General features: G+C 42.5%; 2 protein-coding genes and 2 long non-coding RNA genes across 10 annotated transcripts; 1 reads left to right on the top strand and 3 right to left on the bottom strand.

Annotated features, from left to right (window-relative positions):
• Positions 1–4548: 4548 nt before the first annotated feature.
• On the bottom strand, positions 4549–35482 carry TNKS2 (tankyrase 2). 7 transcript variants are annotated; one of them, XM_083614069.1, is made up of 28 exons: positions 34984–35482; positions 31785–32009; positions 30043–30138; positions 29087–29123; positions 27985–28060; positions 26980–27074; positions 25959–26025; positions 23136–23322; positions 22527–22648; positions 21655–21746; positions 20856–20934; positions 20314–20485; positions 20049–20138; positions 19376–19455; positions 18972–19117; positions 18004–18169; positions 16991–17210; positions 16068–16177; positions 14287–14475; positions 13163–13412; positions 12065–12147; positions 11749–11869; positions 11138–11235; positions 10725–10799; positions 9782–9887; positions 8161–8347; positions 6765–6921; positions 4549–6402 (listed from the first exon to the last, which is right to left on the bottom strand). In XM_083614069.1, the coding sequence occupies exons 1-28, from the start codon at positions 35219–35221 to the stop codon at positions 6340–6342; spliced, it is 3627 nt and encodes a 1208-aa protein (XP_083470195.1). In that variant the 5' UTR covers positions 35222–35482; the 3' UTR covers positions 4549–6339. The 7 variants fall into 7 exon arrangements, with proteins under 7 accessions (XP_083470195.1, XP_083470196.1, XP_083470198.1 ...); XM_083614070.1 differs by having other exon boundaries at positions 18972–19114; positions 34984–35430; XM_083614072.1 differs by lacking the exon at positions 20049–20138 and having other exon boundaries at positions 18972–19114; positions 34984–35479.
• Positions 35483–36422: 940 nt separating this feature from the next.
• On the bottom strand, positions 36423–37783 carry LOC310763755. Its single transcript, XR_014548789.1, has 2 exons — positions 37690–37783; positions 36423–36735 (listed from the first exon to the last, which is right to left on the bottom strand). It is a non-coding gene; the product is annotated as an uncharacterized lncRNA (long non-coding RNA).
• Positions 37784–40460: 2677 nt separating this feature from the next.
• On the bottom strand, positions 40461–49154 carry LOC310762784. The gene is made up of 3 exons (XR_014548170.1): positions 44518–49154; positions 43486–43548; positions 40461–42043 (listed from the first exon to the last, which is right to left on the bottom strand). It is a non-coding gene; the product is annotated as an uncharacterized lncRNA (long non-coding RNA).
• Positions 49155–66500: 17346 nt separating this feature from the next.
• On the top strand, positions 66501–71090 carry PPP1R3C (protein phosphatase 1 regulatory subunit 3C). Its single transcript, XM_083614243.1, has 2 exons — positions 66501–66768; positions 68525–71090. Exon 2 carries the CDS (start codon positions 68526–68528, stop codon positions 69468–69470), a length of 945 nt encoding a protein of 314 aa, XP_083470369.1. The 5' UTR covers positions 66501–66768; position 68525; the 3' UTR covers positions 69471–71090.
• The last annotated feature ends 999 nt before the right edge of the window (positions 71091–72089 follow it).

Genomic DNA, 72089 nt, shown 5'->3' on the forward strand with positions numbered 1-72089 from the left:
ACATGTTAGCTTAAACCAGAGATCGGAACAGCTGTCCCCCCCCCCCCGCCCTGATCTTGTTGGACTCCAATTCCCATGAGCCCCAGCCAGCATGCTGACCAATGGTCAGGGGTTATGGGAGTTGTAGTCCAACAACATAAGACACACAGGTTCTTCATCTCCTGGTTGATACATTCCAGTATTCAGCGCCATCAATGAAAAGAGTTATTGGGGGGCCTGGGCGGAGGTTCAAATTAATTATACCAGAGGGGAAATTGAAAGAGACACAAACTTCGTATGACCCAGAAGAAAACACGGTGTTTTTTATTAGAGGTGGGGCTGGGGATTTATTTATTTATTTAAAGCAAGGATTTATAATATTATTTACCATTTGTACAGCACTTTCCCTGGGTGTTCAGAGCGGCTCTCTTCATAGCACTGACTAGTCTCTCAGGCCCTTGCAACAGCAATGACAATCATGTATGTAGGGGGAGCATTATGGAACCTCTATTAACAGGCATGTGGTAACATGAAATGGGGCTTTGAAACCGGAATACTTCTGTGAAAATGTAGGGCTTCTTCATTTTTAATTCAGCAGTTAAGTGAAGATCGGCAGGCTCAAAAAAACCCCCCACGCTCCTGACTGGAACTCGAAGGTGGCCTCTCCGTTATTTACTATCTTGGTAGGCAACAAAAGGATGTGAGAGGAGCTGCTGTGAGAGGGAGTGGGCGAATGGGTGAAGAGGCAGGGAAGTGAGGCTGGGAAGCGTATTAAAATGAGCCAGGAAGACAATGCTAATGTGCTAAGTCAGAGCCATATGCAAATATATGCCATGCCCTAGAAAGTCTAATCCCATCAAGAATGCCCAGGACTTTAATTTGCCCATCTTTTACAACTCATAAATCTATCCTCCTCCCAAAGCCAGCCTGCCAAATGCCACGAGGAGGGGGCTGCTTTCAGGCTGGCAACTTCAGCGTAGCTGCCTGGATCACGCCTCAGTAAAGACTCATAAAGAGCTTTGTGTGGGGAGGACTTGGGAGCAGCTTCTCACATTTTGCCTCAATAGAGCCAAACAGTGGGAAACGTGAATGACGGATTGTCAGAACTGGTGGTCTCTCTTGTGCTGGCTTCGGCATACTGAGCTATGGGCTTCTCGTTTTGCCGCCAGAGTTGTTGGGTTTTTCTGACAAGAATACTTTGACCTTTGGTATATATACCTGTGGGTGGAAAACTTACATGCAGTTAAAAGACCCGAGTTTTCAAAAGTTCATGTTAACTGTTAAATTGAAAGCTACTTGGTTTTCTAAGGTTGTAAATTCAAGTGTTTCGCACCAGCATTAAGTGTTTTTAAAGCAAAGAGCAGCCATGTTTTTTCTGAAATTAACTTGCTGTTAAATGAGTCTATGAGGTATATAGCAGACCTCTGGAAGAATAGGCTAATTTCACATTATCCTTCATGTCATGATGGGGTGCTTATTCTGCTTGAGTGGCGATAAGCATCATTTGTTCTGTCATATCATAATCAAATTTTATTTGCCCTTTACAATAAGGCAGCTACCATAATGTTATAACAATAAAATATGCAATTATAAAACAAATGACACAAGTTACAGCCATAAAGCAAAATGTAAAAGCAATTAAAAGCAGTTTCGTATACAAAACATTTAAAAACTATTTGAGATATTTTAAAAAATAAAAATATGAAACACCACACCCATTTATTCTGATTGGGGACGTATATTAATGAATGCAGACATCACCATAATTTATTATTTCTACCTCGCCCATCTGGCTGGGTTTCCCCGGCCACTCTGGGCGGCTTTCAACAAAACATTAAAAACTTCCCTAAACATACATTATTATACTTTGTTTCAAGCGGGGATAAGAGTGCAGGTGTCAGAACCAGCTCTACCATTAGGCAGTGAGAGGCCACTACCTCAGGCAGCACATTTGAAACAAATTTCAACGACCAGTCTGGTTGGCTTTTGTAGTTTGAAGTGGGGAGGCGCCATCTTCTCTTTTACCTCAGGCAGCAACCTGTTTTGGGTTAGCTTCATGGGGAAAGTGGGTTTTGACGAAGGGATTTATGGAAGAAAGTGGCAGCCCCACCTGAGCTCTTCTGCAAGAGGGTTCCAAAAAGAAGAGGCCAAGAAGGGTAGCAGGATAGATGAAACTGAATGGTGAACTTACCTCAAAATACTATGGATGTTAAAGCTGGGCCATTGTGTCACGTGACAGCATGGGAGCTACAGCAACACTGCTCTTTCTGGCGCCACGGGCAGGGCCGGAATTGGGTTTGATGAGGCCCTAAGCTACTGAAGGTAATGGGGCCATATATACGTCCAGCTGTCCTTTGTCAACAACATATTGTTGCTGTTTTTTGTGTTGAATATATGCTATATTGTAATTTATGGACCTAATAGGTATCTAAAGCTATTTGTACATGTTGCCGTGCATCCAGTCCATGCAGGATGTAGGCACCCTATATATAGAAATGAGCAAACCAGTGATATTTTAGGGAGCAGGCTAGCAGCTAGGTCCCATTACTTACATCATAGGAGCCTACACAACACAAAACACTGTTGCTGTATGTAGATTTTAGTTTATTTGGTTTTTTATCTTATATTTTGGAAATGTACATCCAGGTTTTTTTTCCCTTTAACTTTTTTTGGGGCCCCCAAGAGAGTGTGGCCCTAAGCTATAGCTTGTTTAGCTTATACATAAATCCGGCACTGGCCGTGGGGTTAGCATGAGATGCTCTGTGCAAATGCAAGAGCAGATCAAGTGAAACTGTGACTGGGAGCAGGGAAGTCACATCAAGGTCTCATCCTGTTGACACGGGGAAGATCAGCCTTGCTGCAGCTCCCACGTTACTTGGAAAACATGAGTACCCAAAGCCTAATTGACCATTTCCAGTAAACATGGCTGTTCTAGATTCCTTGCCCCTTCCGTTTTTTCCAAACAAGATGCATCTTTCCTCTTTTGTCTGAGATAAGGTACGCCCTACAAATACAACTACACAGTAAGTAGCAGAGCTCCAGTTAGTCATTAAGAATCCAGTGTGTAGTTAACTTATGATAAATACAGTGGTACCTCGGGTTACATACGCTTTGGGTTACATATGCTTCAGGTTACAGACTCCACTAACCCAGAAATAGTAGCTCGAGTTAAGAACTTTGCTTCAGGATGAGAACAGAAATCGCGCTCTGGCGGCGTGGCAGCAGGAGGCCCCATTAGCTAAAGTGGTGCTTCAGGTTAAGAACAGTTTCAGGTTAAGAACAGACCTCCAGAACGAATTAAGTACTTAACCTGAGGTACCACTATACAGTGGTCTATTCAGAAGCTAGTCTCCTTGTATTTAATGGGGTTGAGTCCCATATGGGCAGCCCACTAAGTTATTTTATAAAAGATGGGTGCAAAATCTACAATAATTTTAATATTATTAATTTTAAAAAATCTTTAGCATTTAAAAATATTGTTATGTATCTCAGTTCTGCTGCTTGGGCAGAACAGTGTAAAGTGGGAGGTTTTATTTCTTTTTACTGGAGAATTAGGAGAAATGCTGACTCCTTCCTATTTTATCTATTAAAGTAACACAGTAAAAATAAAAGGACATAATTCTGCTTTCTATAGTTCCTCCAGTGACTACAGACCTAAGACATCAGGAGTCGATCCCCAGCACATTTGAATGTTGGGATCTAGTGCCCCCTAGTGCAAAAATAGAAAACACAAAAAGCTGTACTATTAGGAAGTGCTGGGCATACAATTTCTGTAACAATTACATTTCTCCTGTGTGCATGTCAGCTTTCTGAGGAAGTGAAATTCTCCAGAACCAAGTATTTCCAGGAATGCTACAAAAGCAGCTACTGTGCAAGCACTATTACAAATCACTTTTTGAGAGAATCGTCAAGCAAAAGTGGCAGCATTGCAACAATGCTAACCACTTATTAGAACACTGGGATGATGTTATAGCTGAACTAATGTAAAACTTCCCATTCAGGCCTAAGTGTCTGAGGCTACTTTACATAGGTGAGCATGGAGAGCAAAGCAAGCTCACCCACACCATCAAGGATATGGAAGCGTGAAGGGGGTTAATTACAATAATCACAAGATTTAGTGTCGTTTGGCAAAAGTGAGTAACTTCTGAATAGAAATGTCCTTTTGTGTGACTGTGCCTATCCTACATAGCTATGGTCCAAAGAGCAACTCAAAGATTGGGGAAACATGATTATTCCTTTGTATAGCCAACTTTAGGGGGAGGTCACTTTAAATCTCATTCTGTACAGGGAATCCTGCTACTTGAAGAACAAGGACTTCCAAAACAACTACTTCACTTGCTCCTGACAGTCCTGTCAGAATTAATTTGGTTTCCCCTCTTCCTGTGCAGAAATATGGGCAGTAGGGCCAGGCCACAGCAATGCAGCCTTCAAGCAAGATAACAGGCAGTGAGTAAATATAATTTGCAAGTGAACTTAACTCCAGAGTTTGGGGGGGGGGAATGTTTGCTGTTGGTGGGTCGCTGCCCTTTTTGCCACGCTTAATTGTAATGATGCAACCATACCAAAAAGTTTGTGAATGAAGTTTATTTGGAGCTGAACGGAATGGAATGTCGTACAATACAGGTAAGACACTTCAAGATGAGTAAAGCACTAATTGCACAGGAGGCTGGAATTTCACCTCAAGTCAACACAAGCAAAACCATTACTTCAGAAAAAGCAAGGTATGTCATGCAAAATTAAAAACAAAAAACCATTCTAACCAATCTTGTGGTACCATTTAAAATGCTACCCATACCACAATAATTTACATCACATTAAATAATCATTCACAAAGAATGAAGTATTTTCAGCAATGAAATGAATTATCTCAGTGCTTAAATGATAGTTAGCAGATTTTGCATGAACACTCGATCCAGCATTTAATTAAGCTAGCGAGTGGAAAACATGCAGTGATATAGTACCATACAAATCAAGACCCCTTTATATTTTTGTATTGCTTGCAGGAGCAATCACATAAAAGTGATATTTACTATATTTCCCACATGATTTTATAACTATCCATGCACTGACTTCATGTGCAATGCAATTGTTTAGGACTCAAGTCTCAAGTCCCCATATGAATCAGACAGCCCAAGCAGTCTTGGCAATCTCTCTTAAACCCTAATGTGATAATGATCCACAATTAAATTACATTATGGGTCACAATGTTGAAGAACTCCCATTGAAATGCTTAATTAAAGAAGTGGACAAATGAAACGTGGGATTATTTACATTTACGTAAGAGACTCTGAAACAAATGGGTAATCCTAGATGGAATTGAAATAAGGAAAACAGATGTTAGGAGAGGGTGTGAAAAAAGTTGACAGTGCCTTGAGGAGATGTGAGTACTTCCTTTTCTGCCTTTTTGCCTCCAGTGACTTTCATGGGGAAATCCAGCTACCGTCTACAATGAGCAGAACATGTCTTACAGGAAGTTGGTTAGCTAAACTGTAGACAGCAGACTTCACTCACGGAGTCCTACATGCAAAAAGAAATTTGATCTCATTGCATCTCTACGCTTAGCTTTGTACTGCTAGAGGTATAGATATAGATTGGCTCATTACAAAATATATTGCCTTTGTATGAAATGGGTGCCCAAAGGTTTAACTGCACCATGTGTATAAAGTTTATTTACCTCCTCCAATAGACACCCTGTGGAGGATCTGTTGAGGAATTGGAATGTTCTGTTTCTCAGGAATGCATATGACTTAATGACTGCTGGGGCATTTCCTCCACTAAACTCTGCTTACTTAGCTAAAATCATGTGTATGTTTCTATTTGATTGGCAAATTACATGGGGTTCCCAATTCTCATGGATAGTGAAATGCAGATGAGTAATGCAACATTTGGGTGGGGGAATATTTGCATATGTTGTGGCTGTGAAACACTTTATATTACAAAACCAATGTAAATAAATACCAGGCTAGTAGAAAAGCTCTTATTTACAGGTTTTACAAATACAATTTTACTCAGTGTAAATGTAGTGTTTTAAAGAACACAGTATTAGTAAAATGAGTTCCTATATAGCAATACAATTTGTTAAGATTTCACTGTAACAGCATATAGAAAACAAAGTTCAAGTTAATGTTTTATAACTTAGTACAGACAAACCCAGTATCACCTGGAATGAGATCTGTTAAAGTGCTGAAAAAAGGAAGTTTCTGAAATTTTAGAAAACTTACTATATATTTATTAAAGCTTTACTAAGTCAAAATGTTAGATTTTATTCACATTTTCTACCACAATGCTGTGGGGGTAGGATACATTTTTTCAGCAATTCAGTGTACTCTTCATTTTGATCTCTGCAAAACATCTGGGGTTTCAAGCTTCTGTGGCAGTTTCAGGTTTCATAATCTGGTACGTAATCAAATATTCTGGATAGGCCTGAAATATGAAATTATGTTTATTATTCTCTGTCATCTGTAAACATGTTATGGGAATAATGATTGTGATGAAAAATAAGTGCTTATAGTAAGGACAAAATAGCTAAAAGTACCATGCACTTCTGAGCAAGTGAAGAACTCTCACGGCTTCAGGCTGCAATCTATGTGCTTACTTGGGAGTTAATCCCACTGAAATCAATGGAACCCACTACGGAGTAGACATGTGCAGGTTTTTGTTGCAAAAAGCTATTTCTCTTATTAAACAAACTGGAAGGCGAGATATAAAAATCCAAGATGCCTATGAATACCAACCTTCAAATTTAAGGAAAACCGTGTTTAGAAAGTGAAACTAAAATACACTACCTGCTCTCCTCTGTAGATGACATATTCTGCTAAAGCTAGTCCATTTACACTAGGCCGCCCAGTAACTGAATGGTGTCCTGGAGGAGAATGAGCCATTTTCATTGCACTGAACTGTAGAAAAGACTTGCCCAATGTAACACGACAAAACAGCAACTGCCTATATTAAAGAAAACAAACCCTTTACTTATAAATGTGCAAAGGCAAAAATAAACAAGCAATACCATTTCTTAATATGCAAATAAGCATTACTTTTACTTGAGTATTATCCATATCCTCTTAATATTGAGTTTGATCCAAGAACACCAAGACACCTATTTTTGTTCTCCACACTGTTCTCTCAGAAATTCTGATCACATAACAAAAATGTGTTAAAGTACATGATTAAAGAACACTATGTAGCTTAAAGGATATTGCCTTAGCTTTTCATAGAATTGTAGAGTTGGAAGGGGCCATAAGGGCCACCTAGTCCAACCTCCTGTGATGAAGGAATATTTTTGCCCAACGTGTGTCTTGAACCCACGAACCTGAGATTAAGAGTCTCATGAATGAAAAGGCAACAAACTGCTAACGATCTGGCTAGGACTCCAACACAGATAAAACTTAAAAAGGGAATGCTTGCTAATATAAAACTCACAGTTTAAGGGCTCACTACAATCCATAAAACCATAAATGGGTGGCTAAAAATTCAGACATGATATTCCAGCTACAATTTGGACAGGTGTGAGAAAAGTTGGTATCTTTACCCTTACCCCACATAGGTAGCAGGCCACTTTCTCCATGACAATCCAACACTGAACCAGGCATATTTTAAGTCTATTTTTTCCAGTGAACTTAAACTAATTTTAACTTTTACAGATTCTGACCAAAATTGGATAATTAAAAGATCACCTATCCAATGTAGAGAAATTAAGGTTCTTATGCGGAAGCAGACATACAAGGTTTTAATAGTCAATACTACTTTTTCCTCATCTGGCAAACATTACTTGGTTGCAAGTAACATAATATGCACTCATTTTTTGGGTTGATAGCTGTGCTGATAGAGACACTAGGGACAAACAAGACAGAAACCTTCTACCTTGATTTTATAGATGTAAATGATGGATTGGATCCAGAGTCTGCACAGGCAGAAGCAACTCAAGCAACAGGACTAACGTTCCCTTCTCAGACCCACTGTAACTCTGTATCCTCTCTCATGAGAGATGTGTCAGAAAAGTAACATATACATTCACTAAATAAGCAATGATGAGTCTTCCTACAATTTTTAGTACAATTCATTTTAGGTCTGTTAGGTTGTTTATTTTATTGCCCGCCCTTCAGCGCAAGGTTCCAGAGTGGGCTACACCAACGTGATCACAAAGATTAAAAACCAGGTCAAACAACTTTTACTACAACTTACCTATGGCAGACGTAACAAGATCTGTCTTTGTGAATTGGGCAACCAGTGCCACCACCAATACCATACACATACTGGTTGCTTTTGGAGGAATTTTCAGCAAAATAAATTCCTGCTCCAAACATTCCGCCTATGTATGCATGCCTCTCGTCAAAACCTTTATGAATAATTGCATTCACAAAAGGGGAGCCTGTGAGTACATTATAATAAAAAGTGTTAGTCTTTATTACAGTCATACCTGTTACGTTTGCTTCATGTTACGTTCTTTCAGGTTACGTCCCGCGGCAACCCGGAAGTACTGGAAAGGGTTAGTTCCGGGTTTCGCCACTCGCGCATACGCAGAAGCACAAAATGACGTCAGCGCATACAGAAGCGGTGAATATCAACCCGCACGCGTGCAGACGCGCTGCTGCAGGTTGCGTTCTTTTCATGTTGCGAACAGGCCTCCGGAACGGATCCCGTTCGCAACCAGAGGTACCACTGTATATATGTTCTTAGCACTGAATATTCTACCATCTTGTAAATAATACTCATCACTATCCAGGGAAATACTGCAGTGACAGTTTTATTACAACAAAATCAGAAGCACTGTCCAACTGAATACATTAGGGGGAGGGGGAAGCAAAAAAAGGGGGGGTGGGGATACAAAATCAGGAGTGCCTTGCTGTTGCTTGCACAAGTTTTGGCACCAAGCCTGGTCCATAAATCCCATTAATAGTGTTGCTATAATATCACAGGAGAGGTTTGCTTTAGGCCTGCAAACACATCACCACTGTGCTATCTGGGGATGGTTTGACACTAAAGGAGGCATGACTGGCAACCAAAAATCCTGTTTCAGGTAGGGATGCTGCAGTCAGGAGAAATGACCCTTGAGACTCACAAAGTAGATCTAGGATGCACTGATGTATATCAGGCTGCAACTGTAAATTAACAGGATAGACAGGTGCCTGGCATAGTTGATGACTGGCATGCTCTTTGTGACAACCATCTTTTGGGGATAAAGTGCTTTTGCCCAGTCTCTTTGCTCACAATAATGGGCCTTTCACAATTACACTTGCTGGAAAACTATATACCCCACCTGCCTCTCCTTATTGCTTTCTGTGTTATCATACTGAGGGAGAATATTTGGTGTGTGTGGGTGTATATAATAAACACACAATTATTAAATAGTGGCAAACAAAGACAACTAAAAAGAGCAGAACAAAAAGGCGAAAACAGCTGAGCATTAAAAACCAGTATTTTTATGTTCACTCAGCTTTTTAGGCTTTTAATGCTCAATTGTAATGGAAATCTCAATGAAAAAAATCTATAAATTGTTCTGTATAATATAATCCCAGATTTGAGAAGAGATTTAAGCACACAATGCCATTTTTAGAGGTTTTTCGGTTCTTCTCTTTTCCAGGCACTTAATGCTAACAGTATTGTACAAATACCAGTAAAATATTAACAATATGAAATTACATAGTAGCTACTGGTCAATAATATTTATGAGTTTTAAAAGCCTTTAATGCTAAACATTATTTGGAGTTGAACTGCAGATCATTTCAAATTTCAGAATTTAAAAAAAAAGCAGAACATTATCAATAGTAATGACTGGACATGAGAAAAAAATAATTTGAAATACCATGGAACAACATCCTTTCATTAGCATGATTATGATTCTCTTCAGAAACTTCTTTCCTCCTGTGAGTGTATCTTTCCCAGAGCTTTTTGTTACATACTTTTTGTATCTAAAAGGGCAGAAAATCAAGAATTCACAATTAGTTTTCTTCAGTTGTCTGAAGTATAAGCAATTTCCACAAATCTGCTTAGGAAAAGGAATTACAACTAAGAAATTCAACTTTCTTGATTTTGCCCTGAATACAGAGAATTAGTTCTTTTCTCACTATAAATGCTAGTTAATAACGTCAAGATGCTTGCTTTATCATCTATCACATTGTTGTACAATATCATTGTTCTTCTCTTGCACATATTCTAACCGAACTGCCACTATCTGTACTTTTTGTATTTAATTTTTCTCTAACCACACTTCCTTACAACCCCCATGTGTGTCTGCATATGTGTATGTGTGTGTATGCAAGCATGCATTTCAGGATTACACTTTATGCATTTGATGAAACAGAACTGTATCCAGAAAAGCAGTTCCATTAGTGTAAGGAGGGTGGGGTGGGGGGAATCCCCAAGAACAGATTTAGGGATGTATGTGGAGAGGGACGAGAAGTTTCATTCACACCCAGAAGTCCTTGGGCTAACGTAAGTATTTCACTGGAAATCACCCATGGCCTCTAGACCATGACATCTTAGGCCATAATAACATTTATTAATGCCACAACTCATCTTAGTTTTCTTCCTACTGAAGTGTTTCTATTTCTTTAACAGCCTACTGACAGCATTGTCAATAAACTGAAAGTTGCACATTTGTTTCTAATTCATTACAAATCCAGTTTTTGTTTCCTTGGCACAGTATATATTTCTACTTTCCAGACTGCACAATTAATTCAAGGGCAAGGGCAAGAACTGATAGCACAAACAATGACTTCTTGGTGACAGACACACCAATCAGTTACCTTTAGGATGTTGTATCTGTTGAAAACCCCGCCAGCATGTCCACCATCTCTGTGCTCTCGAACAGTGCTCTGCATCTGAAGTGGAATAAACAAAGACTTTCTAACAATAACTTTTATTAGATTCCATTGTGCTGAATAAAAAATTGCCCATCCACAGCAAATACATGTCAGCACTATGTTAGTTCAGGGTATTTGGAAAAGTCACAAGAATTGCTTGGCCTATCTTATCTCAAGTAATACTGTCTCCTCAGTTGGGGACAATGATTAATAACAAAATTAAAAGACATAACATGAGGATGAGCACCATGTGTTTAACACTGAATCAGCCAAGGCTGAAAGAATGAATGAAGTTTATTACATCTGATTACACAACAGTGAGATTTTTTATATGGAATATAAATCGAAAGATATACCTCTTCTTCCACTGACTGAAACTCTTTATCATCAGGGGATAGGTCTATGAGGATTGTTCCACTACCTGAAGTATTCAAAGCTAGGTAGGGGTTAAGACCTATGAGAAAATGCAACAGGTAATATTTAGACACATACAGCTCAATTAAAAATATATAATAGATAAGGTTATAATTTTAGAACTTAAGAGTTGTATCTAACAAAGCTGTTCTTAGTGGAAGGACTTCTGGTTGCACAATTAAACTTTCCCCTCTCTCTTCCCTCAATTTGCGCCTGAATCTGTCCTGGGTTTTTTCCCCCAACAGTCTGGAACAGGTTTTTGGGGAGTCTGTGCAAATTCTGTTGTGCAAGCAAGAAGTCCTTGCGCTAATGAAACTATTGGATTCAAGCCACAGAATTCATGTAATACATAATAATTTCTGCTTGCAAGGTTTCCTGGTTCCGATACTATAGAAAAATGAGCTTGCATATCACAAACATGCTCTAAAACCCCCCCAAAAAACTTAGGGTGACATTGAGTGGTATTAAGCCCACACCTCCACATCAATATGTTCCCTTCCTCTTTTCCTCCACAACTTGCAACACAACCCCGAAAATTTCATCTGCAACATACCTTGTTGTCCTGAGATTAGTCTTTCAACTCCCTTTATTATTTTGTGTCTGTGCCCATAAGCGTTAATACCAATTTCCTTTAATTCTTTGTGCCCCATTTCAACCAGTACATCTAATGTTATCTACAAAGAAAAGTAACATAAATGCAGTTTCACATTAAACTCATCAGTTACAGCACAGATCTTCAGCATGGAAAACTTCAAGTTGCTAAGAACTGAAGCTATTATGCACGCGCGCACACACACACGCGCAATTTAAAATTTCTCATTTTACATTTGCATCATGCAACTTGTTTCCCTAACAATAAAGCTACGCACCTGCTCTCTCTCAAATACGTCAATTAGATGTTCAAGTCCAAGATTTCTCACAAATTGATTTATGCTAAAATCAACACCTGAAACTGTATAAGAAAAGCGGACATTAGTTGCATATTAAAGGGCTAAGTGTATTTTATCTTTTCTGCAGGTTCACGAGAGTATAAATTAGAAACAATCTTCTGGATACAGGTCCAATAACACTTGGGACATGCTGTGGCACACTTTACAAGTTCATGGTAAACCATAGGCACTAGTCTGCAGTAAGCATGCTGATTTTGCCTGCTGTGCTCCTTCCCACAAGAGAAACAAACCCACAATCTGTGGCTTAGTGTTAATATTAAAATTATGATCAGCAAGTCAAGAACAAACTTTGGGTACAAATCATAGTTTGTGTGTAGTGAAACACATCCAAACTAGAATTTTTGTTTAACACAATTAAGCTGGGGACTGTAGCAAAATGGGCAAAATGACCCAATCCCAGTAAACCATTAACTATGGTTGACCCGTGAATGAAGACAATGCATGTTTTAAGTATAAAATCAAAGTACTTGCTGACCTTATATTCTATATAATCAAAATAAAACATATTTAGCTCGATTTATTCTTAGGGAAATCTTCTCAAACCTGTACATAAGTCCAACGAAGTGGAAGTACAAAAAATTATTTCAGAAATAACTACAGGAATGGCACTGGGAGGATGAGGGCATTGTGTGAGAAACCATTCGTAAATTTAACACACATAAGCCTCACATTCAAGTAATCTTTCTACCATATGGCTAATCAAGTTGCCCTGAAAAAAAATGTATTGGCATGTGACTATCTTAGAAACAGAAAAGATCATTTTTGGATATATCTATTTATCTAAAATCCAAATCACACATACATGCCTTTCACTGAATGACCTGCAGAGCACTACTGTGCCTAAAGTTACATCAGATTCTATCTGTCTGCAATAATGAAACTGGTGTGGGTAGGAATACCACTTGTAGCACCATTGGTATATGTTGCAGTCTTTGATGAATGTGGGGACTGTCCTAATTCTTCATAAATCATCCACCCATCTGAGTAAGCCAATTCATCAGTAAAGGAAGGACTCACCTTCCTTCTTCTCCAAACCAGCGGCCCCATCAGCACTACTTGTACTAACAACTGAAAGTTCAGAAAAGCTACCAGACAAGTTGTCAAGGCTACTGGCAGCAGACAGATTAGAAGGGCTGGATGGAACAGAAGAAAGTGAATCTGCTGAAGATGCTGTGTTTTGAGATACATTTATAACCTGAGGCTTGTAACAAGATGGCAAGGCGGAAGGTGGCATGGCAGCTGTCAATAATGCACTAACATCATCTGCCTGAAAATAATAATTTAAAAAATTAGAATATCATTAAGACATTCAGAAATTTATTCAAGCATATATGAATACAAGGTAACCTTTACAGTGAGTGGCCTTTTACTTGAGCTATCCTAAGAAGCCAAGTTTTCTTACATTCTGCTATTTACCAGTACCACCAGATATATTATCACTTTTATCCAGAGTCTGCTTGTGTATAATTACAATGCAATGAAAGGCATGACCCTAGAGGCAAATCCTATACAAAAATCACTCACTTGCAGTGTACTCCACCTCACACATTAAAAAGGTAAAAAGACCATTTTTTTTAATGTGGCAAACACTATTGTAGAAAGATTGGCAAAGCAGCCCTATACATACCTACTCAGAAGTCCCCTTAAGTTCAAGAGGATTACTTCCAGGAAAGTATGCTTATGATCCTAGGCTCAATATAAACTGCAAGCTCCTAGGGTGCCACAGAGTGAACAATGATGCTATCTTTAACATTCTACTAAGGAATAAATTCTGTGTTGCGAGTTTTGGACCTAGACATTTTTAGTCACAAACTGTGAATGGCAGGTCGCTATCAATAGTTTAACTTGAAGACATAAAGTAGCCCAGAAAATACTAGGTAATAACATCAAGCAATATGTTTGTAAATGAGCACAAATTGAATAACATAGTTTATCTCCTCTCTGAAAAATGTACTTCCAAAAGCCACACCTAAACTAAATTCCTTGAGTCCATCTTCAGTCCCAACTTTAGGGAACTGCTTTTTAGCTTCCAGCCCACCATAATAACACCACGTTTTTAATCTCTCAAATTTCATGTCTGGGTCAGGAACTGCCAGGAACTGAAGCCTAATGCAAACTTCTCAAAAAATCCCATCACTTACGGTGACTAGGTCTAAAGGCGTTTGTCCTTCCTGGTTTTTCAGAGTAGGATCAGCTCCATGTGCCAACAATAAGGCACAAAGCTGTGTCCTTCCTTTCTGGGCTGCTTCATGCAAAGGTGTGAAAGCCCATTTGTCCGTAGCATTTACACACGCATTATACTTTATAAGTAAAGCTGCTACATCTACATGCTGGAAAATAAAATACATTTATGTAGTGCAACCCTTGGGGGGGAAACGTTTGCTGCAATTTTCCTTTGGATTTCCTAAAAAGTGAACGTTGCAAAATACATTCCATCAAAACAAAGAGGGCAGTTCAAGTCTTGGTACTCCACCATTGCACGCAGGTCAGCTTGCCCCACCCTGTTTTATGGTTTGTTCAAATAGCCACCCTGTCTTGGACGCTCTAATATGAGATATGATATTGCTAGAAATGCCTTTCTTATTCAACTGGTTGTCTCCATCTCTATACAGGTACAGTGTGTATCTGAAGAAGTGTGCATGCACACGAAAGCTCATACCAAGAACTAACTTAGTTGGTCTTTAAGGTGCTACTGGAAGGAATTTTTTTTTTTGTTTTTTCTATACAAGGAGACTGTGGGGCATTGGGGAACAGCCTGCTGGAGAGAGAGACAGCTTCTTGCCCAAGGCCATCAAATGACCTCAATACCAAGTTGAGATTTGAGCAGACAGCTTCTAGTTCATACTCCATGCTCTTTAGCCCCATCTTCATGTAATCTTTTACCCATGTGTGTAAACAACCAGCATGCTTAACAGCATGGCTGTTTTACAATACTGTGAGTAGAACATAGCTATGGAGATTACCTGTTATGATGGTCACTAGAATGGGCAACGTCTGGATAGTGCCTTTCCTAGGGAACATCATGCTGGGTAATCTCCATATCTAGGAAGCCCATGATAGTATATACACTCAATGTTCGTACAAAGAACACTTGTTCTGCAAGAAATCAAATGTATTCATACACTTTCTTTATTCAGGGCATTAGCAAAGTGTATAACTTGGTTCACAGAGCCACAGAGACCGTTGCCTCTGTGGTGTTCTGACCATCAGCCTAATTTGGAAACTATTCCTTCGAAGTATTCTGGGATTAGAGAGCAGATCAGGAAATAAAAGTAAGAAATGGCTTAATCTTGCCTGTAAACTTTAGTTTCTCACAATCTAAACTATCCTGGTTAGATTCCCTTCTTCACTAGAGTTGCGCTAGTAACTAAAAATGTCGACCCTCACCCTCCAAAATCATCTGTGGCAGCTGGTTTCGGAAGTACTGCTTCTAGTCTGTTAGCAGTATGCCTCTATCCCATATATTCTTTGGAGTGAGATTTGGGGGGTGGGGGGGAAAGACACACAATCAGAGCAGTAACAACATAAGTTTTAACTACAAGTTCTCAATAGATAGGTGTGAAAATCAACAGCTTGAGTTGGAATTCACTGAAATTAAACATGCAAATACACATGAGTTGAAACAGCATGAGGGACACCTGTGTGTGTGTGTGTGTGTGTGTGTGTGTGTGTGTGTGTGTGTATTAGTGTGTGTGTGTATTACTCAATACTGAGTTATGAAAAAGAACTGTTTTCCACAAATATTATGAAGTTTAGAAAACTCTCATACACCCTGGGCTGTATCCAGGCAAAATACTGGGAGAATGAACACACAATCCTGTATTTAAGGAAACACCAGCAAACATTGATTTGTGCTCAAATAAATTTTAGATCTTCTGGTTCAATCATTCACTTCTTCCCATAGAGTTTATGATATACTTACCCCATAGGATGCTGCATTGTGTAGAGGAATTAGACCCCCTTTATCTTGTGCATTTACATCAGCTCCATGCTGTAACAGATATTCTGCAACCTCCAAATTGTTGTAACCAGCTAGCAAGAGAATAATTTTTTTTAATGGATTATCAAAAGGCACCTGAAAAATATTACTATAAATGTATCAACAAACTTCTTTTCCAGCTTACCTGAACCATAAAGTTCTGAACTATTTTTTTTTTAATTGCAGAGTAAACACGGTTATATGTATACTCTGAGATGGAGAAGCCGAACTCAAAGGCAAAACACAAGCTTCACATACATAGCCTTCCATGTTCAGCCTTGTGTGTGTGCGTCCATTCCCATGAGGTGCTGTTAGCAAGCTTACAAGGCCGAGATACTAGACTTGCACAGTCACCCGTCACTCTTGCTATTTTCTACTATTGAGACAATTTCTTTGGGTTGTATCCAATCTCTCTTCCCCTTTCCTGCCCCCTCTCCAGAGGTTCAGGGAAGCCCTCCTGAACAGTGTAGGCTGCACTGCACTGAGTGTGAAAGGTTGCCTAAAACCAGGTGGGGTTTTCGTAAGATCTCTCAAGCCAAATTCAATTCCCTTGGTACAGAACAATACAGCCCATGTTTTTCCACTGGGCCTCCAATGCTTTGGAGAGATTTCTTTTTTCAGGGTGAAGGGGAATGCAAAGAAAGAAAAGAGAAAGATTGGATGTAACCCATTGTAACTGTCTAAATAGCAATTTTTGCGGGTACAGAAGACTGCAGGGGAAAGGAAGTAAAAAAGCAAGATTAGCCTGAGGATCTGCCTTTGGCTTTTGCAACTGCTGAGTACAATCCAATTACTTTAAATAACCCCTTTTCAAGTTCTAGTCCAAGACAGATCCTTAACAAATGCATTAATATGGTAACACCAACCTGCCAAGTGGAGCGGAGTGGAGTGTCGGCCTTGTGTATCACGGCAATTTACATTATCAGGGGAGCACAATTTCTTCACCCGAGCCAAGCAGCCCTTTTTCGCAGCATCTAGCAAAGCTGCATCTCCTCTAAGGAGATCCTGAATATCTGTGTCACCATCTTTAACAAGGTCTAATGGTGTGTTCCCATCTCTGTTTTTCTTTGTGGGGTCAGCCCCATGCTATGTTGATAATAAGAAAAAAACCCAACAACACATTCATTAGCTTTCATAACTCAAGTAGAAACATATTTAAGATTTGTATCATTGTCAGCTGATTCTTTCTTTCTCTATTAACAAATATTCAAATATACTAAGAATGCTCACCAGCTCTATGTGTACCCCAATTAATGAGGCAAACGAAGGTGATTTGGGTTGTGGTTCCATGTTGCTAACTTGGGTCCTGCTATTAACAAGGCATCTTCAGGAGGCTAATGGACTCTCCAAGCATCCTCATTACCCCCACCCCACAAAAGGTTAAATGGCCAATCATTCTCCCACCTTCCCTTTCCTGAGAAATGAAACCAAGCTGATTGGGGAAAAGCAGAGGGTGAGTGAGATGGTGGGATCTGTAGTATTGTGTTTTAAAGTTGTAAACAGTCTTGCAACATTTTATATGAAAGTGCAGTATATCAAATAAACAAACACACAAACACCTTTAAAGGTTCCTGTAGAAAGTCTGTCCAACATTTAGCAGGCTTAATCCACTTAATTCCCCATTATAATCCATGGGGATGAAAGACAACTTCAGATTTTAACCCAAATAATGAATTGAATGGGAACAATACGGCGCAGAGATGAAACACAGTGGACTGCTTCTAAATGCAACAAACACAAGGTGAATCTTGTGGTAGCTGCTCTAATATAGAACATGGGATAGTTTGAAACATTTCTTTAAACACAAATTTAATACCACAAAATGGAAATAAGCAAACTAATGAAACTGAAACATGCTTCAGTTTTCCATGTGACGCACCTGTAACAGAAGCTTACAAATCTCATATTTCCCTTTTGCAGCAGCTTCATGTAAAGGAGTGAACTTCCACAAATCAGCTACATTGACAACTGCACCATGTTTAACCAGCAGTTCAGCCACTTCATAGTGTCCATAAGAACAAGCATTGTGCAAAGGGACAAGGCCTCTGAAAATATGAAGGAAAAACATCCATCAGTGTTTGCATCACTCGGCAGGGTGCCTTAATTTTGGCTAACGTTTTCAGTATCTTAAAAAAATACCTCAATTTTCTAATGATTGACCTAAACATACAGTTAAGTATAGCTGTTATTAAAAACAAAATTATTTCAGAAAAAATAAGTGCATGAAGAATTTTGTGTTCATATGGAGATAAATCAAATACTTTAGTCAACTAGATACATTTAATTCAAATAGCCTCTAGTTACAAAGCAGTCTTCCCCAACCTAGTACCTTCCATATTTTTTGAACTACAATTCTGATCAGCATAGGCACCAGACTGGGGAAGATTAATGCAGTGTATATATTTAAGATCAACACAAAGATCATACAGCCATCATAATTCTGTAATTTGTAAAGTTGACATCAGCTAGAAGCACCAGTTGTTGGGGTTCCAGGCTTTGCAAATGTTAAGCCGCTGAAGGTATAGAGGGGGACTTGAATTCTAAGATTCCTAGACATTTAAATATATGCTTGAGGGAACATTTAGCCTTGTGTGGTGGATAATGCGTTATCTATATACTGAAACTAAACTTAGATGATGAAAAGATTATGAGTGGGGGGGGAATAAGCCATGGTACCCTATGATACCTATTTTTTCTAGAAAAAAATATTTGAAGCATAGCCCCCACCCAAAGCATTCTTGATCCAATACATGTGTCAGGCACTAACACAAAGAAGAATGGATAATTGTCTTCCTCCCTCTGCTCCACTCCCTACATTCACTTTGAGCTATTTAATGGAATATTTACCCCTTGTCTTTTGCATGAACATCAGCACCATGCTGCAGAAGATACTCAACTACTGATACTCTGTTGTATCCTGCTGCAAAGTGGAGTGGAGTGGACTGGCGGCCTTCAATATCCCGGCAATTCACGCTTTGTACCGTACATAACTTCTAAGGAACACAACAGTTGAGACACGCGTTACTTCAGCCAAATATTCAGCCAACTTCCCCCACCCAAAAAAAGCAACTGTCTTGAAATCAGAACTTTTATATGATTTTGTATTTCAAAGCAATTAAAATAGTTATCTACATTTTCAACGTTTTCTCATCTCTGAAGACCTGAGAATAATCTTCACAAATTAGCCTGCAACACTTATATATGTCATATTTTTGAGAGAAAGAAAAGCCACAATCCGTTTCTAAACTTACTTTTACTGTGTCCACATCACCTGCCTTTGCAGCTTCCAGCAATTGCCGATCTGCTTCTGAGTTGCCTAAAGGGACACCTTCTATAAAATAAATGAGGGTATAAGTTACTTAACCAAGTTCAAATAGCACAGATGACAATAATAAATAGTCATTAATACTAACCCTTAAGAGGAATACCATTTTGAGATCTCATAGTCTACAAAAATCTAACTATCCTAGACAAAAGGCTTAATTTACAATTTAACTGAACATACCAACAAAACTTTCAATTACCAGTTAGAGAAACTCAGGTACAACGAGTAACTGCAAAACTATTATTAATGCAAAATTAGACATGCGCTGTTGGAACTGAACCTGACATTTTTACTGAGACATAAGTATTTTTCATAATGAATTACAGTATGCAGTATTAACATACACAAACTGTCAGATAATTACCACCAGCTGAATGAAAAAGGTTCATGAAACAGCCAACTAAAGTTGCAACTGCAACACACTATCTTATACTGTAGACATAACTTTAGCAAGATGAAAGAAAGAAGGGAACCACCAGTCATTACGCTCTTCGTCTCTGAATTGGAAAAGGGGGTCACTTGAAGAAGAGTGACAACACTCCCCCACTTTAACACTGTGCAATAGCCTAGCCTGAAAAAGCAAGGCCAACCATTTGTACCTATTCTAAGAAAACAGGCCACCATTAATTGCCCATGACATTTTTTCTGTTTTGAAGTTCCTTCAGCATGTTCATCAGGTGGAGAAGAATCTGTGGGCGCAAGGGATGAAGGTTTCAGAATTAGTTTTAGCTTGTAGTGCAGCAAACATTTGCTGGTACTGCAAATCATACACATCAATTATTTTTCAGTTCCAACAGAAAAAAAATTCTAAAGATTGCTTAAGTAGCCGATACACTGACAAGGCAAAAGTGTTAAAATTGTTACCTTGTAATAACTGCTGAACACTCTCATTTCCCATCTGAGATGCTGTGAAACCCTGCAGTGACACAATTGATGGATCACATCCAGAGCTCAACAACAGGCGGCAGGTCTGCAGATGACCACAGTGTGCTGCTCTATGCAGAGATGTCTGCCCAAGGTTATCCAAAGCATTGACCTAGAGATGATCACAGAATGTTAAAAATATCATTAACATAAAAGTGTGCAGAATACATTTTTCAAGAACCATCTGAAAGAATTCTACTTACAAAAACCAAAAAACTACAGTGTGGAATGTTGGTTTGCAAATTTTATTGCCTGCAAAGCATCTTTACAGCAAAAATGGACTGTTTATCAAGAGTTCAAACATTCCCAAAAATCTTCATCTTAGTCTCTATATAATGCCAAGAATGTAACAGCTGGGGAAATCACAAAAAGGTACACGCCTGAAGGTTATTATTAGGAGTAAGTTACAAAATTTGCAGGTTTGCAATTCTCTACTTTATTATATATGAAAATATGCCTGATTACAATTGAGTGGCTCATACCTTTGCTTCATGTTTCATGACTACTTCAACAACATCATTATGACCTTTTTCTGCTGCCACATGGAGAGGTGTCAGGAAGCTTGATTTAAAAAAAGTAATGACAGTTTCCACTGAGTTTTATTAGACTGATAATTGATAATTAGTATGCAAATACAATGGCTAGAGCATCAGTTTGCAACTGGGGAGAACTCCAATTATGCATTATTTATTTAAGTATTTATAAACTGCACTTCTCATAAAAATATAGCAAGGTACTATACACTGATAAAAGCAACATTAAAATAATCTTTGTGTGGCCTTCGACAAGTCAATGGCTACATCTGCATGTCCTGTTAAAGTTTACCATGAAGTCCATAAACCAGAACAAGCTTCAGCCTTCTCCTCCTTCCATGCAACCAAGTAGTTCAGAAGCTTTTGCTTCTGTTTCAAGTTCATTACAGTTTGTCATGTTGCCTGCACCTGGAATTATGGCTGACGTTAACTATGGTTTCAACAAGATAGCTTCATAAACCATGGTTTGAAGTTGACTTGTTATGCAGTGAGCACATTCTAAGGCAACTAAGTCTGCACGGTGGAATGAACCAGAGGCTTCACCTGTCTCCCTAGTTCTCATCTCACATGGCCAGAAGGACTTTGGCAGCATTTAGATTCACTTTCTTCCAATCTTAACTTGTTCTGTTGTATGCATCTACAATCATGGTGTTTATCACAAACTGGACAATTTCCAAACCACTAATGGAAGAACTGTCCTGAGCTGCTTGGAAGCAGGGTGGAATAAAAAGGTGAAATGAGAACTCACTCTTTTGTCTTTTCATTGATGTTGGCTCCTTTTCTTAAAAGCAGTTCACAGATTTGTTTTCTTTTAGGATATGGAGATGCAGCAGCACAGTGCTATTAAAAAGTGAAATCATTATATCATTTGCTTATCAGCTTATGGTGAAACCAAACCATATGAAAATATGTGACTTTCAAACCAAACCACATGGAAATATGGGAGTATTTTTTTCAGGCCTAAGTGCTTGGGAGAAACGATTTTCATGGGGATTACCTCTGGGAAGGGTTAAGCCTCAACCACTGCCATCTCCACAACAGAAAGGTCACACCCCCAACCAGCAATTAGGCTAAAAACAGCCTTGCATTAAAGTCAACTGGGATGCTCTTTCCATGTTGAACTGCTGCACTAGTGACAGTTTTCAGAACTACCTGGAAAATGCTTCCCATTAAGTTTGGAAAAAAAGCATAACTGTCATTTGGAAGGGTCATAGCGCTGGAGGTTAACATGCTCTCCCAAACTGTACCCTACCCACCCCACGTGGCAATTAAGACTTGAAAATGCCTTCCATGGGCTCCAATGGGAGGCTGGTTTTAAGACTAACTGCTGCATGCAGGGGGCAGGGGACAAGGAAGGGTAGCTGAGGACCAGATGCAGAAGCCACACAGGCCCTACACCTTTACTCTGGCGTCTTAGTTGTTCCCTTCTCCTTAATCAGTATTTTAGAGATGAATGAAGTTCAAGGAACTATCAACAAATGGTTTGGATAAACTATGCCTAAAAAACAACAATGCATGTTAAACAGTATGGCCACCGAAGCTGGTTAAAAGGAAAATAGCTGCATGTCAACTTGCCTAGTTTAGCTACCACACAACATAAATATATATTCAACAAATTACCAAGGCAGTTTCATGAGTCTGGGGATGTTTGAAATTTACAGTCTCAAGAGAAAGGTGCTTTTTTACACGAGCTGCATCAGATTCCCTTGCAGCATGTAGCAGTGAGTGACCTTTGAATTCATCTAGAAGAGAAAACAAGATTTCATGATGTATAGGTCTCAAGCCATTATCACAGGTACGTCTTATTGATGCTAGGATAGAATTACTTTCAAACAAATACACACACTGTTCTGCATTAAGACACATTTGCATAAATCATTAAGAATGGTTCCTCTGATTTCAAAAAGATAAGAAATTTGTCTTCTCACAGAATAGTCATCATGCCTAGACTTGAGGGGGGAAAGATGCCTTTAAATGTCTTGATACTAGAAACATATATATATACTCTAGTGTATATATAGAGAGAGAGAGAGAGTGTGTGTGTGTGTATGTGTGGGAGATTTTGTGCCTCTGATTTTGTGTGTACTAGAGGACTCAGGGGAGAAGCAAGGATGGTAGGTATCACAAATAATGACTGGCTACAAAGTGTGGGTCCCTACTGGAAACTGGGGGGAAGAATGTTCATATCCATCAGTTGTTCTCAGTGAATCCCATTTCCTCCATACTCACATGCCAATCGTTCTTTTAACTGAGGTGTTGGGGCCAAGTCGATTGTACTTTTATTATGGCAGTTTAACAGTGTAGGATCAGCACCATAGCTCAGCAAGAGAGAACACACTTCCACTCTGTTCTTAGAAGCTGCTTCATGCAGAGGAGTAAACTGCCACAGATCCATTGCATTCACAGATGCTCCATGCTAGGAGAGGAAAGATAACTTATGATTTTATGCTGGATAATACTAAACTAGAACTCTGATGTCATAGGAAAGACATGATCCATCTAACATGACCCCATAAACACTCATATACAGAAGGTTGAGAACTCTAATGTTAGATTAGTAGTCCTCCTTTCCTTCAAACTGTTACTGTTTAGCTTCATGACAAGACACATGCCTTTATCCATAAATGGTTTGAACTTGAGTTTCCTTAAAAAACCCAAAAAAAACCCAAGACCAATACTTCCAGGAACAATCTCAAAACACGTTGGGCAAGTAGTTGCTACAGCCAACATACCGTATTTTTCGCACGATTGGACGCACTGGACGATAGGACGCACCTAGTTTTCAGGGGGGGAAATCAAGGGAAAAATATGATTCCCCCCCCCAGCTCTGGGAGCAGTGGACAGGCTGCACGCAGCCTGTGCGCTACTCCAAGACCTTCTCCCTGCTTTTGCAGGAGGTGGCGGAATTCCCCCACCTCCCGCAAAAGCCCACAGGAGCCCCGCGTGACTCCTGCGGGCTTTTCGACCAGGAGGGAGAAGGGACTGAAACGGCCGGTCAGTCCCTTCTCCCTCCTTGGGGAAAAGCCCCCAAGAACCGCTCGCTCTTTAAAGGCTGCGCGGCTCCTGCGGGCTTTTCTATGAGGTGGGGGAATTCCTAGAAAAGCCAGCAAAGCCGTGCAGCCCCTTTAAAGAGCGCACGGCTTTTGCCTGCTTTTGCGGGAGGTGGGGGAATTCCCCCATCTCCCGCAAAAGCCCGCAGGAGGGAGAAGGGACTGACTCGGCCAGTCAGTCCCTTCTCCCTCCTTGGGGAAAAGCCCCCAAGAGCCGCTCGCTCTTTAAAGGCTGCGCGGCTCCTGCGGGCTTTTCTATGAGGTGGGGGAATTCCTAGAAAAGCCAGCAAAGCCGTGCAGCCCCTTTAAAGAGCGCACGGCTTTTGCCTGCTTTTGCGGGAGGTGGGGGAATTCCCCCATCTCCCGCAAAAGCCCGCAGGAGGGAGAAGGGACTGACTCGGCCAGTCAGTCCCTTCTCCCTCCTTGGGGAAAAGCCCCCAAGAGCTGCGCGCTCTTTAAAGGCTGCGCAGCTCTTGCAGGCTTTTCTGGAGGTGGGGGAATTCCCCCACCTCGCAGAAAAGCCTGCAAGAGCCGCGCAGCCTTTAAAGAGCGCACGGCTTTTGCCTGCTTTTGCGGGAGGTGGGGGAATTCCCCCATCTCCCGCAAAAGCCCACAGGAGGGTTGGAGAGTAGCGGGAAGGCGTCGCACGCCTTCCCGCTGCCCCCCAATCTCTGGGGCTGGCGATGGGGGAAGCGCTGCTTTCCCCACCGCCAGCCTCAAACCCGGGTTGGAGAGTAGCGGGAAGGCATCGCTCGCCTTCCCGCTGCCCCCCAATCTCTGGGGCTGGCGATGGGGGAAGCGCTGCTTTCCCCACCGCCAGCCTCGAAGCCGGGTTGGAGAGTAGCGGGAAGGCGTTGCGCGCCTTCCTGCTGCCCCCCATCCTCTGGGGCTGGCGATGGGGGAAGCGCTGCTTTCCCCACCGCCAGCCTCAAACCCGGGATGGAGACTAGCGGGAAGGCGTTGCGCGCCTTCCTGCTGCCCTCATCCTCTGGGGCTGGCGATGGGGGAAGCGCTGCTTTCCCCACCGCCAGCCTCAAACCCGGGTTGGAGAGTAGCGGGAAGGCGTTGCGCGCCTTCCTGCTGCCCCCCATCCTCTGGGGCTGGCGATGGGGGAAGCGCTGCTTTCCCCACCGCCAGCCTCAAACCCGGGTTGGAGAGTAGCGGGAAGGCGTTGCGCGCCTTCCTGCTGCCCCCCATCCTCTGGGGCTGGCGATGGGGGAAGCGCTGCTTTCCCCACCGCCAGCCTCAAACCCGGGATGGAGACTAGCGGGAAGGCGTTGCGCGCCTTCCTGCTGCCCCCCATCCTCTGGGGCTGGCGATGGGGGAAGCGCTGCTTTCCCCACTGCCAGCCTCAAACCCGGGTTGGAGAGTAGCGGGAAGGCGTTGCGCGCCTTCCCACTGCCCCCCAATCTCTGGGGCTGGCAATGGGGGAAGCGCTGCTTTCCCCACCGCCAGCCTCAAAGAGCAGACTCTCCTGGCTTCAGCGGAAGCAACGCAAAGCCTCCGGAGCGCAGGCTTCGGAGGCTTTGCCTTGCTATCGCTGAAGCCAGGGAGCCTGCATTCGCTCCATAGGACGCACACACATTTCCCCTTCATTTTTGGAGGGGAAAAAGTGCGTCCTATAGAGCGAAAAATACGGTAATTACAGTAATTTCAGAAGCCCAGTATCTTTATCTTGAATCACTCTCCTAATCCCATGTTTCTCTCATGAGACATTTTTATCAAAAGAAAAAGTAGTATTACTTGATCCCATACAGAAAGTCAAGTGTAAATTTAGCATTTTCAGACGTACAAGCCCTAAACACAATCAGCCCAACATTTTCTTCCATAATTTATTTTACCTCATGCAATCTAAAATGGGTTACACATTAAATAATATGCATACTTGAATGCCCATTTTGAAAATCTAGGTGACAGGAAGTAATTTTCAAAATACCAAAACAGAAAGAAACGAAATTGCAATAACCTTCCCATAAAAATTGCACACAATTAAGAAACTAACCTTTACTAGAAGTTCTGTTACTTCGTAATGTCCATAGGAGCAAGCATTGTGAAGAGGAACAAGATCTCTGTGGGGGGAAATCCCAATAACTTAGCACATGAACACTGAAAAATCTCCTTCAACAAATAAAATATTGTCAAACACCGTTCATTATTAGTATCAAACAGAAAGCCCAAACATTCATCTGACAAAATGAAAAACCAAACATTGGCTGGGGGGTGGGGGGTGGGGAGTTCCTCTGTCATTGGGCTCAATGCTCTTCAAAAGTATAACAACTACGTGGTCAACTTATAACAATTAAGTCCTACTGAAGTCAACAAATAATATTGTTGTTTTTAACTGGAGATGTTCAATCAAGTTAAATTAGATTACAAAGAAAGTCAGTTGGCATTAGAGACAGCGATGGGGTAAAAAATAAATATTTGCAGATGATCAGCCTGTAAGTGAAGATAACGACTGCAGAATTAACTCACAAAATTTGAAGGAATGCAACAGTTACAAAACCCCTGGGTTGACCGAGTACAACATGTTGGATGAAAGACTCTGCATAGTTCTCATGCAAGTCCATGTTAAAACATGCCCTTTTTTATTTAATGAAAAGCTGCATGTAATCATCTGATTAAAGCGCCAATCAGTCATCCCCTTCCCACATGATTGGAAATTTCACGGATAAGAGTAGAAGCAGTTGGCAAGAACTGCCTCCTCCGGGGCAACACATTTGCCAGTCTTTACACCCCTCCATGCTTCAGAAGACTGTGCTTCAACTCATGAAGGGGTGCACAAACTGGCAAATATTATATGCCCCCCAAAGTGGGGCTTGCTAAGGCATCCCAACCCTTTCAAATAACGTTAATGTCCAAGAGGGCTTCTGAATTTAGAATTTCTAAAGGCCCGGTTAAGATGGCCTATTCTTTGAACAAAGTGCCACAAGTTGTGGAAATGCCCATTTCAGAGACAAAATCTAATCCATGCTTCAACAGAATCTATAAAATCATACCACAACCTCCCAAGAAAAACATACCCTTTATCCTTGGCATGTACATCTGCTCCATGCTGCAGCAGGAGCTGCACAATCTTAACACGGTTATAGCCAGCTGCCAAGTGTAATGGAGTTGACTAGAAATAAAAGAATAAATAAATCTAACGGTTATATAAATAGAAGGAAATTTTCCATTAAAAGAATTATAATAAATCAGTTAAAGCAGTCTATGTTATCTGTAGCATGACACTGGGGGCTGCAAAGGGAGGAGTGTCAGCAAAAAGTCACATCCTCTACTACCTGGCAGAAGGATATTTAGAAACATAAAAAGAGCCTGCTGGATCAGATAAGTAGCCCATCTAATCCAGCATCTTCATTTTCTGCTGGATCAAAGCCTTCCCTGATTATTCAGAGCTCTTCCTTCCATGGAATGCTACCTCTGGATCCAACCCATAGATTTAGGAGGGCCTTTCTCATAATAAGTTAAATTTGAGTACAGCACAGTGAGCCAGAGAAAGAATGAGGCTTAATTTCCCACCTCTGATCAAAGGCAAAAATTACTGCAATCTTTTCTCAAGCTAAACTAGTTACATAAATATTTTTAAAGAGGACAGCATAATAAATAAGGGACAACAGATTTTGATTTCTGTCCACACCCCAGGCAAAAGTAATTAATGCTACCTAGCACACTAGTAATATTACTGACACAGCAGGCATTTTTGGCAAAGAAAACCAATGCATAATCTCTCTATTAGATTCCTTAGTAACACTTTTTTCTAACTGGCTTTCAAAAGTACAATTTTATTAAAAACCAAAGAACAACTTACATTGCCAAGACAGAACACCCATGGCTCTTTTGTTTATACAGCTAGGCAACACACATAATATCAGATTTCTACTTTAAGTAAACATTCTTGAATTAAAATATAATTCAAAACATTAACCAAAGTATATGTTACCAAATACATTACCAAATACATTTAAATGTAAAGTGTGGGTTTTTTTTAAATCTAACATTTTAAAGTGGGCATTTGAAAACAAAAATACCTTTCGGCCATCGCTTGCATGACAGTTGACATTTAGTGGTGTGAGAAGAGCCATCAGTTTTTCTTCATTTCCACTCCTAAAAGGCAATTAAAGATTCCTGAACATTTGGCATGCATCCTTCTTTATTCAACTTACACAATACTGCAAAGCAACTACAAACAGCTACCTGAATGCTTTGCAATTAAAATTAAAACTTTGGAATAGATTTTATTGGTGCAATGGTACTAGCTCACTGTACTTCATATATCATATATTAAAATCCTTAATCACAGTTGCTAGCAACATTATCTTTTGTTATTTTATTGTAGGAACACTAGTGGTTGCATCCAACGCTGTGAGAGCAGCATTCCATTCACATTTGATGTTGTGTGAAGATTCCAGCAAGAAGTGTAAAAGTTTGCCCCTTTCATTGAAGAGTGAAATCTAGGAGGATACATAAGGACAGAGCTTTCTCCAACCCTCTAGATTAAGGTGTGCAGGTGTGGGGGTTACTTCTGGACTAGACACTTGCCTTTTAGGAATGGGACTGAGATTAATATGGTGCCTCAGGCAGGTTGTTTGCATGCTGTTCCTGGTTTCCTAAAAAGTATTGTTTTATTTGTCCGGGGGCAATGGATTTTAGACGGATTCTATCTTTGTCAAGACAAAATCCCCTGGGTGTATGCGATTTACCTGTTAAGAAGTTTGACCGGGGCCAACTTTTTGTTTAGGGCGTAGGCCATTATTGTGAATTCCAGTACTGTAACCAATGAAAAGAGTCGAGCAGAGTAGAGTAGAGTAGAGAGCAAGGCAGCCTGGCCCTGAGGCCCATGCCAGTACGCGTGGTGCAGGCCCTTCCTTGAATGTCATTCATGCACTGTCCCTGCCTCCCCCACCTCCACACACAAGAGTGGACTGCCTGCATTGGAGAAGTATTGCCATTGCATGGAGAACGTCAGACATTAAGATCATGGTAATAATTTCCAATCCATAACTGTACATAAGAATAGCCTTTGTTATGCAGAATATGAAAAATCTTCAATGTGTAGCCTGTTTCATTTTTCGGGTATTTTTGAAAGAGGCTGGGCAGTAGATCCAGCTTACATCTTTTATTGTTTCCTACCTGGCACTTTCCAAGAGTTCATCTTTCTTGTATTCACCTGAAAGTTAGCAAAAAGGAGATAGGATTTTTTTATTTCAAATACAAATGTGTAAAACTTTTATAAAGCAAGGGTTTTTTGTTGTTTTTCTGTGTTTTTTATCCTGTCCTCCCTCCCCAAATAGTATGCTGACTTGCTAGAAACAAAATCTGATAAAGCGATATTCAATATACAATAATTAAAATTACAGTTATAAAGTCATCTACTTCCAAAGGCCTGGATGAATAAAAATGTATTCCTCTTTCTCTGACTGCACACAACACACTGGGACATGTGGAGGAAGTTACTCCTTCACGTACTTGGGACAAGGTCATTTACAACTTTTATGAGCACCAACACCCTGAACTGGATCCAGTTTGATAATTTTAAAATACTGGGTGTGATGTAACTAGGCTTTAGAGTAGACCTGCTGAAATTGAACTACTTAACTTAGTATGGTTTATTAATTTCAGTGGCCCTGCTCTCAGTAAAACTTAGCTGAATACCACCTCACTATTTTTGTATAAAGTCAAAAACAGGTAAACATTCAGGCAAGCAGCAAAACGTATGGTATATACAAAGTATTATTATGCCAATTTAGATAAATAGCACAGCTGGAATCAAAAGTTTAGCCCTCAAAATGAAACAATCACCTCTGAAGCTAGCTACTAAACTTGCACAAGTAGCACTCTCTTCAAATATTACTTATTTTGCATGATGGTAGGATAAACAAGCCATTATATTTGCTTTCCCATAGGAGTGGTAAAAAATTAAATGGGATGTTCTTTTACCAATCTTACAAAGCATTACTGAATTTTTTTCTTAGCAGGTCTTCTCCAGTTATCAAAGAGTATTACTCTCACCAAGCATAATAGGAGCAATACCACCTTAGCAGTAGCCAAAACATAAATCTTACAGATTACAAAAAGACAACATTTACCTGAGAGCACTGCTTTTGCTGATGGATCCGCCAAGTCCAATGCTGTTCTTCCATCTGTATTTCGGATAGCTGGATCAGCACCATGCTGTAACAGTACTAAAAGGAGAAAAAAATAAAGCTTTCATCAGAACTTGACAAGGAAGTAGCTCAGCGGAGATGCTAAGGGATTAGATGCCCTAATCCAAAACCATAAAATAAAGAGTTAGAATTATGCTAATCTGATAATGAAACATAACCCTGAACATTTCAGTGTAAAAGGCTAGTTTCACTTGGGAAGTGTACACATATTTTCAAAAGCAGTTATACAAACAGCAGAATCAAGCAAAGGTAGTCACAGAACTGGTCCTAAGGATGAAACAGAACAGCGGGAAAATACTCCATTGTGAAAATACAATTTCCATGCTTTCTTTTTCAGTCACAAGTACAGTCTATGCCTGCACATACACTCCCTTTCCTTCCTTGCTGCATGTACATACAGCAGAAAGCATTAGCTAGAACAGAAGGAAAGTGTTTCCTGTGTCTCTATCAGTCCCCCCTCTCCAACACAGTGCTCTAGAAGGAAATTAATGTGAGCGCTAAGTAAATCCCTCCTGGAGCCCTAGGGTGGGAAAGGAGAAATGTATGGAAACATTTCAATGCACATATTATTCTGCAACTAGAATATGTACAATGCACATATTATTCTGCATCTAGAAGGAGGCAGGCTCCATCGACCTTATAATAACAGCCACATTCACATGTAATTACAGTTTGACACTCCCCAATAAGCCACTATTATCACTATTAGGTCTAGGGTATTGTTTAGGGGTTTTTGTTGGGGGGCTTTGTTGCTGTTATTGATTTTTTTTGTATCTTTATTTTATATATGTTATGCTGTAATTATGTAATGAACATGGTCTGAACTATGGAAAGGCAGCATACAAATAAAATTATGGATGAATGGATGTAACAAGAACATACTCTGGCTTAAGGTTGGTTATATTATTGTTAATTAGGTTTGTTATGTGCAAACATAGATGATGTCACTGAATGTATGCAGACAGATCCTGTCCAACCAAGCTGGATAATACCCATAACCAGCTTCTCACAAAAATGAAAAAGAAGAAAATTCATTTACATACTATCTATATAACCGCTTATACAGTGGTACCTCGCAAGACGAATGCCTCGCAAGACGAAAAACGCGCAAGACGAAAGAGTTTTCCGTTTTTTGAGTCGTTCCGCAAGACGAATACTTGCGGAACGGATCAATTTCGTCTTGCGAGGCACCACTGTATTTTGATCAACCTGGTATTCCACGGATAGTTGACTAGTTTATATTATTTTAATAAAGAACAATGTGTCCTCATTTCTACAAGAAAGCCTCAGATTGTTTGAAAGCTTGTTTTCCAATTTAAAAGATATGCATGATTGTGTCACTTTATATAAAAAAACACTGGAGACACTTTTAAACCAGTGGTTCTCATACCTTCGCCACCAAGCCCCCATCATGCACTACTTAAAAATTGCCTGTGGATCACTTTCAGCAACCATTGTCAAAACCAGCACCATATTATGAAAATCACAGGACCTAGGAGCTAGTTCAACAAACACAGCCCTGATGAGAATGGTTTCCATCTCTGTTGTCAGAAAAAAGTAAAAACATCCAGGATCAATTCTTGATTGTTCTGCAACTTCTCCACATATCACCTGAATGGTGATTGAACCACCAATGATCCAGAGACCACGTTTTCAAAAATTACCTATGCAGACATCAATTTTGCCCTTAATGGCAGCTTCATGAAGGGGAGTGTAGTTCCAATTATCCCGTGCGTTAGGATCTGCACCATGCCGCAAGAGAAGATTGACAACTTCAGCATGACCAAAAGAACAGGCATTATGAAGTGGAATGAGGCCCCCATCGTCTCGTGCATGAACGTTACCACCACTCTGAAGCAAATATTCCACTACATCCCTTCGACCAAAACCTGAAACAAAAAAGTAGTTTTACATAGTCAGTCTTCAAAGGAAGAAAGCTAGAGCTAAGAAACAAAAATCTAACTTGCTAATCTTCCTTATATATTCCATGAGCGCTATAACTAGACAAGATGCCAAAGAACTGCTTCTGGCTAACCAAATAAAAGAAAGGCTGAAGAAAAGAACAGGAGACAGCTCCTATTTTGGAGATTTTAAATTTCCTAAAGTTTTGAAGTCTCCATATTTTCAAGAAATGGTGGGGGAGGGGGAGAGTATACATTGTGTATTTTCTTATCAGTTCTAAGTATACATTCCCTAATTTTATTCAAACAGTATTTGCAAAAACACAATGTGTGCCCATAATAAATAAATAATTGTCAGTTGGCCAATACCCTATTTAGTTCCAAACATCTGACATTTTGGTGGTTCAAATATTGCCCAACTGTGGATTTTTTAAATGTTACTTTCTGCATGAAACATCCATTTTGTATCATTATATAGTAAACAAATGGAAGTTTTATCATTTGGACAGAGAAACAGTTGCCAGAGTCAGCATCATCAGTAAACAATACAGAATCCCCTGTATCTCTTTGAGGGAACCATGGGATAACTGTAACTATACACAATGTCAAACAGGGATGGGTAGCCTTCAGGATATATGTTGCCTGGTGCAACATAGTGGCTATGAGGTGGAGCTAGATTAACAAATGGTGGCACAGGGTAGACAATTTGGACCTGACAATGTGTATATAAAAGATGAAGCCTAAATCTGAGTTACTCAGGGATCAGGGATTCTAAGACAAAACTCAAGCAATAGGCAGTAAAGCTGCAAAAAATGAATTAATGCTTCTATTTTACAAGTAGGAAACATAGAAGCTAAGATAAACGATTAACAAAATGTCAGCCATCCCAGAGCTTAATTTTTTTTAATTTTTTTTAAATCAAGTTTGCATACTAATATTCAATTCAGTGAGAAACCCTTCTATATCTGTTGCAAATCATGCAGATCTACCTTCTGTCTGCTCCTGCCATAAGAAATGATCCATCTGTCATGCTGCTTCCAATTCTTAAAAAATACTGTGGTCTAACAGAATAGGATTTGAATGAACACGTCTGTAGTATACAGTTCAGGAGCCCTCAACCCTCAAGGTAGGTTTGAAGGGGATGCTGGTGGGCACGGGAGGTGAAAGCAAGCAAGTCAACTTTCACCAACCCACATGGGCATGCTTTTCTCTGAAGTATCTATGGAAGATAAGCCATGGAATACAATTCCAAGTGTTGGTTATACAATACAAAGCCCTGAAGAGCTCAGGGCTAAAGTACTTGTAGGAATGTCTTCCCCTCAGTGGTTCCCCCAGTGAGTATGGCTGAGGGTTGGGGAACTGCTGGCCTGTGGGCTAAAGGGATTTGTCTCTAGATTCAGCCTATGACCTCCCCTCCTTGGACTTGCCCCTGCCCTAGCAATTAAGTTTCTTCATAAACCTAAATCCCACATGGGGGCGGGGGTTTCTTGATGGGGGTTGCAAGGGTTAGTCAGTCTCCCTCTCCTTGCATGCTGCCCCCTCCTTAAATACCTGGGGCCTAGTTCGCATGTCACACTAAGTCAAACCACAGTTTTGTGCAGATGCAAACATGCTTCTGGAGAAAACCTTGCACCACTATTGTTCCTCCCTGGTATTTTAGGTTAATGCAGAACAGCTGTTAAGCCAAAGTTTGGTTTAGTGTTTCATCCAAACCAGGTAACCTTCTCAACCACTACCTGTAAGTATAAGGGAGCCAGTATATTTGCATGTTTGTTAAAAGCCATAGCATGGCTTGGTGTGATATGCAAATGTAGTCTGTTGCTGGTCTAGACATCATTTGGGTATTTTTTGATAGGATGAGTTTGCCTGTTCCTATCTGGGCAAATTAATGACAGTTAAGTAGTTCACCGTGTCAGATGGACTAAACAACGTGGGCATTAAGGCTACATCAAATCCAAAACAAACTTATCTGGAAGCATGCCAAAATCAGTAGGCTTTGGAAAAACCTGCATCTAAGAAGTTCCAGCCTCCTTTTCTCAGTTTGTCTATTTGGGTCAGCTCTAGCAACCTCAGCGTTGCAAAACACCACCTAAGCCTTGGAGCTGAAGAAGGCATCCTTGTGTGCAATTACAAAATAATTATCAACTCTGATGTGACATCTGCACACATGCAAACTGTGACCAATGATTTCCAGGAACTTCTAAACACACACTTGCCTAATCACAACATCCCATCTATGTGCATGTTTTACACACAATGTGCTTGTTAATCCCCCTTGAGCAATATCATCTTCCTGAAAGCGCCCACAAAGCACAAGGTGAACTAATGTTTACAGGATGTGGACCATCACTCGTTTTGGCTCTGAGAGCGGATTGCAAACTTATTAACAAATTCACCACCGACGCGTTTCCTTCTCAAACTGGACACCCTTTGAATGTCAGGACTTGGCCAGTACCGGTTTGCTTCCCCTTTGGACGCCACTTTTCAGGTATGCAGCAGCCCTTCCGAGGAGACTCCGAAAACAATGCATCCCGCCCACGGAGCGGAAGGTCGGCCCACGCCACCACTTGCAGGCCTCCCTCGCTGTATGTGTGTGTGGGGGGGTCAGTCTGGCTGCTCTTGGCTACGGTGGCCATTTAAACACGAGCCCCCACAGGCTGCTTTCAGGGACGGGGATCTCGGGAGTTCCTCCTGCATGGCCAGAGATCAGGGACGAGAGGGGGGTGGGCTTATAGGCTCCTCTTATTTCCACGAAGGAAACGTGCGGTCGTGGGAACACCCGCCCGCCCACCAACTCCCTGAATGATTCCCCTTAAAGCCCCAAATAAACAAACAGCAGCTTCCTCGGCGGAAGGGGCCCAACGCCACGGCCCTAAAGCCACTATACCCCGAACCCCCGTTCACATGCAGAGTCAGGGGCGGAGACGCCCGAGGCGGCAGCGGCCTGGCCACCCGCGAGTACCTGCGGCGAAATGGAGGGGGCTGGACTTCCTGCCGGCCGTGTCCCTGCTGTTCACGTTCTCGGGCCTCACCAGCCGCTTCACGCGCTCCACGTCGCCGTTCCGGCAGGCTTCGAAGAGCTCGCGGGCCGGCTCCGACGACGCCCCCCCGGCGCAGCACGGCGACAACAGCAGCGGCGGCGGCGGCGGCAGCGCTTCCCCCAGGGGACCAGCCGCCGCTCCGCCCCGCCGACCCGCCATGCCGGGGGCAAGAGCCAACTTCCTCCCGCGTTCGCCCTCAGAGCCCAACACCCGCCATAGGCGGCCCGAGCTCTCTCCGCAGAGAGCGGCGGGGAGAGGCGGCGGTGGCGGCGGCGGCCGCCGCGGGGAGCAATTCGACGCCACAGTCGCCTCCGGCCGAGGCAGCCACTGAGGGGGAAGGGAGGCGGAGCAGCCGAGGTGCGCGCGCAACGATGGGGGGGGAGGCGGGAGCGGAGGCGCATGCGCGATGTGCGCGAGAGAACTGCCGGCGCGGCGGTTAGAGCGGCGGAGTGACGTCGAGGGAGCCGCGGTTGCTCCAGCGGTTGAAGCCCCGCCCCCAGCCCGGCTTCCAGTTCTCCACCTGTGGGTCCCCAGATGTTGTTGGACTACAACTCCCATCACCCCTGAGCTCTGGTCCTGCTAGCAAGGGGTGATGGGAGTTGTAGTTGAACAACATCTGGAAACCCACAGGTTGAGAAAGGCTGCTCGGGAGTCAGCTTCCCGTGGGTACCGCTGCTTGGGCAGACACGCGTTAGGAATAACGGCTGAATACGGGATTGTAGCGTTGGAAGGGAATCCCCGAGGGTCATCTAGTCCAACCCGCCTGCCCCCTCAATGCAGGAATCTCTAAAGCATCCTTGATGGGTGGCCATCCAATCTGCTTTAAAAACCCCTGCCTCCTGAGGGAGACCGCTGTACTGTTGACCAGCTCTTGCTGTCAGAAAGTTCTTCCTGTTGTTTAGTCCTAATCTCCTTCGTTGTAACTTGAATGCATTGGTTCCAGTCCTGCCCTCCAGAGCAGGGGAAAACAAGCTTCCTCCTTTCTCCATGTGACAGACCTTTAGCTATTTGAAGAGGGTTATTCCCTTTCCTCTGTTTTTTCCAGGCTAAACATACCCAAGTCCCTCAACCGTTCCTCATAAGGCCTGGCTTCCTGTCATGAAGTCAGCACAGTATGGGAGTAAAGCTTCCTAGGCATTGCAATGGGATTGTTGTTTGGTGTTGAGTGCCAGTGTTGGGCATGCCCGCTATAGAAATTGGTGGCTTCAGGCACACCTGACAGCAGCACAGTGTAAAGTTGTGGCTTCATCCCAGTGTCGGTGTCATAGGCAAGTAGGATAACTGCTTGTTGGGACCCCCCTGCCCCATTGCTAATTTCGGTTTTCAAAAACACGTCTGGTAGAAAAAATGGCAAGCACAATTGATACGGCTCGATTTATTTTAAATTGCAAGATTTTGTAATACAACAATATTTGATTATCTTTCTCAATGCAAAGGAAAATGTTTCAGCACATGAAGCATGACTCTTGTGAACTGTAATTGAAGATTTAAGTCTCTTAAAAGTTTCAGAGGCAGATCAAAATCTCACTTTGTGTGGGTTTTTCCTTTGCAAATAGCTATAGTGTGAATATAATGAAACATGGCTATTACTAAAGGGTTTAGAAAAGCAACAGTTTTGTTGGTCCATAAGAAAAATTCCAAAACCTCAGATTGGGTTATACTTGCATTACAACCTCTGTAGCCTTATGAGGCTTTGCCCTCGGTTGGGAAAAAGTATTGCACCCGGGAGAGGGAGTGGGAGTCAAACAGACACTCAAGGAATAGTTCAGAGAAAAAGCTTTATTTCTACCATCCATGAACTGGTAGAAGGAGCAAGTGTGATAGATTCACAAAACAAGCACGAGTTCACAGCTATTTGCACAGAGTATATATTCCCCTTCCAGTTCCCTCCCCTTTCTCCTCCTCTTCAGGAGTCCTGCCCCATGTGTTTCCTAAGCATGAACAGAAAGCTCCGGTATTATGTACTGAGTTGAATAGGATCCAAACTGCAGCAGTCTGATTGGTCCTAGAACAATAGGATCCAAAAGGCAGCAGTCTGATTGGTCCTAGAACAATGCAGCAGTATGATTGGTTGGCAGGAACCACCCAATCATGCTCCAGATAGAAGTGAATCCACAACCTGATTGGCTTATAGTAGAATTCCGGAATTAGCCAATCATGTGCAGCCCATTGTGTAAATAATGTATATAAAGCAGATACCTTGAGGGGACATTCATTCCTTCCTCCTCACCACTATGAGCTGAATAAAGAGCATGAAATCACTTTGCGACTCTGAGTATATTTCATCCTGTCTTGGGACTCTTTTGGACTCTTCCCAGGAAAGGGGGTGAGAAGCCAAGGGGGTCAAAGAGCCTTGTGGTTCAGCATGTCCAAGATGTTGCAAGTGAATGAGATAAAAGTCAGTTCTCAGGCTTGCTCTGACAGAGCCTATTCATTAGCTTTTTGAAGCCTTCTCGTACTGATAAAAGTAACGGTTTGCCTATGCACAGCATCTTGTGAGAAAAGCAGAGGAAAACTTTAGCTGTGGATTTTTAGAAGAGAGAAAAGGAATTTTGGACAGTTTTGAGGCCTGGTTGGGGGGTGTGACTTCGGACCTAGGTGGGGTCACCTGTCCTCACCTCCTTCACCTCTGAAAACATAACAAAATAGAAGTTGGACCTGGTATTAAGAAAAAAGGTGGGGTGGGGGAGTTGAACTTGATGTTGAAGCCACAAAGTGTAAATTTAGTCATCATCTTAAAATAGGAGGAGATTTCAGACATAAGAGGAGATTTCAGACTTATAGGACAATCCTGAAAATGCTTACTCAGAGGTAAGTCCCATTGAATTTAATGGGGGCTTACTCTTTATGCATCCTTTGCTTGGGAGAAAGCTCCATTGGTAGACAAGCATGGGATTTGGATAACAGTGGCTTAAGTTCTGATGCTATGAAGTTTTCAGGTTGAACTGGAGATTGCTGGGACAAAGAAGCATGCAATAACTGATCCCGCATCTTTGAAAACAAAAAATCTAGCTGCTACCAAGATCTACTTGCAGCCTTAAGCAAAACACACAAGAGTTTTGTGAAGAACAGAAATATATTTCAGCTTTTTAAAATTTACTTTAGGAATTAATTTTCTTTGGATTATAGAGCACAGAAGACTTTGTAATCACTTTATGTATGAATATACAAATAGAGCCTGTGTGAAGAGAGCAGACTCCTAAAAACTGGCAGCAAAACCCAAGAGAGCAACTTGTATAGTATTCCTATATTATATCCCAGTTCCAGCTAATGCTAACTGGAAAAACACACACTCCAAACTGCTAGTTGTTTCAGCACATCCCTTTAGGTGAATTACCCATTCAGGCAACTATCCAATTCATTAACATTCTTATTCATATCCCTGAGATATGAATAATGGCATAGTGATAGACTCATTTACAGTAATCATGTCTAAACCAAATGATCATTTTGACCACATTTCCTTCTACACACAGCTATTTTCATTTCCAAAGTTGATTTGGCAAATAAAATAGTGCCACAATGTATTACATTTTTGCACACATTCGTTCATTCACAGACACACAAACACTTAATCCATTCAGCCCAGTCTTATGTACAGTTAGGATCACCTGGTCAGTGCCTTAGGGGTGTCTAACTCTCATAGACTCATTCTCTGTTTCTTTTTTCTTGGAAAGACACTACTGTGGAGGTCCACACTGCATGCTGCAGTGTGTGGTGCCATCATAATTTTCACCATCCTAAGGCCCTAGAGTAGTAGAGTGGATCCAAAACTGGTTAGTTTCCTGGAAAGGTGCAAAATTTGGGACCCTCTGATGCACGAGCCTAGAACTGGTGCAGCAAAATAATATTAATAACCCATCAGCACCTCCTTCTGCCCTGGCCAGCGCATGCAGCAGCTCTTAGGACAGGGGTTGTCAACTGGTGCCTAACCAGGCCTTTATTGGTGCCCCGGGCAGTAGCCCCAGACTCTTAAGCTTTCATTTATAGTAAGTCTATAGCCCTCCAAGAAAAATTGGAAGTAAAATGTGCTAGTAATTTCTGTGAGGTAGCCTGACTACTCCTACCTATTAGTGTTTTTAGCCAATGTGTCAAGTCAGAGCTGCAATGGATATGTAATGTGTTTGGGCCAGTGGTGTAGCGTGGGGGGTGCAGGGGGGGCTGGCCGCACCGGGCGCAACATCTGGGGGTTAGGGTTAGGGGGCACAAATCCACGGGTTAGGGGGCGCAAATTACTTGCCTTGCCCCGGGTGCTGACAACCCACGCTATGCCACTAGTTTGGGCACTAGGCAACAGGATCTCTGGGGTCCCAAAGAGATGCTGTTTTCCTTCCCACTTGGTGCACTTTTGCTGCTTCTGTCTTATTTTCTAGTCCTTAGACTCTTCCTAATTGGCCCTTCCTATTCTTCAAGCATCCAGGATGCATCTTTCCTGTAATGGGTTCATCTGAAAGCAGGTAGTCCATAGATGTTATTTTCTACAAATACTACTACACAATAAGTGTGGGTGGAGGTTAAAGAATCCCCCGTCCCTACAGAAAGACAAATGCGGAAGGAGAATTAGGCTTGTCTCATGCTATGTAGGAGCTGAAGACCAGGCAGAATTAAGAATTCACTTACAGCGCAATAGCATGTATGTCTACTCAGAAGTAAGTTTCTTAGTGTTTAATAGGGCTTGCTACCAGGTCAGTGGGTATAGGATGGTAGCCCAGGCTTTGGGGCATGGTTGACATTGGGGAAAACAGGGTTCTTGTGCCTTTAGCAGCCATATGACAGGCGTAAACCAGTTTCTAGTTTAGAAATGCAGTTATGGGGGGAAAGTTCACCATGAGGTTACTCTCTCTATTTTTGGGTTATGCCATGGCCATAATGACAGTGATTTTGTGTGATGCCACACACCACACAGCAGCCATTTTGTGACCAGCACTCCCAGCACTCTCTCAAAATTCAACTATGCCCACTGGTCAACAAAAGTTGGAGACCTCTAACTTAGGATGCGGCTGCAGATCCACTTTGATCTGTTCCAGCCTGCTGCTTCTGACCAGGGCTTCCGATTGCTCTTATCATAGTTTTATGCATGTTGACTCAAAGTATTCAAATGAGTTTACTTCAATGTAAGCATGCATAGAAATGCTGTTGCTCTTTGCCTCCAAAAGCCTTTTATTTCCACATTGGCAGAGCAATTCCCTCCTCCCCATTCCTCTAATGCAGGCATGTCCAACAGGTAGGTCGTGATCTATCGGTAGATCACTGGCTCCCCTCATAGAAGCTCGCCTTAAAAAAGCTCAACATTTTCTCTCTGCACTCCTTAAAAACGGGCCCTCCTCCACCCTTAAAAAAAGCTCAGCAACTCTTTCACCTGAACCCAAAAAAACAGGGCTTTCTTTCGGAAAAAAGCTCAACGACTTTGACCTGAACCCCAAAAAAGGGGGTAGATCACTGCCAGTTTTTAACTCTGTGAGTAGATCGCAGTCACTTGGGAGTTGGCCACCCCTGCTTTAATGGATTCCTACAAGGGAGACAGTCACTCCTGTATACCACCCTAGTCTTCAATATTTTCAGGGAAACAAAATTATATTAATAGCATATTCATAGTTTTGTTCTGGACTGAAGATGCCAGTAAATCCACCCCTGGATCATGCTCAGAGGTCTGAGACCCCACTTCTCCAACTGAATTGCCCATTCAGGCAACCATCCACAGTCATTACGGTAACTCTCTTTTGTCAAATCCCTGATCACCATCAAGCAGCAGTTTAGATAAAAGCATATTGATGAATTCATTTACACAGCAATCAGATGCCTAAGCTCACAATACCAAATGATCATTATGACCATTTATTTTTCCACTGGCACTGCCATTCCAGTTTTCAGAATTGGGTTGGCAGACAAAACATTGCCACTATAGATTACATTTCTACACACGTGTGCGCACTACCTCCCTGTATCCATTCAGCCCAGTTTTTGGCACAGTTAGGTCCTTTTGAACTACTTATTCCCAACTCCATTGAAATTAGTAGGAAAATTCCATTTCATCTCTAGCCACAAGCATTCTTTCAATAATTTCTCATGACTGAGGAACTTCATTAAGAAATAACCCTATGGCACCCACCACAGGGTTCATTAATATCCCCTCAAAAATCCACAATGCTGTTTGCACTGGCATGCCTTCTTGATGGAACATGCCCCTTTAAACCTGCCTGTGTTTGGATGCCAGACACTCTCTCTCTGTTCCGTTCTAAACAGAGGAGAGGTGCAAAGAGTTTCTCTTTGAGGCAGTGACTAATACTCATTGATGGGGTGCCTGTACAATTTTGTGGCACTGGCTCTTTTTTTGCTCTTACATATGGCACCCATCTGTGCTATGCCACCTTACCACTGCAGCCATTTTTTTATTATGCCACACAGACTGTTGCAGGCTGGGCTGCTGTTTTGAGCCCATGGACTGCCAGGATACACACCACTCTGTGTGGCATACGGCAGTCCCTCAAAGCATAAGGGATGGAGGGGTATGTTTTGTTTTTGTTTTAATTATTTACTTGTGTTTTTATTTTGTGTTCTTATTCATGCTCAATATGCAGTGTTATGCCACTGATTCTTATATAGCATGAAGCAACATGGCAGTTAGTGGTAAATTATCAAGCCTAAAATGCCTTACCATTCTTCAAGGATTTGAAGACTTGAAAATACTTTTGCCACCAGGGGGCAGAAAAGCACAAAGAAGGATAGCTACAATGCATAGCTTGGAATTAGTGGGGGATGGATTTAAGGCACACTTTCCTTTGACAGAAACATACATTGTAGATTTTTCTGTGGCTATAAATATCACAAAACTAGACCTAGGTTTGGTCATCATGCTTTTTTTACTTCTTCAGCTGTCATATCTTCAGCTGCAATCCTAAACTACTATTACTACTACTATTCTTCTTCTTCTTCTTCTTCCCTGACTTTTTCAAGGCAGCTGACAGATAAAAACAAGAATTGCTGAAAACAGAAAAAACAAAATTTAAAAATCAATAGAATTAAAAACTATATACATATATAAAATCCATTTAAAGCATACAAATAATTACAATAAAAACAGCATGGCATGGCACCAGCCCTTTCATTAAAAGCAGTCATTTCCCCAGAGCCTGCTGGAACAAGAAGGTTTAGCTGCCAGCAGAAGGACAATAAAGAGGGAGCCAATCTAGCTTCTCCAGGGAGGGAGTTCCAGAGTCTGGGAGAAGCTACCGATAAGGCCCTCTCCTGCATCCCCACCAAAAGGGACTGTGAGGGTGGCAGGACCAAGTGCCTCCCCTGAATAGCTCAAAACCTGGGCAGGGTCATATGAGGGGAAACGGTTTTTCAGATAGCTTGGACCTAAGCCATGTAGGGCTTTATAGGTCATAAATAGACTCTGAATTGTACCAACTGGATAGCACAACTGGACACCTTCATTTGCCCCATCTGCAACAAAACATGTCTCTTCCACATCGGTCTCCACAGCCACAGCCGATGCTGCAACCATCCAACAGCTTGACCTCACCCCCAAAGGCGCACTCCTCCTTTGTCTCCCGAGACAGACGGATGCCAACTCAAAGGTCTCTTGAGTGAACGCCCAATGGACCCAATGACTTGGTCAATAAGCCCTATCACTTCATCTCTTTAACACTCCCATTGGACTCAGTTTTGAAGACTCTCCTGAAAACATTGCTCAAGGTACATCTTCTAAACTTCCACAGTGTATAAAGGTAAAGGTAAAGGTACCCCTGCCCGTATGGGCCAGTCGTGTCCGACTCTGGGGTTGCGCACCCATCTCGTTTAAGAGGCCGGGGGCCAGCGCTGTCCGCAGACACTTCCGGGTCACGTGGCCAGCGTGACAAGCTGCATCTGGCGAGCCAGCACAGCGCACGGAAACGCCGGTTACCTTCCCGCTAGTAAGCGGTCCCTATTTATCTACTTGCACCCGGGGGTGCTAGACCGATGTAAATAATTTAAGGCCTGGGAGATTCTCTCTAAATCTCCTTTAGCATTTCCATCACATATCTGGTGCTCCTTAGCCAGTTCTCGCTTCTTATGTAATGGGAGAGGAGGCATAGAAAGATTACTGGAGGACACAGCAATCTGTTTGCGAACCCATGTGCTCCAACACCAGTAAATACAAACTGAAATAAAAATTTAAAGCTCGTTGTCAGATCCCAAAGTTCACAGGCATGTTGCCAGATCACAAATATATCTCACTGAGGACAGATTGGCTGAGCAAGTGCTAAAGAAAACACAAAACACAGCACATGCTGTTCCAGTATTTTTCATTCGTGGACTCGGGTCACATGATGACAAGGTGCTAGCCAATCGTATTCACTTACATAAGGCTAGCCTCCAGCCTTCTGGTAGTGAAAGATTCCCCATCCACCTGCCCACACATGCATACTTCCCTAACTTACTGAGACGCTCAGTCTATTTGATGAAGTGGGAGTTGTGAGAGAACAAGCTTTCATGACAGGAAACTAGAAATGTCAAAGAAAGGAAAGAAAGAAAGATTTAGGATGCTGTAATCACAGTAGCTATTCCTCAGCTTGAGAAACCCACCCCCTTCTTGCTTCAGCCAGGTCTGGCTGATATTTAACATTTTTTCCCTCCAGATTTACTCAATTTCCAGTAAACTGCACCTCCTTTAATTCCCACTTATTAGAAAGATATCTAGGAGAGTTCAAGTATTCCAAGAGAAAGGGAGGATTCTTAAGTTATAAAAAAGGTGTGTTTTTTTCTTCCTAAGGAGGGAAGAAAACCCCCAAAGGAAGATACTTTTTGCCCCAAAGAACTCTACAGAATAGACTTTGTGTGCATATGAGCATTTAGCCATGAGACCGGTGATGTTTTCATTGCCAGATTTTTAATCGGGAGAAAGGACACGGAAGGAGAACAAGGAGGCAGCTGAGTTTTAAAAGCCGTAATAATGTGACTTCAGCAGCCCACACATAAAATGGCTAAATGTCAGTTCAGGACAAAGCTTAGACAGGCAGTTTCTCAGCAATTTAGACATCGTTTTCATGGAACACCTAGTTTCAAGGCATACAAAAGGTGAGCCTGTTCTCAACCTCTTCCCTGTGATTGATTTAGCCTACACAATGCACCATTCTAATTACTAGCAATAGCAACAGTGACCTAATATAATTATGTTTAACACCTCATTAATTAGTGAGCTTCTGAGGTATAGAAATAATGAATTGGAAGTGGCAGGAGGGTGAGAATAAAGGGTGGCAGTTCAAAAGGCCTGGCAAATCAAATGCTTTGAAGTGGTTTTCAAGCTTTTTGCCTTCCAAGAACCCTTCCCTCACTGACTTGTCTGCTTTGGAATCCCTGTGCATATGCGCAGAGCCCTTCTCTGCTGAAGAGCATTCTGGGACATGTTCTAGGGTGAATTTAAAAAGTTTGCACAAGCCAGGACATGAACTTAGAATATATGCAAAACTCACCACATGGTGCGCAACTGTATGGGGGAAGATCAAGAGTGCGGAACAAATGGTCTTTCATGGAAGCCAGCTCATCTTTGCTGGTTTTCTCATTGAAGAACACCAGGGTCCTCTAGAATGTAGTTTGAAAACCATAGAGTGCCATAGCGAGAGTGAAGAGATGCCTCTGATCATGCCATCTTTGCATAGTCAAAGCTTTCTTAAACCCTTTTCAGGCATTAAACAAATGGAGGGGAGAGGGGCAGTAAGGATGGGAACAAGACATTTCCCTCTCCATTGCTATTTCACAGCAGGGAGACTTTGTTTCTATAGAAGTTTCTGTGGGAGGAAAAATATGAATTCCTGTGACACATGTGTGCACGGTAAATAATAAAAGAATCAGCTGAGTGCTTTGATTCAAAACGTGGGGCTAAATTCTCTCTCCAGCAGGGGAGGGCCACACACTCAAGCGGTACAGTGAAGCGTTGGCATGTAGGCTGTTAAACCTTTTGCATATTCCATTTAGTCCACTTGCAAAGCGCTCCCCTCTTTCTACCCCACTTGCAATGGACAGACCACTTACTTTTAAGTAAGCTTAAAATGTGTTACTTACCAAATGTTCCAGATGTTAGATTCATGCATTTACCCAAGCAGCAGTAAGGAGAACCCAGGCAGAATACTCTTGTGTAGAAAACACAGAGAAATAGCTTCAAACACTTGCTCTAAGCTTGGAGCAAAGCTTAGGCACATCTTCCTTGGTCAGATACATGGTGAGATGAGAGACAGGAGGAATAAGAAAATTTCACTTCCTCCCTCATCAGAGAAGAGATGGCATGGCCTACCTGAGTCCAGGAACACAGTTCTATGATCTTAATTCCTTCATGCACTCGCTAATGTTCATGCATAGTTATGTTTGGGTGCAATTTCCTGTATCCCCTTGCATAATTAGGGTTCTGTAATGTGCAAGAAGACTCCAGGAATACAAAAAGCTACCCCTTGCAGACTCCAGGCAGCTGAGCTAGTGTTTAAGAGGGCTTTAAACTGCTTTTCAACATCTATACCAGACTTAGGCAGACTCAGCCATCCAGATGTTTTGGGACTACAATTCCCATCACCCCTGACCACTGGTCCTGTTAGCTAGGGATCATGGGAGTTGTAGTCCCAAAACATCTGGAGGGCCCAGTTTGCCTATGCCTGATCTATACTCCCCATATGAGTATGCTATCTGCTATCAAGGAGCACATGAGTATTATCTTTCCCCTGCATATTATCCTCTCCCCTAGTCAGGACACCCATCCTGTCCAGAGCACAGATAATAAACCTACCATGAGTTGGAATCGTCCTGTCAATCCCTGACTCATCTGCTTGGAATTCTGATCTCTGTTTCCTGTTTAAGAAAGTGATGGTTGTTTCTTAAGTTCCACACCAGGGTCTGAACCTATGGGAAGCATACCCTCCAATACTGAGGCCCGGAGTGGATGAATATGTGACTTAGATCATTCCATTTACAAAAGCAATTCCCTACGTTCAGAGGCAGTATTCCCCTCTGTTATGTACTGAAGTTCTCACCCTGGGCCTGCAGGGGGATACTGTAGATAGTTATGCAAATGAAGGATCGAAAGTGACGTTCAGTTATTGGATAGTTTTAGAAAGTCGCTACAGTAACGTTGTAGTGGAGCTCTATATAAGCAGGCTGACTGAGCCCTTCGGCTCAGTTCTGTTCGGGCCTCTGAATAAACAAGAGCTGTTGAAGAATCGCTGTGTCGTCTGATATGTTCACCCACAACTTAACACCCTCAATGCTAGTTGATGGAAATCACAAGTGGGGAAAGTTCTGTTGCATTTAGGTTCTGCTTGCCAGAAACATCTGGTTGGCCATTGTGAGAACAGGACGCTGGACCAGATGGAACTTTGGCCCTAGCCAGCAGGGAACTTCTCATATTCTTATATTTTTACTCTCCTACCCTGCTGAGAGTCAAAACAAAACTGGCTGATTGAAAAGCAGTGACCTACAATTGACATGGACAGGATTTTGATTCTACTTAACAGACACCCCTACATAACAGATAGTAAGAAAGGACATTTGTTTTCAAAAGCCAAAGAACACACGTTTTTAGCTCTGTGTCAACACTAATCATCCTTCAGGACCATTTGTTTATAGAGTCGCAACAGGTTCCATTTTGCATCTAGAAATAATATATTCCAGTAGGAAACCACGTTGTGATAATCGCTGCACCAAGGGCAAGATCTCAGAATGTATGCATCTGAAATAATAGTATTAATGACTCATTGGCATCCTGCATTTTGATGTACAAAGAAAGCAACGGGATATTCTACCCCCAAAGGTTACCCTCCCTCCCCAAGCATCATTCCAGCCAATAAATGAATACATCTGCCCCATAGTTTTCCTCTGTCTTTAATATGGGTCTGTAATAGCACTGATTAGAAGAGCTCTCACAATGTGAAGCAAATGCATGAAAAAGTAACGTACAAAAGCAACATTCAAAATCCAAAGCTTTGTGAAAGGTCAATATTCAAATATAAGGGATGTTGTGAAAATCTGGCCCATTCCATGGAGTTCAATGCAACTTTAGATATTTTGAAATAAAGGTAATCAGAACATTTTAAAAATTATAATCAGTACCATTTTCCCCCTGGGGGTACTCAAGGGCACGCGGTACCGGCACCTTTCCTCCTCAAAATGTTAAAAGTGTGGCGCATACTGTAACAACTTCATGATGAGCACCGGTGCATTTTTTTCTAAAATAAAAAAAAAAAGCACTGATTATAATGAGCTACAAAAAGGGATGAATATTAAAAACATCCCATAAAAGGTTACCTAACAAAATTGAAAGAAGGAAATGTCCCTTTACTTGGAACAAATTTTGTTGAAACATTATGACATCATAGCATTTGTGGGCCAGTGTAGGTATTATATGGAAATGCATAGCCAATGGGGGCAGGGGGAGGTTGTTTGCATTGGCTACTGGTTTCAAATTAAACAAGTCTTCTCCAGCAGTCCATTCAAGCGGCAGCTAGGATTGTCCTCAGCATCACTTGACCCTCTTGCTCTCATTCTGGGATCAAATCAGAAACCGGGAGGGCTTCTCTAAATCAGGGACGTTCCTGGAAAACAGGGACACTTGGAAGGTCCGCTATACTAAACTGAAATGTTTAAAAGTTTATTTGATTGTCCTTGAATCTTCCCAGCACACTTGCCATCTGCTCCTGCCACACCAGTGTGGCGCGCCACAACCTTTGAGAACCACTGTTATGCAGCATGCATGCAATAATCTCCTGACAGATTTTTTTTTTAAAAAATGAAAGGAGCCTGCAAGCTTGAATGAGAGAATGTTAATGGGGAACAGTTGCTTAACCCTTTCCCCTCCAGCCATTTTGCTGCTCAGAATTCTGCCCCCACTCCAACTTACTTTTCCATGGTTGGGGGTGGGGAATCTCGTTCTGTAGGTGGAAAGGCATCTTGGAGCAAGAAAATGGCAAACTCACCCATACAGGTATATCTAGTAGAGACAGTTGTCTCCTCAAAAGGTGGGCGAAGTCCTGACAGGAAAATAGGACGTGAAGATCAAAAGCTTCTAGAACTTCCTTGTTACATATGAATTTGCAGAAACTGCTCCAAGCAAGAGAACAATGTTGGAATAAAGTTTCCCTTGATGCTTAAGACATTAAAGGTTACCATATATCAGCCACGGGGCAAAGTGATCCATAACGAAGCATGCAATTTTCAGATGGGCTGGGCTGAAGAAGATAAAGCAGCAATGTCATAGAAAGCAAAAACATTACATAATAGGATATTAGAATCATAGAATCATAGAGTGAGAAACATGGGCGTAGCCAGGGGCCCCCGGGAGGGGCAGCTGCCCCCACTAAATCAATAAAAATCAATGAAAATACATAGCACACTGAGGTTCTTTCCCCCCTATCAAAAGGGGGATACCAAGGATAATCTAGTCCAAGCTCCTGCAATGAAGGAATATCAGCTAAAGCATCCATGACAGATGGCAATCCAAACATTTCTTAAAAACCTCCAAGGAAGGAGAGTCCACCACCTCCTGAGGGAGTCTGTTCCACTGTCGAACAGCTCTTAACCATCTGACAGGTCTTACTGATTTTTAGTTGGCATCTCTTCTGTTGTAACTTGAAGCCAATGGTTTAGGTCCTACCCTTTAGAGCAGGAGAAAACAAGCCACTCCATCTTCCATGTGACAAACCCTTAGATATTTGAATTATATATAATAATTGAATGGCTATCATATCTCTTCTCAGTCTCCTCACTGCCCTCCTCTGTACACATTCCAGCTTGTGAATATCCTTCTTAAATTGTGGTGCCTAGAACTGGACACAGTACCTCAGGTGTGGTGGCCCCCCGGCTTCTACTCCAGAAGACCCAAGAGCCACCAGCTACCACTGCTAGGTACAGTGTTGCTTTATTTTCAGGTTCCCCCTCTCAAGTTCCCCCTCTGCCTCGCTAAACATTCAAGGGTGTAGCTCAGGGGCTGCCTTCCCACAAAGAATTCTGGGCACTCAGGTTTAACCCTTGCAGAGTTTCAGTTGCCAGCAACCCTTTACAAACTATAGTGCCCAGAATTATTTGAAGGGGAAAATGCGCTTCAAATGTGTTTTAAGGGGATAGTGTGTATATGCAGGGCAAACAGGAACTGCTCTTCCTGCTCAGGTCCTGTTTGCCCTGGCTCCTATTCTCCTATATGGGACACACCATTTCATGGGATGCCAGGATTGGACACCCACCTTCTCTTGTGCAAAGAGCATCTCACTGTGAGTGAGTGCAGCAGCAGCTGATGTAGGTGCCTTTCCAGCACTGATGGTGGTGGTGAAGGAGGGATGTCCATATCTTGTGGTGGTCCTGTCAGCCATTTTGTGCCATACGGTGCCCCTGCACCAGCCACATTTGTGTTACGCCATGTTCCCCAGTAGCTATTTTGTGATTCCTCTCACAGATGAACGTGAAAAAAGGAGGGAAGTTGGTGGCATTAAAAAAGAGAGAGAGGTGAGCCTTGATGTGTAGTTGCTGACACCTTTGAAATAAACCATCCCATCTACTTTCTAACTGGCTTGAATAATATGCATTTTAGTCAAGTCCGGTTCTGGCTGGAGGAAGAGTTTGCCAACAGTTTGAGATAATGCTTTTGTTCTGTACTCAGTGCCCTTTTTCGGAGCCACCAAAAGTTGTTCCTGGCTGTTTTGTTGCAACTTGCAGCCTGGAAGCCTGTGTCCATGTCATGCTAATAATTGAAGTCAGCGAGAGAAAAAGTATTGCAGGATGTGGCTGCTAACTGTCTGGCTCAAAAAGTGCACCCAGTCCATGGAGATCTAAGCAGCATCCACACTAGGGTAAGATATACTGCTCCTTAGGTCAACAGCAGGCCACAGGCACTGATTGTTTTTTGTAAACGTTTCATGCTTAAAACCTAAGGTATTTAGAAATGTTAAATAACCCTGGCTTTCGCTGTTACCTGTATAGTTTTCCCTCTGAGAAAAATTTGGGAGGGATCAATACCAAAAGTACGACACACATGGACACTGAATTTTCACCCTGGTGAAAATGAGGCCAGTCCCACCATTAGGCAGAGTGTGATGGCTGCTTCAGGCAGCAGAAGCTGCTTGGAACAGAGTGGCAGCAAGTTTTTGGAGGGCAGCATGGCCAACATTCAGGGATGATGGGAGTTGTAGTCCACCAGGTTCCCTGTCCCCAGTGGATAGGATTGCAACCATGGTTATATAAGGGATCAGACCCATGCTATTATCTTTTCATAACAACCTATGGTTTGATGTTAATTGACTTTCTAATACAAAGACTTGGATAATTTAATTGTCTCCGGAAGCTTGATAGCACTTCAGCTAGGTCTGTATTTTGGGATGGAAGAGAACTGCGTCCAGAATCTAGGAACGTAAGTTCTATAAGTCCTGACAAACTGTTCCTTCTTTTCTTAGTGCCAGGAACTCTGTTTATATCTTAGAACACAATCTGCGCCAGTTCCTTCTGCCCACGAACCAGTGAGGGTGGGGAAAACAGACGATAATTGAAGAGAAAGGCAACACAAGCTCAGTGTGCATTATCAAAACCAACAACTTAAAGCAGCGAGAGACCCTCACTGTCAGAGGTGGCTCCATTCCTATTTATATAACAGCTGATTCCATGGAGTTATGGCTCAGATATTTATCCACATTGCCACATGCAGATTGTTTTGTATTGCTCCCTTTCCAAGAAAAGAGAACAAATGCTTAATATCGGTGCCTGAAAGGCCTAGCATGAAACCAATAGCAAAGTAATGAAACAGAGTGTTCCAAACACTTTCATGGAATCACAGTGTAGAAAAGCGACAATTCTGCGGATGCTTCCGGAGAGCAATTTGCATTATATGCTGCAGATGGAATTGCTCACATCTGTTCTGACTTGAATGCCATGGGCTTTTATTTTATGTATTTATTTTTATTTTATTTAATGAACTTAAATTCTTCTCCAAGGAGCTCAAAGTGGCGTACATGGTTCTCTCTCTCCTCATTTAATCACAACGACCCTGTGAGGTAAGTTTAGACTGAGAGGCAGTGACTGGCCCAAGGTTACCCCATGAGCTTCATGGCCAAATAGGGATTCAAACCCCGGTCTCCCAGGTGCTACTCCGGCAGTTTAACTACCACACCACACAGGACATGGGTAGGCAAACTAGGGGCCAGATCCGGCCCAATCGCCTCTAAATCCAGCCCGTGGACGGTCCAGGAATCAGCGTGTTTTTACATGAGTAGAATGTGTGCTTTTATTTAAAATGCATCTCTGAGTTATTTGTGGGGCATAGGAATTCGTTCATATTTTTCCCCAAAAAGATTGTCCGGCCCCCAACAAGGTCTGAGAGACAGTGGACTGGCCGCCTGCTGAAAAAGTCTGCTGACCCCTGACACAGGATCTTTAACATAGTTGGATAGAGATGCTCTTTTGGACATGTTTCAGCGTGTGCAAGCTGGTGTTGTAGACAGTGCTTTTTTTCTTAAAAAATGTTTAGGGGGTAATGCTCTCTTTGACTCAAGAAAAATCACCATTTTATAGTTCAAATTGGGAAAAATAAATACAGTAAATGGACAAAAGTACAAGGAACATGCATTACCTCATATTACACAGCTGACAGCTGACAGTAACTTCCACATTGGCATGAGGTTGTGTGCACTAACATCCACATTCTACACTGCTTCACACATTAAACGCTCGCTTCCATCTAAGACTCAGGAAACATTGTGACAGGAAATGAGGCTGCCACTGGGGGTAGAAATGAAACTGATGATTCACTGTGCTAGAGAAGAAACAAATTTTTAATTTTTTTTTAGTTTCTTCCTCCGTTAGATTCACAAAATGTTTAGGGGTATGCGTACCCCTGTGTACCCCCCCAAAAAGCACTGGTTGTAGACAAGCTTCTTAAAGGCTTGGGATCTTTCAACTGTTTTTCAAATCATTGCCCTTTCTGGTTATTAAAATCTGCTGGTTTGAAATGTTGGTTTGGAAGAAATGTTAAATAGTACATTTGTAAATTTGTACTCTTCCTCAAAGGAATTAACACAGAGCCAACAAAAGGCAGTGTGATGCTTAGCAGGGACTCTTGACAGAGGTTTTAAAATGAAGAAATCTACAGTTAGAGCAGCTGCTCCCCCCTCCAATAACAGAGAAGCCAAATGCAGCTTGAGTAATGGCTCCTTTGCAACCCCAATAAGCAATTCCAGGTCCCTTGTCAGTTGGTTGAGCAAGAATGGCTTTCTTGTCAATCTCAGACTGGAGAGAAGTATCATTCTCACCCACCTAACTCAAAGCTAAGCTGTATGCCAGGCCAGCCTCGACCCTAGAGAAATTGAAGAGGGGGAAAAAAGAAAACACACGGAAGCAAATTGAAGTAAACAGATCAAGCCCCTAATAAACCCCTATTTTAAGGTTCACGCAAGTCAGAATCTAGACTAAATCTGGAGGAGAAAGGCTCCATTCATCTTGGGTCTATTTTACAGAGGACCTTCCTTGTGTAGGAAATCCAAGAAAAACTTGGAAAAAGAATTCTAACTCTGCTAATATATCTGAGCAAAGACTTCGCCTCTGTGAAACACAAAACAAGGAGGACCTTGTAAGAGACACCCCCCGCTAGCACCCCGAATATAGGAATTAACTGTGTCTGATTAAGAAATAAAGAAAAAGAAAGCCAATGTAAGAAAAGGGGCTATACTCGCTTGGTGTATAGGAAGGACTCACATCTTTCTCTACAAGGACCACTATGGGTTGCCATATTGTAGAGATCTCAGAATTGCACATAGAAAGTTCCAGGTATTATAATAATAATAATAATAATAATAATAATAATAATAATAATAATAATAATAGTATCCTGCCCATCTAACTGGGTTGCGCCAGCCACTCTGGGCAGCTTCCAACGTATAAGCACAATAAAACATCAAACATTAAAAACTTCCCTAAACAGGGCTGCCTTCAGATGTCTTCTAAAAGTCAGATAGTTTATTTCCTTGACATCTGATGGGAGGGTGTTCCACAGGGCGGGTGCCACTACCGAGAAGGCCCTCTGCCTGGTTCCCTGTAACCTCACTTCTCGCAGGGAGGGAACCACCAGAAGGCCCTCAGAGCTAGACCTCAGTGTCCAGGCAGAACCCACTGCCTCCCCAGGTAGGGCAGGGAATGTCTCCTATGAAACCCTCAAGAGTCACTGCTGGTCAGTTTGGACAGCATTGTGCTGGATGGACCAATAATTTGACTCAATGTAAGGCCCCTTCCTATATTCCTGTGGTGTTTTATAGTCTTTGTTTTATGTCTTTATTTGTATAGTGTGAGACAGAGTTTCAGAGACAGTGTCACTGCAAGGAAAAGTACTTGTAACAAAAGCATTTTCTCCCTTGACTCACAGATCACAAATCATTGTTTAAAACGAACAAACATACAGTACTCAAATAATTAATCTGTCATACTCTTATCAAGCCCAGGAAGAACATGTAATCAAGTATTAAAACAAAGTTTGCAGTCATTTGCATGCCGCAAATAAAATAAAGTAAGAAAGTATTATGTTTGAAGGGCAAAATTATTTACAATGCAACCTTATATACACCTACTCAGAATAAGTCCCACTGTGGTCAATAGGGCTTGCTCCCAAGAAAGTGGGCCTGTTGCTTTAGGACTTCATTCAGTTTGGAGTCTTATGGTCCAGGGCTACTGTCTTCTTGGTAATTTACTTCATTTTCTCAAAACCTCACCATCCCCATCTGATGGCTTCACCCCTTGCAGTCCAGGGAACTTCAGTGAGCAGATTGAGGAGAGGTCACTGCTCTCGACTGCATCAAACTCATGCCCCTGCCAGAGTCCTATCTGAAGCCAGGTCCTATGAAGACGCAGGAAATGAATCCCACTGCAACAAAGAAAAGATGGAGGAGGCACCTTTTCCAATCTGAGGGCCACGTGGCCCACTGGGCAACCTGCTAAGAGCCACATGCCCGTGGTGGGTGGGGCCAGAGGTGAAAGTGGCAACCAATGTTACCTTTGTGCACTGGCCTTGTCTATATACATGCATACTCCTCCTCTCTGTTCTCCATCCAGGTGAGCAAGAGGCATTATCAGAGTTCAAGAACACACTCCAGCCCAGCAAAAAATCTTGGGCTGTGAAGCAGGGCAAGTGAGATGGATATAACCTTGGGAGTGTTCTGAGGATCACTTAAGCCTGGAGGGGCCATATTTGATATGGACCCTAAGGTTCCCCACCTTGTCGTAAAGTCATCGCCTGTACTGTATGAAATTCATGTCCCGAAAGAGAAATGCACACCTGTGGGGCTGTCAAGCAGTCGCTCCAGAAAATCTCCAGAGAGCAGCATAGCTGTTGCGGCATCCCTTCTGGCACAATACCATGGCCTGTTGCACAACTGCCTGCCCTGCAGTTCGCAAGAGTGCAGGTATCTGCCAGGAACTGTAAGTTAACAACCCCACAGAGGAACAGTTAGGACCACCCCCGTGACTACTACTTAGGCATGAGAGGGAGCTTGTGGTCTGCCTGAAACAGAGCATGGGATGGATCCTGTACCATCTCACAGCCTGTAGAGAGGCAGGAGCATTGAGCTATAGCCAGCAGCTGGGGCACATAGTGCCTGAATCTGGATGCCCAACAGGTGAGGGCATGATAGAGTGAAGAGCGAGAAATGTAGGATACAACTTTTGCTGTGTTTTGTCCATTCTGGTGGCATATCTGGTGTGTTCCCCCAGTGTCTCTTTTGTCTGGCATGTCCCAGGTTCGTTGGCATAGCAGAGCTTCTACCAAATCCTACAGTTCTTCCACCAATGAAAATCAAATATCGGATTGTGTCCTATGCCACCTAAAGAACCATGAAAGCCCAATTCACTTACAAGCTTGGCCACAGGTTATACAGAATGAAGCTCCTTTTATTTTCCTTGTACAGCAAACTCCTCTGGCAAGAAATGAATAAATAAACAAACTATTAGGCATCCGTTAGCTGACATGAACATACAAACATTTTAATCCTTTTAAAAAAGAAAGAAAGAACGAAATAGTTTTTTTAAAAAAAGGAGTTGGTAAAAAGTTACGTGGGTCGATGACAGAACAGGGCTGGGATTACGAGTCTGTAAGACGATTCTTTGTGGAGTTTCAACAACGACATTTTGTCTTTGTCCAGAAAAAAACCCTCAAAGCTAATGTGGCTTTATGCCACAGAGTATATTTTGCAACTCCGTGTGCTTCATGTCAGGAGTGACTCTAGACTGGAAACCACATGGCAGTCTCCAAGAATGAAGCTCTTTTTTGCAGGTAACTTTTAAAAATATTTAACATATAAACAATGAAATTCAGAAACATGCAGGGAACAACCCGCTTGCCCTGCACACACAGCCCTGGTGTGCACAGGCTCTCAAAAAAAGGCGACTTCCCTCATTCCTCAGTTTATGTCTGAATGCACAGAGAGGAAGGCCTGGGTGGAAATGCGGGATATGGGTGCAAGTCTATCATCCACACTAATATACCTTATGCTGCCTGTGTGCAGGCAGTGGGAGAGGGAAAAGTGGACCCTTAGGTAGATCTTCCACATGCGGGCATGACAATTGCATCATCGCAAAAGGACTGTGTGCCCATTGTACTCATGATGCACAACAAAAATGATCACAAAATGCAGAATACAGTAAGCCTGCAACGTATGCACATTTAGCTTGTGCACATTCAGCTTTACATGCTTGGCAATTAAAATGAAATGAAATGAAATAGTAGAATAGAATAGAGGAAACGAGAGGGGGGGAATCCAGGGGGGGGGGAAGCTTTGGCAATCCCACCCTAATGTGCATTGACTATACATGATTTTGGCTTTAAGCTTGATCCCCATGCAAATTGCAGGCTTAATGTATTTTCTTATAATACTAAGAACTTTCTTATACTACAGGGCCATGGGTTTCTGCAGCAGGAGAGCTGGAACAGCAGGGCCCATTGAAGATCCACAGCCATTGGGCCCCTCCCTCCCTTTCAAGGTGGTCATTCTAAGAACAATTTTGACTGTGTACACATTACTGTATTAAAACTCAGTGAGGCCACTCCCCCCCCCATGTATTTGCACATCATTGTACGCATCAGCACAGTTGGATGTGCTTTTGAAAAAAATTGCCGTCTGTTCACACCCGCTGGTGGACTGGGAGTGTGGATGTCTTCAGGCGGCTTACGTTTTAAAATCGTTTCAAAGGTGTTTGAGGGAAAATACAATATTTCTCAAGAAACTCCAGGACAGATGTGAATTGTGGCTAGCGTGTTTATACGACTTCCCAAACCGGTGGTGAGAATACACTGAACTGGAGGCAGAACAAATGGGAGTGTGTCCACAGCCTCTGTAACTTGAGGAACTGGTACTTGAGTGTTTGTTTTCCTTCTCTATCCATTTTACCTTTTGTGCTATGCCTTTCAGATTTTAAGCCTGTGAGTAGGAAGTTTTTAATCTATGTATGGCATTTAGAATATGTTAGATGCTTCATAAATTATACTACTACTACTACTACTAATAATAATAATAAATGGGTAGGGAGGCAATTCAAATGGATTTCCTCCATTTCATAGCTTCTGGGATTATCCTGATGGATCCCTGCCTGTGCAAATGATGTTGCACGTTTCCAGGAAATGAAACTATGTAAGCTGGATCCCTTCAGTTGCCTTTGTGTGTCAGCAGACTCCAGAGGAATCCATCCAAAAACAACCTGATGTAAGAAAATATTACACTGGAAAGAGTCCAGTCTAAAAACAATGCTCATCTGTGTTGTACTATTAGGACAGCATTATACCCTGTGATTTTAAAAAGTTGACATTCAGATTCTGAGGCTGAAATTGGAGGTCAACGTCAAGAGGTTAACGTTTTGTGAATAATTTCATCTTCGCTAAAAATGTATCGTGAGAGCTGATCAGAGACAACAAGTAATGCAGAGTTGGAAAGGGGCTAATTTAAGTATCATCTATATTGGTCTTCCCAAGTGCTATCAAAGAAACAATTTTATTCCTAAATGGAATTTACTAACTCTTTTTAACTTAGCTTAAAAGAAAACAAGGGTGCTTCTTAAATTTGCAGTTGTCACTTCCCCTTTAAAGGAAAAGGTGCCAACATCAAAGCAATGGAACAGAGTCCTCTATTTATAAACAGAACAAGTACATTGCTGGCAGCATCATCCTTGGCAGGCCATGACCTTGTATCACCTCCTTATTTTGCCTTAAGTGGACTTTGGGAGGGTAGCTTTCCTTATGCTGGGAATCGGCCAACAAGGATGTGATTGACACCTGTCAACAAGGTAGCAGAAAGAGATCATGTGCCTGAGTCATAAATTCCAGACAGATGTCAAGCTATAAAGGTTCCCATCGTGCACTTGGTTTTGATGGCTGGTCCAACATTTTTGGATTACCGTCCAGTCCCTCTGTGAATCACTTTGAAAGGTTCTTTATATGTTACTAAAAATAGGATTCATTATTTCATACCCTCACACTCAAGGCTGCTACCTTTGGAACACTGAACTTTCCACAATGTTGGTCCCGCTTATGATTTTAATATTAGATTTATGCAAAGATTTAGTCTTTGCATGAGATTTTACTTAGCAATTGGAAATGTGCAGTTTTGCCCATTTCTCCGTCGGCTGTTCTCTGATCATCTAATGTACAGCAGCGATCCAACTGGAGCCACATTTGAAGGGCTACTTCAAATGCTGAGAAAATACATAAGGAGGAAGAGAAAATGCATTTCATAAATCATGTGAACAAAAAAAGGGGGGCTTTATTCTAGCATTTTAAAATTGTATCAGTGGAGGGGCAATGCCTGTCAGTCCCACTTTTTCCACCTCCTAGCCTTCTGGCACTGAGTGGGAAGGTCAGAAGCAAGGATAAACTGAAGGCACTTCTAGTCTTCAAGGATCAACATGGCCAGGACTTGTGCATGATCAGGGTCTCTGATTGTAGAGAGGGTTGTAAGTTACTGGGCACAGTTTCAGAATGTCCAAATAGGGCTACAGTCTGATCTGTTTGACCCACCAAATACACCTCTATGATATAAACTTTCCTCTTTGAATTATCCCTCAGCAAATCTGCAGGGTATTGGTCACAATATACATTATGAAAGTTGGAGAATATGCAGAATATGCATCATGAAAGTTAGCGGCCTTGTGAGCAGGGAGGAGCGTGTGTGTTGCTATGAGCCCTTTTTTGCCTCAATGGGATACAGTGGTACCTCGGGTTACATACACATCAGGTTACATACACGTCAGGTTACAGACTCCGCTAACCCAGAAATATTACCTTGGGTTAAGAACTTTGCCTCAGGATGAGAACAGAAATTGTGCAGTGGTGGTGCAGCGGCAGCAGGAGGCCTCATTAGCTAAAGTGGTGCTTCAGGTTAAGAACAGTTTCAGGTTAAGAACGGACCTCTGGAACGAATTAAGTACTTAACCTGAGGTACCACTGTACTTGGAAATTCAACTGGATCTTTAACCCATAGAAGTGAACTGAAAGGACTCCCTCCATCTCTGTGCCTCCAATCACAGAAGACTGGCACTGCAGTTTGGAGAAAAAATTATCTCTTTTAAAACAACGAAAAGAAAAGAAAAGGAAGAAGGAAATCCATGAAATTGTAGTATTTCTGTGAGGAGAGCAGCTGCACAACATGGCACAGAGATATGTGTTGCATTGTTTATCATTAGTGTATCATTCATGTTGTCCTGGGCACTAGCCAATATGTGAAGATGTCACGTAGCACTCATAACTACAATAGGTACATTTAGCTTGCGAGCGGAAAAATCATTTTTGTAATAAGACACTATTATACTTTTAATGCTAGGGAAACATACTGGCGACAGAAGTGCTACCTTGGAGTGAAACACCTGGCTGCTCTGAAAGAGCTGAAGGACAGCTGTTACAATCGTGACATTAAAAATACATCGCCCAGACTACAAAGAGTTCTTGCGGTAATCTCACCTCAAACACTTGAGACAAAATGCCATTGTCAGGTTTGAGCATAAAATGCAGCAATGTTTAATCAGGGATTATTTATGCCAGAGAAACAAAAACCCAAAGTTAAAAACTTTGGAACTGAAAAACTTTGAAATGGAACAGGTAAGAAACAGACTAGGGGAAGGTGTCCTTGAAGAGCTCTGGTGGAAACAGAGTCACCATTCAGAGAAATCTCATTTCTGCAACGGAGTACTGGTTTACAAGATACAGTATCAGCCTTCATAGGGCAGCTATCTTCAATCACCAAATACCAGCTGTTGGTTGTTGTTTTTTAAAAAAAGATACCCACACAAGTTAGGCTGCTACCTGAATGTACCAATTATTTGTTTAAGGAAAAAGTGCTGACATTTGCATAGTTTTCTGTAAAAAAGGGGGGGGGGCAAATGGTTCCAGATCGACTGAGAGGAGAGGATGCTGTTTCCTCTCTTACCTTTGTAGGGCTTGAGGACCAATTTTTGCAGTCCTACTGTCTGATTTTGAAGAGAGTCCAGGTTTCACTTAACACATTGGCATGAGTCAAAAATGAAGAAGGGGGAGATTGTTGCTCTTGCAATGTCCTTTGCCTCTGACATTTCTGCCTTGTACTTTTTATGAGCTTTCCTTGTGCAGCGTGAACGATGGCACCTCTAGCTTTCAGAGGCCACTTGTGATGTCTGCCAGTGTCAAGCTACCCTCCAGATAACCAAGCATGTTCCTTCCATGCTTCTCAGTCCTAATAAAATATGTGTAATGTCATCCTGCATAACTCATCTGGTACTCAGAGTACTCTAGCTGAACAACTTCTTCTCAGTCCTAATAAAATATGTGTAATGTCATCCTGCATAACTCATCTGGTATGTAGAGTACTGAAGTTGGGGCATGTCTGCCCCATAAAGAAAATGATAATCAAATTCTGCACTGAATTCTGCGCCGAAATAAACTTTAGATATATATTTTTTGCAAGTGGAATAAATGGTCCCAATGACATCCTTAAAAGACAATTCTATACATCTCTAGTCAGAAGTAAGTCCCATGGAGTTCAGCTGGGCTTAAGTCCAGATAAGTGGTTATTATGGGACTGCAGCCTTATTCACTGGTTTGAGTTTAATTTATATAAGGAGGGACAGAAATGGAGATTGTAAGCAGGGATATGGCATTCCCCTCGACCCGTGGGAATTTTCTTCCTAAAGTAACACTTCATGCAAGGACAGCCGTTTGCCAAGAAAAGTCAGAGAGGGATTGTGGAGCATAATGCAATACCTGTTTGCACGTAGGCTATTTTTGCTTTGCTAACCAGGAGCAAGGTGCTGTGCAGAACACAGAAGTGACACACACAAGCACCTTAGCCCCAGAAGGTGTGCTTCATCCCCATCCCCATTTCATTTTGGTACTTGGCACATGGGGCGGGGGCATCATTTAGGCTGTATGCACACAGCATTTGAAATGAACGGAGGCCAATTATTATTATTTTTTTACAGTGGGCTTTTGTACACTGTGGTTTGCAACTGCACACACCTTCATGTGATAACATCATCCCAAGTGTGGCATAGTGGTTAGAGTGCTGGACTGGGACTGGGGAAAGGAAGGTGGAAATCCTCACCCAGCAATGAACTTTACTGGGTGACGCTAGGCTCAATCACTATCTCTCAGCTTAATTTACCTCACAGGGTTTTTGTGAGGATCAAAACAGAGGGGCGAAGTTATATATTGCTACAGATCTGAGGTAACAGAGGTTGGGGGTGAAAGGTCACCCGTAACTGCTAGAGTTAGGGAATGCTAGAAATTAATAAACAGTATAATTGAGATAATATTGAAGGGAAGGTGCCAGATGTTAGATCTAAAATGCAGGCTAAACCAGGAAATCTCCTTGGGGGAAGGACTATCAAGGTATGGCCAGTCATTGACCTTCTGCCTGACTCTGGGTAAATAGCAGAGTTGGGAGGGTGAGTATACAGGAGGCATGATGTCACATAGGAAAAAGGTGTCCTTTTGAAACTGAGAGGCTGAGGAAGAAGGCAGGGTCAGCAACTTTTTCAGCAGGGGACCGGTCCACTGTCCCTCAGACCTTGTGGGGGGCCGGACTATTTTTTTTTGGGGGGGGGAATGAATGAATTCCTATGCCCCACAAATAACCCAGAGATGCATTTTAAATAAAAGGACATATTCTACTCATGTAAATACACGCTGATTCCTGGACCATCTATGGGCTGGATTTAGAAGGCGCTTGGGCCGGATCCGGCCCCCGGGCCTTAGTTTGCTTACCCATGAAGAAGAGGGAGAACGGGATATGCTGCTGTGAAGGCCAGAACCATCTTGGTGAGTTGGCTGGGGAAGAGGACAGAGATGTATGGGAATCCAGTGCTGGGCTGCTGTGAAGGATGGGCTCCTCCTAAATTGTGAATGCTGTGAACTCTCTTCAGAGTAGATCCAGGTGTAAATATGTGTACAAGAAACCATATTTATTGAACACACTAGTTTCCACCGCGCCTTGATTCCCCAATGGAAACAGCAGAGATTGGGGGTGGCGTGCAACCTTGGAGGAAAGAAGGGGTATAAAAGTGGTAAATAGCTAAAATGAAGCAGCAGCCTGTGATTAAAGCACTGGTGAAGAAGCTGGCCCAAATTCTGAAGCTGCCTTTCCCCCCAAAAGTCATTTGCAATCCTGTTTCCCTGGAGCAGAGAGACAGCGGGTGTTTCCCTGGATTAATGATGTGGGTCATTGCTCAGCTCAAAGGCTGCATTGAAGGAGATGGCTGAAAACTGCTGCAGACAGGTGGGTGACAACCACCCTTCAGAACCCTTTTATACATTCCCTGTCCTGGATGGCACACTGAGACTGAAATAAGAAAAGTGTGAACGAGACATAACAAACGGGATACAGTGTGGGAAGATTATTTCTGGTCTGCAGGAGGCTCGAAAAGGTGGCTGCATGCTTGTCACAGTCAAATAATTATAGGCAGGGGTCAGGGGCCTTCCTGGAAAAGCAAAGCATGCCTCCAGGGCAGTGAAACCTTTACACAATGCTCCCGCATAAGTCATTGTTCAAAGGCAATTATCACAAGATCTGGGAGGCCCAACAGCTTTGTAGCCATAGGGTAGAGGTGGAGGAATAGCCTCGCTGTCAATTGCCCTTTTAAACACACACATAGCTGGCTCAGGAAAGAAGTAGACAATCGGCAAACAAAACATAATAGTCAACCATAATTAAGGCCATAACAATATATCACAAAATGGCAAGCTATTGCTGGGTGGGTGACCATGAAAAAATATCAATGGCTTATTCTTGCAGCTTGATCCTACTGGTGAAGCTTTGTACAGCTGAAGAAAGAGAAACAAGAACAACGGCTAGTATTTGCATATACAGCCATTATTAATGGCATATCTACAGAGGCCAGGCTAAACAACTGGAAAACCCCAATTGTGGGAAGGGAGCACTGCTGATGCTAATTGCTTTTGGCTTTTGTGATGGCTAGTTGTGTGCTCCTCTCCTGCAGCTGTACAACAGGTAAGCTAGGCAATATTCTTCATAGAGAGCATATTAAAGCACATGCACAGAGTAGTGGTACTTGGGGGAATTTATCATGACCTATCACCAGGGTGAACAGACACAAAGGAGGACAAGGGTCTTGTACTTGTGCAGAGGAAGGAATTTTAGCAGGTGCGGTTTGTCATGCAAGCAAAGGGATTTCCTTCTTTTTACACAACTCACAGGGACTTTGTTTGCCTCTGGGTGCCCTGCTGATAACCCCACAAATGATAGCCAGTAAGAATGCAAAACATACCTCCCAGCCAGCGTTGTTGTAGATACAAACACACTTTCCCACCTATAAAATTATTTGAATAGGCCTGCTTACTAGAATCATAGAATTGCAGAGTTGGAAGGGATGCCGCAGGTCCAACCCCCTGCACTTAAGGGATCTCAGCTAGATCATACATGACATCTGGTCATCCAAGCTCTGCTTCAAAACCTCAGGGTCCCTGCTTGAGACTTCCCCGCCATCCATTAAGTGGAAGGGGACATGGCTGGGTGATGAGGATGCAGCAGAGGGCTGGGATCCAAAAGGATGTCCTTGCTCTCCTCTCACTTCATTCTAATTGGATAAAATGATTGGATAGGGCTGTAGCATTGCTTTGATTAGGGTAGGAGCTGGACTAGGACCTGCAAGACCAGGATTCAAATCCCCATTCAGTCACACTAGGTGACCTTTGACCAGTCACACCGCCTCTCAGCCTAACCCATCTCACAGGGTTGCCGTGAATATCAAATGGGGAACATCACCTCAAGCTCATTGCATGAAAGGTTAATATAAATTCAGTAATAATAATAAAGAATAAGTTGTTCCTTTGCACCATTTCATGCAAGCCCTGAACAGTTTTTGCAGACTCACAGTTGACCTATAAAAAAGCAGCAAGCGTTACCCATGCCTCTTACTTGTTTTATTTGCGTGAAATGAATGAAAGGACTTGGCAGCTGTTTGCTTAGTTGGGTTGAGAAATAACAGCTGCTTTTCATTTCAGTGGCTTTCTCCCGCTTTTTGTAGGTTTGCTATATTGCATCATGAATCCAAAGAAAAGTGGTCTTGCTTAGCAGACTAATTTACATAAGCTCTTGGCTCCAGAAAAAATAAATGACTGGCCTAGTTTTCTTGTTCTTCTGACACACCTATAGACTAATGCTACTAATAACTATTATTCAGAAGTAAGATTTCATATGAGGAGTACTTAGGATTGTGACATTAATGGTTCCAGTAGTAAGTGGGAGATTGCATTCATATACAACTAGCAAACATAGGGCTAGTTAGTGCATGAAGGGGCTAAGACAATACAGCTGTGTTTCCTAAACTATTAGGTCATGCCCCTTCTTCTCCGATGAGGGAGGAAATGAAGCCCTCTCTTCCTGTCCACCCCCCTCTGCACCATGTAGCCAACAAAGAAGGGTGTATATAAGCTTGTTCCCAAGCTTAGAGCACGTGTTTGGAACAAGATTCTGAATTTTCTACCCAAAAGCTTTCTTCCTGTGTTCTCCTTGCTGTTGCATGGAACAATGCATGTGTCAGAACTTTGAATCTGTAAGTAAAGTATTTTAAACTTACTTAACATAGTGTGGTATGTTCAATGATAAGAGGGGTAGAAAGAGGTCCACTGTTTCAGTGAACTAAATGGGATATTTAAACAGATTTAACAGCCTATTTCCACACTTTACTGCTGTACAAGTTGTGACTTGATTTTAAACTCTGCTGGGACTTTCTATGTGCTAGTCCCATGATTTGAAACTAGGCACCCAGCCGATTTATTATCCATCCACCCCACACACATGGGTCACAGGGATTCATATATTTCCACTCCCATAAAATACAAAAACTAAAAGCCTCCTAACTTGTAAGCATGCTTAAATCCAATGTTCTGTAACAGTGGTGCAGGACCCGTGGCCTTTCAGATACTGGAGGATTCCATCAGCCCCAGCCAGCATGGGCAATGGTCAAGGATGATGGGAGTTACAGTCCAGCAACATCTGGAGGGCTGAAGGTTCTCCAGGACTGACCTAGAACATGAGATTAATATTGAGGTCAAAATCATGCAAATGTCTAGAGCTGCATCATACATTAGGCAGAAAATATGAAATTCCAAAATGTGCTGAGCAGGTAAACATGCTAAGGGCTTGGTTCTAGCTCCTCTTCCTTAATAATAATCTTCCTTAACTATATGCATGCATTGCTGGCAATCCTGTTCACATGCGTAAGGGTAGCTTCATTTCCTCATCTGCAAAGTGTCCCATGCCTATAATAAGGGGTGCCAACTTGAATAAAATATTGTGGGAGCCCAGGTAAGCCCCGCCCCTCATAATGGATAACATTACACAGTGCACACACATCATTTGAATGGGAATGCCAATCAACTTTGTGGAGGCCCAGCCTCCTCCTCAAATGTTTTATTGTGGGGGCTGAAGCCCTCAGGGCCCTAGGAGTTGGCTCCAAGCTGCTAATTACTGAGAATTAGAAGAAAAAAATTGGCAAGCGCAGGGATCTACGCCTTTCTTAAAGATGCAGGAGCATCTTTTTGCCCCTGGGCACCCAAATTACATGGTGTAGTCAGACTGGATCCTGAAATTTGGTAGTAAAGTACTATTAATTTTAATAGGAGTATCAAAGGAATAAAGTTATGGCTCTACATGTCTTTGCAGGACTGAATTCAAGAGATACAAATAAATTCTGTGCCCTTTTCGTTGCTCTATAGGGCCAGACGTACTTGTCTGGACAGCACACTGTCAGAAGTTATTACTGCATCTTTAAGAGAAGGGATTATACCTGTTGCACTGAAAAGGGTGGTGGTGGTGAAGCCTTAGTTAAATAAATCAGATGTGGACAGAACGGTCCTGCACAATGATCACCCAGTGTCTAATTTTTCATCCTTAAGTGAAGCTCTGGAAGCACCGCCACTCAAGGCAGTTTTGGATGATACTGATTATTTACATCTATTCCAATCTGGATTTTGGCCTAGTTATAGCACAGAAAACACCTTGGGCAGATGATTTGCACTGGGAAATGGATAGGGGGAGCATGACCCTGTTGGTTTTTCTGGACCTCTCAATGGGTTTCAGTACCACCAACTACTGTCTCCTTCTGGGTTGTCCAACAGGATTGGGTCTCAGAGACACAAATTTATAGTGGCCCCAGTCCTTTCTGGAAGGATGAACCCAGTCAGTGATGCTGAGTGACTTCTGTTCCTCCCCTTGGCCATTAGCTTTTGGGCTGTCACAAATGTCCCCTATGTTTTTGAATATGTGAAACTGCTGGTGAAAGTTATCCAGCAAACCTAGGCTGCAATGTCATTAACATTTATTAAATCTGTTAATTGTTTCCTGCAACCAATGGAAGTCCTGAAGTGATTTTGTTGGCATCCGTCTGTCTCAGGAGGCAGCGCCTGCTGTGGCTGTAGAGACCAAGACCAGGGTTTGAACCAGCCAGCCAGCCACAAAAGTCACTGAATGACCTAGGGTCAGTCATCATGTCTCAACCTAACCTACCTCACAGGGTTGTTGTGAAGATGGAGTGGGGGGGGGGAGAACAGTGTACACCACTTTTAGCTCCACAGAAGAAAAAGGTGGTATATATATATGTGTGATAAATAAAACAAATATGGAAAAGGCCTGTTTCCTTGCAGCTGGGGCAGAGGGAAGTCGTGCAGTAAGTTACAGAAGAAAAATAAATAAAACAAAATACAGAAAGGTGCGCTATATAATGAAGCATCCCCCCCCCCAATTGTCCAAATTCATTCTGGGCCTATTTATATATTTTGTAAAAAGTTCCTTAATTCCTGGGTCGCCGGCAGGGGCTGACCTTGAGCCGAGGGTCTTCCCGCTGGAGGCTGTGTCAACAGAGCCGCATGCTTCGCCCCCATCCCACGGCACCTCCTGGCAGCGGAGCTATCACGCCTCCCCCAGCGCGGGCAGCCCGGCGCTGATTCGCTCGGCAGGCGCCTGGCCTGCGACGCGATTGGCTTCCGCGGAGCTTTCACGTGGAGCAGACGGCGCAGCGTTTGATAAGCAGCAGCAGCGAGGCTGGCGGGGTGCTGAGTCTGCGGGCGAGGATCGGGGGGACGCACTGGGTGAGTTAAAGCCAGAGAGAGAGCAAAAGTCCCGAAGCCTCGTGCGGAAGTTACTCCTCCGTCGAGCCGCGCGGAAAAGCCCCGATTGCCGTTTGCACGACCGTCCCTCCATATTTATGGGCTTCTCCTCGGGTCCACTTTCTTCTGTTTAACGCAGGTGAGCCTGTTGTGTGCGTGTGTGTGTAAAAAAAAGGGGTTCCTTTGCAGGGGGGAAAGGCCATGCCTAGGAATGAACGGGGGTGATTTCAGCAAGGTTGCAATCCTGCACCCACTTGCTTCGGAGCTGAACGTGGCGGGACTTGCTTCCGAGCAAGCAGGGGAAGGATCGGGGTGTTTTATTTTTGCTTCGTCATGAGTCGCGCTGTGGCTGCAACCTAGCGCAGGTTCTCTGACGAGGCGTTTTTGGAAAGCCGCATTTTACAGGAGGGGGTTTCGGATCCTGTACCTAACTCCTACTTAAGGAAGGTGTTGGCGTGTTTTCTGTCAGCAAAGCAACTTGCTCCTATCATCCTTCGTCTGTTGGAGTTAATCTCTTGGTGTAGAATAAGGGCTTGTTTCAGCATAACGACCAGAAACTTCCCCTTAGCTCTGCAAGAAAATGGTTTCAGGAAAGATACCCGCGTTTCTAATCATGCAAACGCAGTGAAAAGACAAGGGGTTGCGTGAAAGGGGTTTTGCTCTGTGGGCTCATTCTCTTCTGCTTCTTACAACCTTGTCAGAATTGGGAGTCATCCTGTCATGGCCCCCCCCCCGGCCAACAGAGGGGTGGTGTTCATGAAAAGCCACATAAATAGCTATGCTTTGAAACCTTCCTCCCAGGAGTCTAGAAAATTCCAATAGCCTCATCGCTGGACTCCTCATAAAGTTGATTTGTACTTGCTTAGGCCTAAACGGTCTCTTCTGAGCTTGTGGGAAAGCTGCAGTAAAAGAAGGCTTCTCACGCCACAGGCACCAGCTATTGTAGTCTTAAGTGATTCCTCTTATAACCCTCTGCATTACTTTAAGGCTGTCATAAGTAACCATAGTTGCCTACAAGAAATGTACTGGGGGGGGGGGAATAGCTGGCTTCCTGTATGTAATGTACACAGAGAAATTAACGAGATCTCTTAATGTATTTAACTATTGAATTGCTTCAGAGATGGATGAATAGGGATGTATCTGATTAAGTCATATTCAGAGCAGACCCAGTACAAACGATTCCTCTCACTGGATCTACTCTTGAGTATGGCTAAAGCTGCAGTCATAGCACCACTCACTTGGGAACAAACCTTACTTATTTCATAAGACTTGCTTCTGAGTAGACATGGGTCAGGATTGTGCTGTAAGTTGGATGCCACCTATATTTTTTTTAAAAAAAATAGGGTTGTAGGAAACATCATGAAAATATTGTCTGTATGGTACATAAGAGGTTCCATAGAAGGGATTTAAAAAGGAATTATTTCTCATGAATGTTACTTAGATGCTTTTTTATAATTTTAACAGAGGATAGGCATGCTTTCCTTTTCTTGTGCATTGGGAGCCGTGATTACCTTCCAAGTATGAACCTACAATCTAAGAACCTTATTCTGCGCACTCCTCCTGCTCTGAGCTTTATTGATAAAACAAATACAAAAAGCTTTCATAGGTGCAAAGCAAACATGAATTTAAAAACGTGGCTGACTCAAAATGGCATGTGGAATTCATCCAAGTGTTCTGAATAGGGTGTTATTATTTCATCAGTTCCGCATCTGGCTGCCAGTCACTGTTCTGGCTAATCCTGCTTGTGACTGAATTATTTACAGCCTCCCAGCCAGCAAATGATGAATTATGAACGAGGGTGAGTGTAAGCAAAGGGAGCCTTTTGCAGAGGCTTCCCTCCAGCGCATGTCCTCCAGTACAAACGCAATGCTAACTGATTTTTGTTTATGTTGCAGAATGATAGAAGTCTTGGACCCAAGGCCCCTATCCAGTTCTATCATGCCTGTAGATGTGGCCATGAGAATATGCTTGGCTCGTTCGCCACCTGTGAAGAGCTTTCTCAACCCACTTGACGAATATCAGAGAAGGAACTTTGTGGATCGATTTAAGCCTCTCAGACCGTGCCTCAATGTGAAACGTGAAACTGAGTCCCAAAACAGTGACTGGAAGCGCTCTGCCGGACGAGCCAAGAAGAGAGTTGTCTTTGCAGACTCGAAAGGTCTCTCTCTCACCGCCATTCATGTCTTCTCTGAGTTTCAGGAGAATCCAGGGTGGGACCTTCAGTTTGACCTGCTAGACCTTGAAGACATAACTGCTGGCTTAAAACTACATGAGGAAAAGAACTTGATTCTGGGTTTTGCTCAGCCTTCGGCGGATTACTTGGACTTCCGGAACCACTTACAGAAGAACTTTGTGTGTCTTGAGAACTGCACCCTTCAAGAAAGGGCTGTTTCGGGGACTGTGAAAGTGAAAAATGTGAGTTTTGAGAAGAAGGTGCGGATTCGGGTCACCTATGATTCGTGGAAAACCTATTCCGACATAAATTGCGTCTACATGAACAACGTGTATGGAGACTCTGACAACGATACCTTCTCCTTTGCTATTGACTTGCCTCCAGTCATTGCCGCTGAGCAGAACATTGAGTTTTGCGTGTATTACCAAAGCGACAAGCACACATTCTGGGACAATAACGATGGACAGAACTACAAGATTGTCCATGCAGAATGGAAGTCGGATGGAGTCCAAGTGCCGTCTCCCAGGAAAGGCTGCATGACTCTCAAACCGGCAAGAAAAGGGCACGAGGCAGGCTGTGAACAGCTGGGTAGCCCTCGGGTAGCCAGTGGGCTCTTCCCTGAATGGCAAAGCTGGAGCAGGATTGAAAGCTTGTCTCCATATTGGTGAATGATAATAGAACTCAGAGGCATCTGTTGCCACCTAACTTTAAACTTCCCAATAAGCATTAGCAAGCCACCTAGAAGGGTAGGCTGACTACTTTTTTTAAAAGGGAAAATGACTGTGAACATTATGCATTTACATTTAAAAACAAAAAACTACCAGTCACATCTTGGACTTCAGAGGGGAGGGAGAGAGAATATGAATTTCCGTGAGAACATCTCCTAATGTAAAAAACGAGAGATCGATATGCCATTAACTTGCTGTCCACTTGCCTTAACTAGGGGGCAGCAGAGAAGTTTGTGAAGAAGTAATAGTGTGTGTGGTGGCTTTTGGGGAAGCTGTGATTGTGTGAGGGGGGATGTTGCAGAGGTAGCCACACAAAAAAACCTCGTGCCTACTTTTTAAGTTGTAGCGGAGATTGTGTGAGAGAGGCGGAACTGCCAAACCTGAGGCCTGAGTCAAGACAAAGCTGGTCTTGGCCAGAATACAATTCGGTATTTAGGATTGTGGTGAAAAGGGGCCTCTTAAGTGGGAATGAAGTGGAGGGAGAGAGAGAGAGAGGAAAAGGGGTATGGTGTACTGTAGGGACAAAAGTAAAGCATACAGCAGGAAGCAGTGTGCCTTGTAAGAGCTGTACAGACAGGCAGCACTTCTAACAGACAGCACTTTCCCCATCAGCAGTGGGGAAAGCTGCATCTGTTGAATTTCTGACCATTAGGCTTAGATATGTGTGGAGGGGGTGAGAGGAAGTGTGAAAAGCATAAGGGGCTGGGGAACTGTTCATGTAAATAGGCCCCTGCAAAGCTGTAGACTTGATTTCGGGAATCTTGTCTTTCAACTTGCCAAACAGTAAGCTAATTTTTGCAACCGCACTTCACAGGTAGATCTTCATCCTATGTACACAAAGGCTATGCCTTAAAAAAACAAAAATAATCACACAGGGTTTCCTGTGATTGCACGGTTTTGTTTTTAAGAGAGACTGAATGAAATGCCTTAATCCTGTAGACACTGGCTGCTCAACTTGCCTTGTTCAGTGTAGAGACAAACTCTCCTATTATCTTGCTTGTTGTAGAGTTTAGTAATATTTTTCTTCTCCAAGAAATAGCTCTTCACAACAGTAAAATAAAGCTAAGCAATTTAAAAGTCCTTCATATTGAAGGGGTAATAATGTAGCTGCACTTCTCAAGCTAATTGGTCTAAAATAACAGTATGCATCTTGCACATAAATAGAAATAGTTTTCTATACACTTTCTCATACCTCATTTTTTTTTGCAGCTGTTACAGACACAGAAAGCTGTTGTTGTTGTGACTTTCTGATTATAGTCTTTAATCTTCCCCAGATATATAGCATTTTGTAAATAATAGTGTAATTTTGGCACGGACTGTATACGAAAAAGCCAATCGGAATAGGAGTGTGTGTACATATCTCTGTGTTCACTTAACCTGTTTTGTAGTGGTGGTGTCTATGGAAAATGCAAATCACATCATTATTCTGTTTGTTCCACCAGTACTGACATGGAATTTGTATCGCAAAAAAGGGAAAAGCCTCTTCTCCCCCTGGCCCCCCCACTGTACCACACTACTGTGTAAACAGTTCACTTTAAAAAATAAATTGTGTTTTGATAATTGTGGCAATCTCTTTCTTGGGAAGGACTTGAACATCATAGCATGGCCTTAGCTGAGGGAAAGGTAAAAGCTGGGATTCACTGGGTTGTTCAGTCATTGGCAGAATCAGGTGGCAAACAAACAAACAAGAACCCCAGGGGATATGTTCCCACCTGCTGCTGGCCATATCTAAGACCTTCCTCTTCCAGAACTCCTAATCATCAGCTAATGGCTGTGTGTGCTGCTGAAGAGCAGAGAACAGTTAAAAGCTACTGTTTAACCCACAAAGCTTCCAATATGTCAACACCCCTGGCTGTGCCTGCAGTATAATCTCTTCCACAGTTCCCCACATTCAGCGGCAGAGCATATGCCCGCCCTGCCCAGGGTGGGTGTGCTCCCAAGGGAGGCAGGGCATGGAGGATGCAAGGAGCGAGCCACCAGTGGCAGACATTTGGCACGATGCCCGCCCTCGGCTGTCAAATGTCACCTCCCCTTAGTGAAGACACCCAGGGTGGTCCACACCCCCTACCTCTGCCCCTGCCCACATTCTCACTTTGTCATGCTCTTACGTTCTGTCTATCCATCTATGATGCTGCATATGAAGATGGCTGCTGGGTAGAAGCTATACAGAGGGCACACACAAACACAAGCTCCAGTATCCCCCATGTCCATGCTTTCTCATGTCAGCAAACTTGCTAGATTGGATTCCCTGCTGTAGGGCTGCAGGTATGTGTGTGCCCTCCTATGGGAGTCTCACAGTCTGGTGTTCAGTAGCATGTCTGGTGCATCAATGAAATGGCATGCATTGTGTGCGTGCCCTGGTATCTGAGTGTGGGTGGTACATTAATCGTTCTGTTTGCATATATCAGTATCTCTGCACCCTGCCCTTTGCAAATGCAAACAAAGGCTGGATCATGCTTTAATACAGTTTTCCCTCCTCCATTCTGCTTATATGACTAGGCATATGTCGCCTGGATTTTTAAATTACTAATATAGGTTATTTGATAACTAGGAACTTCA

Source organism: Podarcis filfolensis (assembly GCF_964270895.1).
Source record: "Podarcis filfolensis genome assembly, chromosome: 5".
Classification (NCBI taxonomy): Eukaryota; Metazoa; Chordata; class Lepidosauria; order Squamata; family Lacertidae; genus Podarcis; species Podarcis filfolensis.

Bases quoted from the DNA above. Each gene is read 5' to 3' on its own strand.
- TNKS2 (XM_083614069.1), bottom strand. From the start codon at position 35,221: ATGGCGGGTCGGCGGGGCGGAGCGGCGGCTGGTCCCCTGGGGGAAGCG. The intron at 21,747-22,526 runs GTAATTTGTTGA...ACTTTTTAATAG, and splicing joins AGACTCATGAAACTGCCTTG to CACTGTGCTGCTGCATCTCC. The intron at 13,413-14,286 runs GTAAGTGATGGG...TATTATTTTCAG, and splicing joins CGCCTTTAGACCTAGTCACC to GCAGATGATGTTAGTGCATT.
- PPP1R3C (XM_083614243.1), top strand. From the start codon at position 68,526: ATGATAGAAGTCTTGGACCCAAGGCCCCTATCCAGTTCTATCATGCCT.